Consider the following 72,089-nt stretch of genomic DNA (forward strand, 5'->3'; position numbering starts at 1 on the left):
ACAAGGCCAAAACAACGTGAATCATGCATGCGGTGCATAGTTTGCAATTCCTAATATAAATGACACCCTTATATAACCAGAAAAACAAAAGTCACCAATTATTCCCACAACAGCGTAGGGTGCAGTGCATTTTGCCCTCCTATTACTTGTCGTATAGTAGAACTGGATTCCTTGTGTTGAACCGGAGTACTTGAGCAAGTATCAAGCAAATTACAGTGATTTCTTAAAGTTTCATAGGCTGCAGGGACCCACGTGGGCCTGCTACAGGTAATGCGGTAAAAACGTTTCCCATTGAATCCAGTCCTGAGAGGGGGTCCTCCGTTGGTGACTCGATCGCAACACACAAGCAGGAACAAATGCCCCCCCAAAGTGATAGACCTCCGGTAAAGTGAGGGGTTGGGGCACACACATGATCGGGAATGGTATGGGACCCTCCTCGGGTCTCCCACGTGCAGACCTGCAAGGAGGCCACTGCACTCCTATTACAGCCAGTGGGGTAAACTCTGCAAGTTCCCGTGGCAGGTGAAGCCTCTATTAAGGGTTTCCCCGGTAATGTCGCCCATGCCCCTGAGGTAGGCAACCCATGCAGTGAATAGGGTCTGTGAGTCAGGCGGTGGCAGAGAGGCCTCATTGGATCTCCCCACATTGAGAACTGGTGGAGAGGCCACCTGCTCAGGCAGTGTGACCCGGTCATATAACTCCCCCAGGCCCTACAAGCTACTGTGCTCCATCTGGGCATCTGCTTACTCACTCAACCTGCAGCATCTGGGAGGATGCGGCATGTAGCAGGCAGGCTGCCTGGGTCATGGTCTCCTCCTCTGGGGCTGTGGCGATTTGTTGTGGTGCAGTGCCGATCCAGGGGTTTGCGGGCAGTCCTCCCCTTCAGATGTTGTCACCACCCAGGATCCAGGCTATGCGTAGAAGCGCTTTACCACGACCAAGCTGCAGGCCCCAGAGTAAGCTATCCTACACTCGACAGGATCATTAAAGTGCTTCACCATGCTCTAGCTCTGGTGAAAGGGGAAGAGCTCAGTTTGCGCTTTACTGCCAGACATGGAGAAAATGATCCCTCACTTGCAGGGAAAAGTAAGGCACTTCGCCACACGCTAACTCTGGTGAAAGTTGAAGCAACCAGAACACGCTTTGATGCAGGCCCAGAGCAAGCCTGACTTGGGGGTGAGAATTAAAACGCTCACCAAGCACTGGGAAAACAGGTCTGGGGCGCAAAAGGGGCAGGCATGCCAGCACACATAAGCAAGTGATTGAAGTGGCAGTTCATCATGGCAGTCCTTGGTGTGCTTCATGCAGCCAAAGTCAGTAGGGCAGCTGGAAGGAGGGCAACATACAGAAAAGCAATCCAGATGAGTCCTTTGTGCCCCTCAGGAAATACCAGACAGCAGGACAACAAACAGAAGAGCAGTCCAGATGAGTCCTTTTGCAACTCAGCAGTCCTTTTGACAGAGGTCCAGTCCCGTTCCAAAAGTGCTCTAAAAGTCATGGGGTCAGGCTCCTGTACTTATACTCAAAAATGCCTTTGTTCAGGGGGTAATTTCAAAAGAGCCCTTTCAAGTGAAGCACAACACCCTTTCAACCCAGCCCTGTCTCCAGACATCATTAGGGGGTAATCAGTCTATGGTGTGAGGGCAGAACACAGCTTATTCGCATGTAAGTTGTGAATGACCCTCTGTCTCCCCAGCCCAGGAAGTCTATCACTATGCAGATGCCTCTTCCGTAAAACCCAGCGCCTCCTGTTTGATGGCTGTCTGGAAAGTATGCACCACGTGGAGCTATCACTCTACCCCAGACGTGGATTAGAGTCAGGCTGCAAAGCACTAGAATTAGAAGCACAGAAAAATACCCACTTTCTAAAGTGGCATTTCTAAAATGGTAATGTAAAATCCACCTACACCAGTAAGCAGAATTTCTCTCTACCATTCCAGACATACTAAAGATGCCCACGCTACTCCTCATAGATTAGAAGATACCACTTAGACATATGCAAGGGCATTACCAATGCAATCCTATGAGAGGAGCAGCACTCATAGTAGGGAGGAACTAAATAGGCTTTTTGTCACTATCGGGACATGTAGTACATAGAGACATGTGTCCTACCTTTTACATACACAGCATCCTGCCCATAGAGCATGCTAGAGCCTACCTTAGGAGTTAATATGGTGTCGCAAAATGGGAGTTTAAGCCATAGCAAATATTTTGACTTGCTAATTCAGTGCGGCAGTAAACTGTCAGCATACAGGCCCTGCAGTGGCAGGCCTGAGACAGGTTTGAAAGGCTAATCCTGTGGCACAATCTGCGCTGCAGGTAAACTAGCAGCATTCAATTTAGAGGCCCTGGGTATAAGCGATACCACTGTACAAGGGACTTACAGGTAAATAATTGAATAAGCCAGTCAGGTGTAAGCCAATCATACCAAGGTTTGAAAGGAGAGCACATGCACTTTAGTACTGATCAGAAGTGATAAGGTGCCCAGAGTCCTAGAGCCAACAAAAAGGGGTCAGAAAAATAGGAGAAGGAAGGCACAAAGATTGGGGATGATCCTGTACAAAGGGCCAGGTCTAACACCCACATAACCCCAGGATAGCCCAAGCAGTCGTGGAATACTCCAAATCCCCAATAATCCTGCCCAAGAGTCGACCTTCACACCCAAACCCCATTAGGGAAGAGGGGAGCATTACAGAGACTGACCACAAGCTGCGTGAAAAAGGCTGCTTTATTGAAAACGGGGGCATGGGGGCACCTGATATAACAAACCTGGGCCTTTGCCTCACAAAACTACCAGCCTCACTATACAAACATTTTAGCTATGTAAAACACCAACTTCTACCCTACCCTCCCTTCTCCCCCCAGTTCTATTATTGCTAACCTTTGATTTCCCCACGCAAGCTTTAAGTGATTGCTGGCTTTAAAACTCCCTTTCCGTTTATAGTAACTCTGAACTTCTAACTAACATATTTTCCTACTGAACGTTTAACATCCTGCCTCGTCCAAGCGTGATCCTGTATACCTGTTCCTTTCCCTCCTGGAATGCCACTTTCAACAACCCTAAAATGTCTGAAAAACCATGTGAACTTGAACTGCCAACACCACCCAGAAAAAGGCCCCTTAGATTTTTTCTGCCCTTCCTCCCAACGTCCTTGCATTCGCAAACTAATGCACATTCAGTAATCTGCAGAGATTGTCCCTGATGGGTAGCACATACAACTCCATACCTATAAAGGATATATGGACCCCGTCCCCACTAAAGAACTCTGCATCCTCAAACCTCAAATCGGCATGTTCTAAAAAAGTAATACCTCTGTCTAGACAAAACTCCTGAATCTCTTTGTTGATCTTGCACTGTGCTCGCTCAATGGCACCTGGTCTCCTTGCCCCACGCCACAACCTCTGCGGAACGAAGGCAGTCCATATCAAGTGACATCCATGCCATTGCTGCTGTATCTAAATCCTTCTTCATGCTTTTAGTATGTGCAAACCCTTCTAACATACCATGGAATTTTCCCCTAAGTGGACCAACAATATATCAGGGCACAAGCCTCTCACAATTAACTTATTCAAATAAGGTAGTAGCTCCCGCCAGCACATTCCCCCTTTTCCCTGCCACTGGACTCTATACATGGTGGTGTCAAGGTCCAAGTTGCCACCCTGGCTGCTCTGGCGTGCTTGCCTCTGCACCCACTTGATAAAGGGGTGTCTCACCAGCCAAATCGACAGACTGTTACACTCTGGGCCAGTTACTGAACCAACATAATGTAAACAAGAGAAAATGACCAACCGCACCTAATCAACAGCTTTCTTCACCCTGCGCATCCACCTCTGATAGCAACCAGATACCCATCTGCCTGCCCTTATAATGTGCTCCCTACTCCAACCCCTTCTGCCTGCTTCTGTGGCCACACCCGTTCTAAAGGAATGAGCCCCAAATGCCGAAGTGTCAAGACCTAAGATCCTAACTGCTTTCCTCAGTACTGCCAGTAGCTGAAATGCCGTTACCAGCTTCCCGTTCTGGTGTGCAAAGACCCTCTCAAATACCGCTCCCGTTTTGGTTCTTAAGGCCCTGCCCCACCACATCAGGAACGCACTTTCTGAAGGGTAGGGGCGCACACTAGTACCCCACCCCTTCTGATCCATCTTAGAACTGCGCAGCCACATCATCATTCCCTCATCCAACAACTGAGTACCCTCCCACAATAGCCCTTGACTCCCTCCCCCCCCCCCAAGAGCTCTGACACCCTAAATGCCCCGTTGAATATCCAGTCCATCAAAATGCTAAAATGTATTGCTTCATCTGCATTAAAGCATAATGCAAGTGACAACAATAAAATGTCACTAAGTAGACCTAAAGTCACCAGTCTCCTGGCTGATGCCATCTGTCCCACCTTCCTAGCCCAACACTCCAGCATACGTTTCCCCAACTCCCCTGTGGAAGGGGCATACCCCCAAACTAATTTGCACATAAATGAGGTCCCTGCTAGCTTCCCTGAAATTGTCACCCTAGATTGGCCTCGTTCAATCAGCATCAATATGTACTGCACCACATCCTCCACCCTTGCCCAGTCCTCCTGACGCTTGTGCACCCCATTATTCACAAATTCCTTCCAGGTCTGCAAGTATGCTTGCCGCATGGTGACAGCCAGCGAGTTCAACACCAGTTGAAGCATCCTCTGTCTCCTATTGTCCATAGTTCTGGAGGCATTGGGATCTTTCTGGGTTCTGCGTCAGTGCCAGCCCCTGGATCCTCTCCAACTGTGAACAAGACAAAGGATCCGCAATGTCAGTGTCCACATCCTGAATGTGCCTAGCCCTAAAAGCTATGTTATAACGCAAGCAAAGCAGCAAAAAACTCTCAACAGTTTAGCCACCTGGTCACCCCTGGCTGATTGTCAGTTGACCACATGCACCACTGCCATGTTGTTAATACAAAACAGGACTCTGTGCCAGTTCCGCCCTAATTGGAGAGTCACTGCTACCACCAAGGAGAATAACTACAAGAAGGCAATGCTCCGCCCGTCCCGTTTCCAACCAAGAAGCCACTCCTCAGTGCACCATCTACCTTGCCAGTATTAGCCAAAACCAGCTCCACCAGCAGCATCAAAGAATATCGGTGGATCCCATTCCAACTCTTGCCACTTCTTCAAAGGCACCCCATTGAAAGCTCCTAAAATGATATGCCACATCCGGAGATCGTCCTTCTCCCCCACTGACAGTCTCACATGACGGTGTGGTAATCATCTGCCTGACAAAGATAGCCCCAGTCACATACAAAAAGTCTGTCCTGCCCTCACTACGCTGCATGAGAAATTCAGGTGATCCAAAAGGACCTGAATTTCCCTCACCTTGACCCTTTCTCTTCTCAGCATTTTGTCTAAAAGTAGTGTCATTGCCACCTTCTTCTCCTCTGGTAGGCGAGCCTCCATTGCAACTGAGTCAATTTCAATCCCCAGAAATGACAAGGAAGCACTGGGAAGGATTGTCATTTTCAGTGCCAAAGGCACCCTAAGTGATGTCTTGAAAGGTACCCAACAATGTCTGACACTTCCGCAAATGAGGGTCACCACCGATGAAGAAATCGTCCAAATAGTGTGTGATGTGATTGTGCCCCGAGTGCGCTGAAAACACCCATTGCAAAAACGTACCGAAGCATTAAAAAAGTGCACATGATATGGAACAGTCTATTGATAAAGCCTTGTCCACATACCAGCAGGCGTCAAACTGTATGCCGAGGAGCCCAAAGTCATCAGGGTGTACCGGCAGCAAACAGAAAGCTAACTTAATGTCACTCTTTGCCATGAGGGTCCCCTGTCCAACCTCCTTCACCAAGGAGAGTGCCATATCTACTGATGCAAAAGATACTGATACCTGCTCCTCCGGAATAAAATCATTCACAGAACTCTCCTCTGGCCATGACAAATGTTGGATCAATCTAAATTGCCCCAGTACTTTCTTTGGGACTACCCTAATAAGAGAAACAATCAAGTTCTGTATCAGGCAGTCTGAAAAAGGGCCAGCCATGCAACCTTCCTTTATTTCCTTGTCTAGCTTGTCCTGTACCATCTGCTTGTGCGTCCCTGATGATTTTGAATTGTACGCCCACCGTCACCTCTTAGGGCCCGTATACCTTAGCTGGAATCCCTAGGTAAAACCTTCCAGTAATAGGGCTAACTCGACTGTCCTGTCATATTTCTTGAGCCAAAAATGCAGCCTCTCTAAATTCAATGGAGTAGGAGCTCTTTCCTCCATGTCTCTGTGAAACACTTCCACCCTGGGTATTATTAGTATTAGTGAATTGAGGGCACCTGGCACCACCATGTTGCTGTTGCCACTGTCCCCCTGTTTGCCCCTCTGTGGCCCCCCCTCCGTGGCAGTGAACCAAGGCATGTCTGCCTGCACATTTGGAGCATTCATGCCAAAATGTACAATACTCCCTCATGCAGAGGCCCTTGTTGAATCCCAAAACATCCAGATCTGGGTGTTCCCACTACCCTGTCCACTATGTTGATTTTTCCCTGTGGACCTCCCTCCGAAATGGGCAGTAAGCAGGTAAGCGCTTGCCGTAAAGCCTGTCGTGCCACATTTTGCAGGCACCATTGTATGTTGACAAAGGTCACTATCAATTTGGCCCACTGGTCTATATATTTTTTTTAAGCTAAAGACCTCTATGGATATTTTTCACAGTAGAGACTTCGAATATCAGAAAAGGTTTGGTCCAGTTTTCAATCATGAACCGGAACACGCAGTCCTTTTGCTAACTCAAATTCCTCCTCCTTGGAGCCTTCTTTTGCTCATAGCTGCCTGTGCAGGAGCTACATCATTTCCACATACTCCCCATTCCAAATTTTTTCTTTCATCGCTAACATAAGGTGGGCCCCCAGAAGCTTAGATTTCGCCGTGTAGGGGAGATTTTTGACCTTTATTTCCTTACTCTACAATGTTTCAGTCTTTGAGACTGTACCCACTTCCTTCTGCAACCCCGGTCTTCGCCTTCCCCTCTGCCTTGTTATCGGACTGTGTTTCGACTACCTCTGTCCGTGTTGTCTTCTCAGACACTTGAGGACCTCCATCATCTATCCCCACTCCTGTGCCTGACATGTATGCCCCTTTTCTCGGGTGCGCATCCCAACTTCCTGAAGTCTCCACAGCCTCAACTGCCACTGACAGCATCGTACTAGTGTATTTATCAAGCTCCATCTTACCTGGCGTCAAGGTTGGTGGCCGCTCTTGACTCCGCCACCTTGCCTGTTGTATCTGCTTCGGCTCACCCCGGAGACTGCTAGGCCTCCCTGTGTTGTGTAGCCATTTTAGTTATAGCTCCATGCACGTTATTTTAGCATATTAGGCCTGCTGCTGTGCACTTTAACCTAGATCTATTTTATTCAGCTTTGTTTATTATTTTAACAATAGCCACTTTTGCGGTCTTGTTTTTATTTCTCTCTATCTAGCTGTTCTTGCTTAGGGCAGCACTATGTTCTCAAACAAGACATTCTTGTTCACTCTGTGCTTCTTTCAAGGCTGCAGTGAGATAGGTTGCCGATGAACATGCTAAAAGTTTTGTCTCAGAACATCAGCAGTTTTATTATATAAAAACTTCCCTGCCCCTTACACGTTAGAGGGAGATTCCAGCCAGAGGACCGAGACGCTATGCTGATTGTTGAACGCCATGTTACAGCTGCTTATGCAGACTTTAGGCCTTTGCTCAGGTATGGGGGATGATGTCTTCCCAGGGGAACCTGAAGGGCAGAACTAGAGCTTAACATGCTGTGCTCTATTATAGCCTAGGTATGAATTAGTCTATTGACTCTAGTGACAATATGGTAGTGTTATTCCTATGCTTCCCTCTCCTTGTCACAATTCTAATTCTGTCATGCTGTATCGTCCTGGTTATTGCAGTACTAAGATTCAGCCACTTCATTAAAACCTTATTGAAACATATACTGCCTCTGTTTGTCATTGTGTATGTGAGACTAATGTAACTGAGAGAAACGGATGAGACCTAAGTAACCATGAATTCCTTGTCATGCGCTCGGCTGCCCAATCATCCCTGCTCTTGGGTAGAGATGAGCCACTGCCAGTATGCAACAGATTAGGGCGATAGGTGTCACCTGTAGTGGGTTAAGACTCAGTCTCCCACACCGCAGGCGATTCTGACTCTCAAATCCAGTAGTCTCATTAGAATAATGAGAGCCTCCTCGACACCTGCAGCATGCAACACCTGCAATATAACAGAGACAACTCTGTGGGTGTCCCCACCCTTGTCCCTCATCTTCCTGCCACCATACTGATCCTTTGTCCAGTGGTTCACACTCATCTCACAGCTCTCCCTCCTCCAAACTTTCTTCATCGTAATCAATGTACTGCAGCCCAGGATGGCCCTGCTCACTCTTCCTGGACACTGTATACCTTAGCCTTCCTGAAAGTGAGGGCCACAGTGGTCGCTGAGGGGCCGTAAATTGCCCTCTTTCCCACTCTGCTGCTAAACAAGGGTCCTTCCCATGTACCTTGATGTCGGATTTTGCCCCAAACCTACCATCCCACAGTTTCATAGGTCCCACAGTGTTCTTCGCTGCATACACCAAGCGATCCGCTTCTGGTGCGTTCCAGCCGGCCACCCAGGGCCACACCTTCTCTTCCTCTCTGGGTTACTGAGAGTTGCAAAGCTCTCCTTAGTCCACTGCATCACCCCTTTCCGACACCTGCAAAAGGGATCAGAGGCCCGGTGTACTGGACAAAGCCCTGCCTCCCTGCTACAAGCCCTTGCTATGCTGTTGTTGGCTCCGCCGCCACCCGCCCCTATCTAATGTATGGCTGGGCCCTGATTCTCCTAAATTTCAGTTTCCGTCTTACACTTCCTATTGCTCCTCCCACAAACTCCCTGCACCCACCCCCTCTCCACTGCCCTCCCCCTGCGCCCATCCCCTCTCCACTGCCCTCCAGTCTCCCATACACCTTCTTAGGTGGCTTCCACTGTAAAACTGACTCGACCACCATGCCCTCCTCCTTCTCCGTTTCCTCCATTCCTGCCAGATCCTCGAGCTTCACACCATCACTTCACTTCAAAAGAAAGGCCACCAATACAGGCCAAAAGCACCCCCTGCCAACCCTACCTCCTGCCGTTGGTCCCCAAATCCTACCTTGTACTCTACTTCCTGCCTTGTTGTTTGGTGCCCACTATCAATTGCCCTCCTGCAGACTTTTGCATGCTCCCACTAGTGCCCTCTCAAGCCACTCCATGTTCTTCATACACCCCCTCACCACCTCACTTGCCCCTCCCTCTCTCCCTATATTTGCACCTTGTTTGTGCCATATGCCTAGGCCTTGCCTCTCATTCCCCCATTGTGGCCCCTTTATTGGCCTCCCTTCCTGGTGGCCAAACCCACCTTCATGATCGCAGAGGGATGAGGCTGCCTCCCTCACACCCTTCGAACCTCCTCCCCCCTTCCTTTTTCAGCCCCTGCTTGGATGTTAGAGGAGGCCCCGCCCCTCATTCTTCAAGTGCTGTCTCGTGAAGGCCTAGTTCTGGCCTTGCACCTGCTGCCTCCCGTAATGCGGTGCTCCTTGCAGGGCCCGTGCACCTCGTCTCTACTCATTAACCGCTCGAGTGCCCTGGACGTAACGGTTACGTCCTGGGCAGCACCAATTGAGTGCCAAGGACATAACTGTTACATCTAGGTAGGAGCCCTCGGGGGAAGCGCGAGCGCTCCCCCTGGGGGCCTTGCACCCCCCTCCCCTGGGCAGGGATGGAAGGGGAATCGCTTCCCCTTAAACCCCTGCCCCTCCCCCTGACCCCTCCCATGGCATCTGATGACGTCAGTGCGCGATTGCGCGCTGACCTCGTCAGAGGCCTACCCCTCCACGCTGGAAGCTCAGCTTCCAAAAGCATTTCTCCTCCGATCACGTGGAGGGGACGAGAGAGGCATGAAAGGAGGGGAAAGGCCTCTCCTCTCCTTTCATGCCTCTCTAAGCATTTCTACTGCCCGATCGGGATGCGATCGGGCAGCGGAAAAGCCACTAGACACCAGGGAATTTTTATTTTATTTTATTATTTAATAAGGGGAATAACCCCTTATGCAAGGGTCGCTTCCCGGGGGAGCAGATCGGCCTATTTCTATTAGGCCGATCTTCCCCTGGGGGGGCAGAAACCACTTAGGCACCAGGGACTGGTAAATGTGAATGTGTGTGTTTTGTTTGGGGGAGCAACCCCTTGGGTAAGAGTTGCTCCCCATGGTGGGACATTACTGTTGGCCATCTCTGCCCCCCCTTGGGGGCAGATTTGCCTATTTTTGGAAGACCCATCTGCCTCCAAGGGGGGCAGAAATCCCACCAGAAACCAGGTAAATGTTTTTTTATTTTAAAAAAGGGTGGGGGTATGGCCGGTGGGCAGATGGGGCAATTACCCCTGATTCACTCCCCGGGAGGAGGCAGAAAACCTACTAGATGCCAGGGAGTTAAAAAAAAAACATAGTGGAGTGGTGGCTACCAACTAGTATGGGCATAGTTATGCCCCCACCCCAACTGAAGGAGGTAACAGTCTTTCAGCTCTACCCCTGCACAGTAGAACATCTTATCCCATGGCAAGCAAGAGGACATTTGATTATTTGGGGTTTTGGTTTTACGTTTGGGCTATGAGAACTTGGCTAACTCTCAAAATCGTCCCACTTTGAATGGTGAGGGTGGCACTTTTTGGACTTTGTGACGCTGCCATGTAGAAAACTCCACAAGACCTAGACACATCTGAAAACTAAACATCTGGGTGAGTCCAGGGTGGTGTGCTTCATATGCACCCCTCACCAGTTTCTTACCCACAATGCCCTGCAAACCTCCAACTTTGCTGGAAATCACACATTTTTCCCACATTTTTGTGATGGAACAACAAAATTCCTACCACCCAGCACTGTCTCATCTATCCCGATAAAAATTCTGCCCCCCTTGTCTGCCTGAAAATGTTTTTTTTTTAAACTGCCCTTTTAGACCCGCTTTGGTTCCCCTTCAATTTGGACATGTTTTTGGCTGTTCCATGTCACAAGCACTTGACCCACCTACACAAGTGAGGTATCATTTTTACCGGGAGACTGAGGGGAATGTTGGGTGGTAGGAAGTTTGTCCTGGTGCGGTGATGCCACACAGAAATGTGGGAAAATTGTATTTTTAGCTAAATTTGAGATTTGCTGAGGATTCTGGGTAACAAAACATTGGGGGATCCACTGAGTCACACCTCCCTGGACTCCCTCAGGTGTCTAGTTTTCAGAAATGTTTGGGTCTGGTAGGTTTCCCTATACAGCTGCTAAGCTTAAGACCAAAAACGCAGGTGCCCCCTGCAAAAACAGGTAATTTTGTATTTGATAATTTGATGCGTCCACATAGTGTTTTGGGGCATTTCCTTTTGCGGGCACTAGGCCTACCCACACAAGTGAGGTAACATTTGTTATCGGGAGACTTGGGTGAATGCTGGGTGGAAGGAACTTTGTGGCTCCTCTCAGATACCAAAACTTTCTGTCACCGAAATGTGAGGAAAAAGCATTTTTTTTTTGCCAAATTTTGAGGTTTGCCTAGGATTCTGGGTAAGAACCTCGTGAGAGCCCCACAAGCCACCCCATCCTGAATTCCCCTAGGTGTCTAGTTTTCAAAAATATACAGGTTTGGTAGATTTCCCTAGGTGCCGGCTGAGCTAGAGGCCAAAATCCGCAGCTAGGCACTTTGTAAAAAACTGCTGTTTTCTTTGGGAAAATATGATGTGTCCACATTGTGTTTTGGGGCATTTTCTTTCACATGCACTAGGCCTACCCACAAAAGTGAGGTATCATTTTTATCGGGAGGCTTGGGGAAACGCTGGGTGGAAGAAAATTTGTGGCTCCTCTCAGATTCCAGAACTTTCTCTCACGAAATGTGAGGAAAATGTGTTTTTTTAGCCAAATTGTGAGGTTTGCAAAGGATTATAAGTAACAGAACCTGGTGAGAGCCCCACAAGTCACCCCATCTTGGATTCCCCCAGGTGTCTAGTTTTCAAAAATACACAGGTTTGGTAGGTTTTTCTAGGTGCCGACTGAGCTAGAGATCAAAATCCACAGCTAGGCACTTCCCAAAAAACACGTCCGTTTTCAATGTAAAAATGTGATGTGTCCATGTTGCGTTTCCTGTCGTGGGCATCAAGCCTACCCATGCAAGTGAGATACCATTTTTATTAGGAGACTTGGGAGAACACAGAATAGCAGAACAAGTGTTATTGTCCCTTGTCTTTCTCTACATTTTTCGTTCCAAATGTAAGATAGTGGGTAAAAAAAGACTTCTAGTTGAGAAATGCCCTGTAATTCACATGCCAGCATGGGCACCCCGGACCTCAGAGATGTGCAAATAATCACTGCTTCTCAACACCTTATCTTGTGCCCATTTTGGAAATACAAAGGTTTTCTTGATACCTATTTTTCACTCTTTACATTTCAGCAAATGAATTGCTATATACCCGGTACAGAATGAAAACCATTGAAAGGTACAGTTCATTTATTGGCTCTGGGTAACTAGGGTTCTTGATGAACCTACAAGCCCTATATATACCCACAACCAGAAGAGTCCAGCAGATGTAACAGTATATTGCTTTCAAATATCTGACATCGCAGTAAAAAGTTACAAAGTAAAATGTGGAGAAAAATGGCTGTTTTTGTCATCTCAATTTCAATATTATTTTTGTTTCAGCAGTTATTTTCTGTAGGAAAACCTTGCAGGTTCTACACAAATGACCCCTTGGTGAATTCAGAATGTTGTCTACTTTTCAGAAATGTTTGGCTTCCCAGGATCCAGCATTGCTTTTACACCAAGTTCTGTCACTAACTGGAAGGAGGCTAAAAGCATTAAAAAAATAGCAAAAATGGGGAATGTCCCAGTAAAATGCCAAAATTGCGTTGAAAAATGTGTTTTTCTGATTAAAATCTGCCTGTTACTGAAGGCTGGGAAGATTTTAGCACCTCAAACCCTTTTTTGATGCCATTTTCAGCGGAAAAAACACAAGCTTTCTTCTGCAGCCCTTTTTTCCCATTTTTTTTTTAATGACATTTTCGCTGAATTTTGGCTAATTTATTGGTCTCCTTCAGGGGTACCCACAAACTCTGGGTACTTCTAGAATCCCTACAGTGTTGGGAAAAAAGGATGCAAATTTGGCTTGGGTAGCTTATGTGGACAAAAAGTTATGAGGGCCTAAGCGCGAACTGCCCCAAATAGCCCAAAAATAGGCCTGCCACCTGAGGGGAAAAGGCCTGGCAGCGAAGGGGTTAAAGCAGCACAGGTGCCCTTTGGCCTGCCCTGACCCTCCCCCTGGGACCGCTCGCTGAGTATGGGAGCAGCCCCAGTCACTCACCTGACCCTCAGCTGTCGATCCATGATGGGGGGCGAACATGCAAGAATCGCTGCCGCCACACTGGCCGGCGCTCTATGCATGGACCGCACCTCTTAAAGCACGCCTGCTGACAGCAGGTCGAGCCTGCTGTCTCCTCCAAAAGGCCCATGGCCTGGAGAACCTTCTCCAACCTGGACACCATGACGGCAGGGCCCTAAGCTTCACAAAAATTATTGCTCAGCAAACCACACACTAAACTCAGTTCCCACCAGAGTGACAATGACTCCGTTCAAAAAAACTGAAATCGATATAACGCAGTGGGGTAAAAGCATTATAGAGCTCTATGAAAAACTTAAAACCCAAACTAAGCTAGCCACTGTGACTTGTCAATAAACTGGTGGCTGGCAGGACAAAATGTCAGATTTTATACTGGGTGTAGGAGGCTGGCCTGGTTTGTAGTGGGTACCTATGGTACTTACACCTTATACCAGGTCCAGTTATCCTTTATTAGTGAAATGTAGGCAGTGTCTAGAAGCCAGGCTCTCTAGAGGTAGCTGTAGCTGAACAGCCAAGACATATCTAGGAGACGTGCAAAGCTCATACAACACCACTGTAGTCACACAGTACTCACCCACATGAAAGAAAATACTCACTGTCACAAAAATAAAGGTACTTTATTTTGGTACCAAAAATACCACAGAGACTATACTCCCTTAGGAGGTAAGTAATACACAAATTATATAGACTAGTATGCAAAAATAGGTGTAAAAACAGAAAACAAAGCAATTAATGAAAATCACAATAGTTAGAAATGGGCCTAGGGGAACACAAACCATATACTAAGAAAGTGGAATGTGAATGTCGGTTTCACGCCTAGTCAAGTGTAGTGTGTAGAGGGGAGCTGGGAGTACTAGAAAACCCCAAAGGTAAGTACTAGAACCCACTCCAGCACCCAGGAAAGTAGGGGTAAAACACAGTAACTTTCCCAGAACACAGACAGAAACGGGAAAGAAGATTATGCAAGAAGAGACTGCAAGACACCAACAGTGGATTCCTGAACCTGAAGACCTGTGGAAGAAGGGGACCAAGTCCAGGAAGCACAAAAGAGTCCAGGGAGAACAGGAGTCCCTGCTAACCTGGATGACGGTGCAAAAGAAGAACCACCAGTGAAGAAAAACAGTCAGTATTGCTCCAAAGAAGATGGAGTCGGGTTCCTGGTTGGTGCAAGTGATGTCCCACACCGGATGGAGGATTGCAGTTTGGGTTGCGCACGCTAGAGTCCGCCAACAAGCCTTGACATGCGCAAAGCTCGTGGTTAGCGGAAAATGGTGCTGCCCGGGACCAGGAAGGACCAGGTGGACTCTACCCAGGATGGGGGAGTCAGAGGAGGCTCTCAGCAACTCAGGGAGCCCACAGAAGACCAGGCAGCATGCACAGGAGTCCCGCAGCATGGGAACAAAGGAGGTGCAAAAGGAGGCCCATGCAGCATTACGACAAAGGCTCCCACGCCGCCGGAGAACGACTCAAGAAGATCTGCGTCGCAGGATAGAGTGCTGGGGGTCGGAGCTGCACGGTGCAAGAAGAACTTCATGGAAGGATGCCAACAAGTCTTGGCAACTGCAAAACACGTGGTGCACAGGAGAACTGTCTTGCGTGGGGAGGCAAGCTCTTACCTCCACCAAAGTTGGACAGTAGGACATCAGGACCGTCTGGACCACTTCAATACACCACCCGTGATGCAGGATCCACGCAGCTCAGCAGGAGAGGGGATCCACACAGCTGGCATCATTGCAGTATGTGCCTGCTGAAGAAGGCGAGTGACTCCTTCACCCTAAGGGAGATTCCTTCGCGCTTCTGGTGCAGAATGAAGACAGGCTGTCCTCAGGGGATGCACAACCGAGAAACAGTTGCAGTTACTGGCAGGAGCTGAAGAAACAATGTTGCAGAATGCATCTTGCTTCTTTGTTGCAGTTTGTAGAGTTCCTGGAGGGTCCAGATGCAGTTTCTTTGGTGAAATATTGAAGTGGAGGATGCAGAGGATTCCTGCTGGAGTCTTGCAATCCAAATCTGAAGAACCACCCAAGGGAGAGACCCTAAATAGGCCTGAAAGGAGGATTGGTCAGCTAAACGGGTAAGCACCTACCAGGGAAGGGCTCTGATGTCACCTACTGGCACTGGCCACTCAGATGCTCCCAGAGTTCCCTGCCGTCTTTGAATCCAAGATGGCAAAACCAAGGGACCCTCTGGAGGAGCTCTGAGCCCCACCCCTGGGGTGGTGGTTGACAAGGGAGTGGTCACTCCCCTTTCCTTTGTCCAGTTTCGCACCAGAGCAGGGACTGGGGGTCACTGAACCGGTGTAGACTGGATTATGCAAGGAGGGCACCAAATGTGCCTTTCAAAGCATTTCCAGTGGCTTGGAGAGGCTACCCCGCCCAGGCCTGTAACACCTATTTCAAAAGGGAGAAGGTGTAACACCCCTCTCCCAAAGGAAATTCTTTATTCTGCCTTCCTGGGCTTGACCTTTTCAAGCAATAGGAAGGCAGAAACCTGTCTGTGACATGGCAGCAGCTGGGACTGCCTGGAAAACCTCAGAAGGCTGTAATGGCAGTACTGGGGGTCCTTTAAGGATCCCCCAGAGTGCAAGGGATTATACAACCAATGCTTGCAAAAGCATGGGGGTATGATTCCTACATGGTTAATACCAAACATGCATATGTTTGGAGTTGCCATTATGTAGCTGGACATAGGTAGTGACCTATGTCCAGTACATGCATAAAATGGCGTCCCCACACTCACGAAGTCTGGGGAAATGGTCCTGGAGGTCGTGGGGGCACCTCTGCTAGTAAAGGGGTGCCTTCACACACAGGTACTTTGCACCCTGCCCTCAGGGCTGGAGGGCCTTCTATAGGGGTGACTTATAAGTGACCTGGTGCAGTGTAAATGGCAGTGAAAGGGTGCATGCACCTTTTCACGCAGGCTGCGATGGCTGTCCTGCAGAAGCCTTTGCATGGGCTCCCTATGTGTGGCAAAAGATATGCTGCAGCCTATGGATCCCCTGGAACCCCAATTCCCTGGGCACCTAAGTACCATATATTAGGGACTTATAAGGAAGCACCAGTATGCCAATTGTGGGTGAAATACTGGGTTACCATTATGGAACAACCAAATTTAGAGGAGAGAGAGCATAATCACTGGGGTCCTGGTTAGCAGGATCCCAGTGAACACAGTCAAACACACTGACATCAGGCAGAAAATGGGCGTAACCATAGCAAAAAGAGGGTACTTTCCTACACTGGGGCCTGACCTCGTAACCCACATAGCCGAAAGATAGCTCAAGCACCCACGGACTGCTCCAAACCCCAATAAGCCCAGGGGAGACCTCCCCAGGGTCAGCTGCCCCTTCCCCGCCACCAAACTCCATTGGTGCTAGAGTACCCTGTTTCAGGGAGGAATGTGTGCAAACTGAAAGGTCTGTCTTTCTGCAATAATTTGCTGAATTGTTTTAGTAGGATTCATGTGTATCACCTAAAGATTGTCCGGACAAGCCGACTAACCCATTCACTGCTCTTAGTACTAGGACTTGAATCAGTGTCCTGCAAATTGCATACACATTCCTGCAACAGGTATATAAACCTACCAGACTGTTTTGAGGCAGATTACAGTGGCAGCTAAATAAACTAGGTTCCACTAGTATTGGAACTTTGGCTCATGTAATTCCCAAATACTTCAGCTGCAGCAGCTTCGCTAATCAGTTTAGAATTTGAGGGGTCATGGTTTCCGATTTTTGGCGACATCTTCTGTAAAATGCATCCACTTCAAGGACATTATTGGTAAGTTACCCATAGAGATAAAGAACAAAAGACAGAGTAATCATGGTGTATTTTGTGTTTGCATTTCAAATTACAGTACATGCTCATAATCGAAAGAGGGTTTATTAACACATTTTAATAAAATATAGTACACTTTTAAATATCACGGGGAGAACTAGAAAAAATGAAATGTGTTTTTTTTCAGTAATTTGAGGTATTCTTTTTGCGTAATAAATACGGAGAAGGGCTGAGATGGGGTCATTTGGGGGAAAGCACGCCCTACACCATAATAATATTGGATATACATCGGGGTGGGGCTGGGGCGGTCCTGAGATAGGAGGAAAGCTGCTGAAGTCACATCATGTGTTGGTGTGGGCACCACCCCCACAAGCCTGGGAAGGCTGGGAGATTTGAAAATCACACCACTAGCAGTCCCCGCCCCCAGCCCTGTAGTAAAAAGCACATTGCAATTCTGCACGCAGCTTGACTCCACAGTACTATATCTACCGTCAGAGGAGGAAGAGGCTTGGAGGCAGCAGCAGCACCCACTACCCACTACCCTAAAGACAACACCCAAAAATTCAAAGAGCACTGAGTGTCCCTACCGAGCCAAAGAAGACCCCTGCACTATGGTAGCATGTGTGGTGCCGTTACTCTTTTTTGTACTAATGTGCCACCGGGCTGCAGCTACATCAGGTGAGTTTTATTACCAAACCAGTACTGGGTTAATGAGATTGATTCGGTGTATAAAATATGTATTTGCTATGCTGCAGAATTACGATTTCCGCATCTTTAATAGTTGTTAAACTGTTTTATTTTATTTTTGGTTTAGGCCCCTCCTTATAACCCAACTTATTGTTCGTTTCAACGCTTATTTATTTCAATGTGTGGAACTATTTCAGAACGTAACGATGTTCCCATGTGCTCATGCTTTGGGGTCAGATGGGGAAGTTCTAAAGGTCAGGGTGAGATGAACTTGGAATCTCATAGATGATCCTCTCCTAGTTCTCTTTCTCCTAATTTTGCCTTTCATTTTTTAAGTTTAATTGCCTCTTGCTTACGTTTCGTGCCCACGTTTTGTCACGGTTTTGTACCTGCGCGCCAACTAACGTTTCGGTATTTCTGTGGGTACTATAATGAGGGAGGGGCGTGCCACTTGTTTCTAATTCATCATATTTCTCTTATTGCACACTTAATTTGACCCTCCAGTTGCCAATTAGGTGGTCGCCTTGATGAGGCTTCCTGTTCAGATCCCGTTGACCTTTTGTAAAAAGAAAAACTGATAGCTGGACTTTTTGAAATTATAGGAACATGAATGCATATTAGAGTTTGAATTCTGACGCCTGTTCTAAACTCGCATTTGTAAATTGTTTGATGTTTAAAGCTCTTGGTACTATTAAAACTCACCCCCCTTACTCCCCCTCACACCCAGTGAACTAGGGGGCGGATGGTAGCCGGTTCCGAGCCTCTCCCATTGTGCGACGTCATAACTGCCGATCGCGAGCCCTCTTCTCATAGCCAATGGGCTGGCGCAGAGCGTGAGGACTGAGGATGGTGCGAGGCGTGGTGTATGGTGGCGCGAGGGAAGGGGCGCGGCGAATAGTGGTACGTGGGGGCGGTGTCCCTGTTATACGGAGAGTCCTGCGGATAAGGGGCCTCCCCTGCCTGGCCTGCTGTCATACGGCGGTCCCGCCCCTGGAGCACGAGGAATGTTCTCGCTCCGTAACCTATTTCTCGGTGTCTGATACTCTTACTTTTCGCGAACCAGCTTTGTTAATCAGTGAACACCTTTCTCCCAATGGGGACGGTTAGCAAGAGTCTCCCCCCTTGAAGACGAGTGGTGTTTTACTAAGCTGTTGTCATGTGTTGCGTATAAATATATATTACCTACAAAGGGACTTGCTTAAAATACTGTCATGATGTGATTGTATGAAACAAAGCAGCTGGAAAAACAGCCTGGTGTACACCGAGGGGTAATGGAGCCTTTCATGGGTGGGGCAGGTGACTTTAATAATTTATTCTACTTTGAAGTTGTGTTTAGTCTGTTCTCCACATTGGCCATCGGTATCTCGTCGATAAATGCCACGTGCTAAAAAATTCTTTAATTCTTCAAAATCGTAATTGTTCTTTTGGGGTTCAGCCTGTCATTTTAGGGGTGGGGAGGAAATGTTTGTTTTCAGGTCATTTTATTGATCAAACTTCTTGTTTATGCTTTGATGGATATTCCATAAACACATTGTCATACAATTTCCAGAGCATGTGTGTCATTCGGTTAAACGAAACCTTGTTAGCTTTTTATAATGTATATCCAGTGTGATTTATCTAAACTGGACTTGCAAGCAGCCTTGCCTGCTCAATACACGTCACGCACATTCCGCAGTATTTCCAAGAATAGTAATGGAAAGTTGCCTCCTCTCGTGCATTAGCGCTCACCCGCAAAAGAACTAACTACAGCGGCTAGTTTTTTTGTTTGTTTATTACTGTAGAGTCACAGGCACAGCCCTGCTCGTTCTACAGTGTGACTAGAACGTATGTCATAGAATGTACATCATCCTTGTAGTTTTATATTATGACTTCTTTTTGAATCTATATTGATGCACCCAAGCAGTTTAAAAGTGTCAAAAAAGGATGTATATGGTGCTGTAGCCACAATGTAAGGTCTACTCTAGGCAGCTGTGGAGCTGCCTTTTGAACATGTCTTGGTTTGAAGCATTTGGTGCTTGCAACGGGAGACTAATCTCAGGCGATTGCTTTTTTTTTTTTTACTCTCCTCGTTGTTTAATAAAATTCGTATCTACAGGAGTGAGCTATGATCTTTTAGTTCAAAAGATGAAGTCAACGGAAATAGCTTAAAAGTGCAAAACCTGTTTTAATATCAATGGGATTCTCTTTTTGAAACAGTGTGTTGAGCCGAAGATTTGGTCTAATTGATACCGCCATCTTTCCTCTTCCTCGCAGATGAATAAGGTGGCAGAAACCTAACACTTGTTAACTTCCTATTGGGCGTTGTTGGGGATGGAAAACCTGCTATGAACGAATGTGCGACAGAACTCTATTGCATCCTCCATTTCCTTGTTTGATCTTACGTCTTCCGCTCAAGTCGTGCATTAGCGGTCAGGCTCTCTATTACAGCGCTTAGTGCTTTCTAAGCCCACTAGGGCCAACTTTCTAACTAACAAAGTGGAGAGGATCAAATGAGAATTCCCTCAAATGTGAATTCTAAGACATCTGCTGCAACATTCTAAAGTTGTCACACCCTTTATATAACTGGTGTAGCTATCATTATCACCCCCTCCATGGGCCCCAACCCATTCTTTCTGCTTTTCAAAGATAATCAGAAGGTGGGTTGTTGCTGGGACACTCTTTCAGTGGGCTGTTTCTCTTAAATTAACATTCTTGATACCAAATATATGTAAATTTTAGGTTTACCAAATCAGCACTAACATCACTGAAATGCAATGATTTTTAGCACGTTTGAAAGCCCAGTACTGGAAAGGTAGTGTCTTAATGACACGGAGTCACTTGGCAACCATGTAAGAAGGAAAGATTGAACCAACCCCAGGGGCATACCTCATTAGGTGGCATTAATTTTGTTTTGGAATCTTGTTTGAGACTTTCTTGGCATATACTCCAGTATCTTTACTGTTTCTATCCTGTACCTCAAAGGGTAGTGGTGGGGTCTGGGTATTGTAAAGCTCTGTAGGCCATAGATGCTGAGAGGAGGGCTCAGTGACGTTACAGGTGCAGAGGGCACACTTCAGAACTTGGCGGGGGGCAACATGTGAGCAACTCCTATTTGACATGTGTAAGCATGAACTCTGTGATGTGGCTGCGCTACTCACACCTGAAAGGAGAATCCTTGAGATTTTGGGACTGAGGCAACAGCACACACTTGACATGAGGCAACTTGAGTACTCGGTACTGGGTGGCATCAGTGCAGTTTAAATAGCATGAGGAGAGAACGTGACACGGGTATGCCCCAGGGGCCACTGGGGGAATCAGTTGTTAGGTGGTAGTTCCAGCACACTTCTTTTGATTCCACCCCCTCTCCCTCCCCCCCCCCCCCCCCCCCCCCAATCCACATAATTACTTCTAGGTCATCGTGACGTAATTACTTTTTTTTTTTTTTATCCATGCAGGATACGTCCTGCTAACTGCGTACAACACTCCCCAGCCATTTAGGCTCTTTCTGGATTCCAGATTCTATAAATGCAAAGAAAAATAGAGTGCACCCATTATGCTTGAGACCTCTGGACTGAAGGAGCTGGGCACTGGGTGAGCTACTCGCACCTCACACGAGTTAGCTCGCCGTATCTGGTCTGACATGAGCTGCTCATAATACCATGGGCAGGTTTAGATGTCCGGACTTTGAGCTGTTCGCATCTGACCCAAGATAACTTATGATTTTGGTGAACTACTTTCCCCCAAACATGGGACAGCTTGGGATGTCTGAGGAAGAAGTCATTTTCTTGTCCTGAACTCTCACTTATCTCCTTGTTTCACATACTTTTTCTTGTTGTGTCCTTATTGCATCTTTGCACACCCACCCACATTAAACATGAGCCAGCCTGGCCTACCTTAGAGGTACCCTTGTCACTGTGTAATATTAGTATTCCTTGGTGATTAGTGTTGTGCAGTTATATTTCCTCGGTAAAGGCGCCCAGTGGGGCCAGTGCCACAGTTAAGACGTGCCAGGTTACTGCCTGGCAGATCACCCACTTAATTGAGCTGTCTTTAGCGGTATATATAACCTAACTCGGTTGTCCACATGCTATCGCCCTTGGCAAACTAAAGTAATAAGTTGGCGCTCTAGGTTTGCAAATCATTAGCAGACTGGTTTAGCCTACCGAGCTATTTGTCATGGGTTTGGTGCCCCCTTCTGACCTCCTGGTTATACCTAAAAAGTGCATTTCCGCCATAATTCCACTTTAAAGAAATACTCGAGGTTCTCTTGAAGCTGAAGTGTCTCCAAGATGGCGGCCCTACATCGCGTATGCAAAGTTGAGGCGTGGTTGCAGTGTGCATGCTGCAAGAGTAGGAGATGCACATACCGTCTAACAAGCCCTCCATCAGAGAGCTGACGCATCATTTAACTGGATCTGTTGCTCAACTTTCCAATCGATGTCTGCTTACTTATTGCAGGGCTCACTTACGGACGGACTGCATTTTCCGCTTACTCAAAGCCTGGCCATATAAAAAAAAAAAAAGGCATAATAAGCAAAGGTTTTTTTTTTTAATAACCTTTGTGGAACCAGACCAAATGCATGCTTTCTGCTCATTTCATCAACACAGTTGGGAATCCGTGCCTCGCATGCACTGCAGGGACTCGATCATGTGCCATGCAGGTTACACACTATCTGCTGAACCAAGTTTCCTTCAATTCCAGAAGACCCTTTATATTAGCTGGCAAATACTATCAATGGAGTATCACCCCACCCCTGTTGCAGACCCACTCAGAAAACGTCTAAGATTTTGTTATCTGAACCACGAAAATGGTTGGTAGTTTGTGGTAGTTTGTGTTTACCATGTTCCTTAAAGTTTCCCTAATTCTTGACCATGTCCTTCCTATATGAACCAGACTTGTTTTTGCTGACCTTTTTCTCCCCACCAGCTTTGGTCTTCTGAGTAACCGTGGTCCAAACTAGGGATTGGGTGGAAGTATAGAGGGAACTGAAATCTGCAGCAGCGTGAAACACTGGTTTTGGTGTCTGCATCAGCATGCCCAACATAGTGTTGACTGCTGTCTTCAGGAGATGCAAGCCCTATGATATGTGACAGTCTAAGGCCTGGTTAGGCAATCAGCATTTGTAGTTGCTTTTTATTACTAAAGTCAAACGTATCAGAGCTTAACTGCGAAGCTGCTGGGGCAATGACCCTCCTCCATTGATCTGTGATGGTGCTGTGGCACAGTTGACCCCCATCAAGACACGCATCCCTCAATTCTGCTACTGATTAACTTGTCAGGCGCATAAACATTGTGCAATGGTATTGGATTGTACTTTACCTACTGGAGTTGCAGGGCAGCAATGTGTTGGAATTTGGTCACCCTCTTGACCGGCTAGCTGGTATTTGTGCTAAAGGGTCTCCAGGAGGCTGGACTGCTGTTTATGTTACCTGTGGCGGTTTCACAAAATTCACAATTTACTTAGAACAGGGTGCTCAGGCTGACCTTCTTTGTCATAGTACAATGGGATTCTGCAGGGACGTGGCTTTTAATGATGGAAAATTAGTTATCATACAAGCCATGAAAAGGAAGGCTGGAAAATTTTGACCGGGGACACCTGCCCGTTTCCCTCCATCTTGGTCGAAATCCAGACCTTTGGTGCCAGCCTTAGTCCATCTTTAGCTGCCCTTTGTGATGTACGTCTTTTTTTTTTTTTTAAATGCCCTTGAAACCATTCACCTTTTCTTACAGTGCACTGTTTGTATTGATCCTTTTTTACCACAACTGGTAAATTATGGACCTTAGGTTGTATTTCTTTATTTTTCGTGTATATATTTCAAGTGAGTTTAAGGGGTTTTAGAGGGTTATTATTATTTTCTTCTAAGTTTTTTATGGATTGGTGCTGCCCTCTCGTGGTTTCTCATAAACGGCATATAGATGAAGCTATTTATCCGAGACAAAATGAATCTCAGAAATAGGTGAAGGGAATTTCACCTTTCTTTAGCTGTGCAGGTGGCTTTTTTTTTTTTTTGTTTTTTTGTTTTTTGTTTTGTGGCCGGGAAGAGTTTTCAGAGCAGCCTATGAGCCAACTAGATAGGTAGACTAGCAATGTCCAAGATAGGTTCAGGAAGACTGAACTCATGCTTATCTTTATCAGGATGTTCACAAAGTTACATTTACGTAGAAAACAACCTAATTTGAATTACTTTACGTAACTGGACTGGACAAAGCCTAGTGTAGGCAAGCCAAACTCGACCTTTATATCAAATCTGCAAAATTGATATGACCTTCACTGTAGAATGTCCTTTTCTATGTAAACTCCTATGTGATCACGCGCGCGCGCGCACTGTTTTTCTCAACATCTCGGTCTTCTTCCTTTTTTTTTTTTTGTTCTCTCTCTCTCTTCCCCCCCCAGAAATGTACTCTGTTGAGAGACAATATGTTAGGTGTGACCCACTCTGGCTTACATTGAGAACATTTCTCTGTTAGCTGCCTGCAGCCCTCATGTGATAGGGATGAGGTCGACTTCAAAGAGCATGTGAAGGCTTAGTATTAATTAACCGAAGTAAGCCATTGCACACTGATTTAAACTTGTGACTTGCAACCTATCTTCTAAACCATATCTTCAACTTGGACTTGTGTGTTCCTAGTAGTGCCTGAACATTTTTCTGCAGACCTTCCAACAAAAAAAATGGAACCGCCAACAAATGTAGTCAAACTAATCACATCCTCTTCTGAGCTGTCAATTGTGTACATTTATTTTTCAAATAGAGGCTGCTGTTCAGTATTAGATTATATTCTCAAGCATCCCTGTGGCAGCACAGTGCCTGAACCACCTATCCATAGTTGCCAGCTGATTGGTAGCAACGCCTGTGGTGTGATCCTAATTCCTCCTCCTTCCCTCTGCTATTCCAGCACAGCAAAGCCCAAGGCAAATTTTGGTGGGACGAAGTTGCATGGGGTTGCCATTTGCTGAAGGTTTACCTATGGGCACGCCCTCTTTGCCAAAGGTGAAGTCGTTCGACTTTTGTTAACATAGCAAACCCAGGTTTTCAAGGTGGTGAGTCACCTTCACAGGGCGTGCCGCTGGTTGCATATTTCCATATGAAAGTGCAGTGTCACTTCAAAGAAGCAGTGGAGTGAGTTTTGCCACGTTTGCATTGTGCAGACTCTTTTTGAGGATAAGAAATCAATCCCACCAAGAAAATACACATCAAGAAAACAGTAGCCCACTTTATCAGATTTTTATATGGAGGTCCAGCTACTGTTCCCAGTATTGTTTGTCGATGCGCAGCTAACCACTTCGTAAATTTTAGACTGTTAGATGTTCTATTCATAAAGTCACCATTTTCTAGACTGCTTCTGTCGGGGTTAGATGGTTCCTAAAGAAACCTGTCAGACCCCGTACTGTGCTGTAGGAAGAATGTTGTCAGTCTCGACATTGACAACATCATTTTGCTTGGTTGCCTTGCTGATGGTTTTTTAGGTAGGCCTGGAGCATGCTTTTCAGCTGTTTTCAGAGTTTGGGTGTTTCCTCCCTTTATGCACTTTAAGAAGCAGTTCTGTCCTCTGCTGGCGGGGTCGCCTGTGATCCCGTTTTATGGACAGTACTATTTTATTTAACTTGATCGTTGATGCATATAGGTTCCAAAGACCAAAGTTTTAGGAGGCTATGAGTAACCAGTAGCGGTATTCTTACTGGAGATATTTTGAAATGTGGATCCATGTAGTTGGATCAAGCTTAAGACATGAAAAGAAAACTCCTTCAGATGTGCTTTGCGGAGTGCTCATATGCTGAGTGAACTATCTTGGCTCTGTGGTTTTAAACTTCTTATCTTAGTCCTGCAAAGGACTCACCCCGAAGTGTACACTACAGAACAAGAACCACGCCCAACTCTACTCTTAATTGGCCTGTAGGTCATCAGCCCATTAATGTTACATATCATTAATAAAAGAGGGGCACGTTGTTTGTAGTGTTTCCATTTAATTTGATTGATGTAAAAGGGCAGAGTTCTGGTAGATGGAGAAACGCGTGGGTGGCATCACAGCGCTGAACTTCACATGGATTGCAATACCAGAAAGGGGGCTGCACCAATGCAGGTGTAGTTGCTTACAGTGCCAGGTTCAGAAGTTTTGCAATAAAAATGTGCCCAGGAGGCTAGCCAAAAAGATTCAAATGTTTGGTTTGTGCTTATGTCTCGATGTGCAATTTGTCATGACTTACTGTAGCATTGTGGCACTTCATCATCCACTGCGATTCCACGGATTATATCAGAAAGTCCACAGTTTTGAATCATTACAAAACATTTTTTTTAATGGACTGCTGCTTTGGGCCTGTGCTCCTTTTGCTTTGAAGCATGTTCACAACTGAAGGGCCTTGATAATGGTGTGCTAAATTGCACTTGTCGTTGATGTTCGGAGTGTATTCAGAAATCTTAAACTGTTGAGTAACTTGGTAATTTCTATTTGAGTGGCTGTCCAGGTGTGAGAAGATCACTCTGTTCAAAGATCTCCCTCTCCCATGTAAAATCTAATCAGAGCACCACATCTAGAGATCTTGTGCTCTCCTTCTCGAGAGCTCAAGACCTCCGATATCTGGGGTGAGTGCAATATCCAGTCCAGAGATCTTACTTCTCCCTTGTCAAGTGCAAGGAACTGTCCTACTCAAGAGATTTTTTTTTTTTTTTTTCTTTAGATGTCCTCGAGCCAAAAAACGATGGTTTAGCCACGGCTTGCGGAGCTACTTATGCCATGAGCTGTCTGGTGTAGTTAACCTTTACTAGGCCATTACGCTTTTGGAGAATGTGGTATTGAGGCCAAAGGTCACTGCTGTCCATTAGTCTGAACTTTGTGTCCATCTTTCCAATCCTGCAGGTGTTGCAGAGTGTGGCCGAAGTGAGTTCCGTTGTGGTGATGGAAAGTGCATCCCGTATAAGTGGATCTGTGATGGCAGTGCAGAGTGCAAGGATGGGTCAGACGAGTCGCTAGAAACCTGCCGTGAGTACTGCTAGCCCTTCTTCAGATCGCCATTTGGTCCTCGAGGTGACCTCAAGGCCTGCATTTGCAATCTCTGTGCTGGAGTAACAAGCATTATTTAATCTCCTTGAGGAACATTGAAGTTGTGGCTACTTAATTCCAATTAGTTTGGCTAAGTTGGCACTTGGCTTACTTTAAGTAAAATGGTGGTGTATGTGAGACCATCCTCATAATCACAGTTGGACTTTTAAACTGCACTGAAGATATACACTTTGAAAATGTTTTCTTGCTCATTGACTTCTCAAGTGAAAAGTCACCAGGTCGTGCCTGACCAGTGGCTACCTAACCACGACTATGTGCAGGGGCAGGGTGCAAATTAAATCGATTTGTAAAAGCCTGGCCTAGAGCCAACAGGTTGCTTAATACCCAGGCTCTAAGGCCCTGTCCGTTGGTTGCTTATCTAAATTGTAATTGGTTTGAATACGTTTATAATACTTCTTCCCTGTCCCCTTCTGTGCTTAACACAAATATTTTGGTGTGGGAGGAGGAGTAGGTTCCTATAGCGTGTGTTCTGTTACTGGGTTTGAGCTTCACCAAGGAGCATGTTATGTCTGTTTGTTGAAGGCCGTGAGAGACAGAGGTTCAGGATCGCTCTGGATACAGTGACATGTGGGAGGGCCACCTTGTTACCCCGACACTCCTCCTCCCTTGCAGTTTTGAGTAGTCCGATCCTTTTAAAGTTATGATGGGATTTACAGAAACAATGTGTGCTCACCATTTCTCTTCACTTTTTCTGCAGGATCTGTCACCTGCAGGCCGGAGGAGTTCAGCTGCGGAGGGCGTATTAACCGTTGCATCCCCATGTCCTGGAAATGTGACTCTCAGGCGGATTGTGAAAATGGCTTTGATGAAGAGAACTGCCGTGAGTGTCTCTCTCAATCAAAATCCTTAGTGGTTTTTTTTTTTGGTTTTTTTCACTCTTCGGTTTGTTTAAGGGGGTTACTCCCAAATAAAGTGCACACAGGAGAGGGCTTGGGAAGGGAAAGTAATGAGGGAGTGCAGACGTCATATTTGGTATATGTTGCGAACCATGATTGCATAGGCCGTAGTTATAGGTGACTACCAAATAGGCAATGAGTCTGCTTTCTGCAGCACTACATACGGTTTGTTTCCAGCTCTGACTTTCATTATGCCGTATTAAGATTTCCATTTTGAAAACTGTAGCCATCCTGAAAATTATATTTAAAAAAAAAAAAAAAAATGCCTCTGCAATCTTACACTTTCCTCCTTTTAAGGTCCATGATGGTTCATTCCTTTGCCATTCATTTCTTAAAGCAAGACTTTTAGGGTACAATCGTCACATGCAGGAGCTGTCTCTCTGCCAGAGTGAGAATGGAAGAGAGTCATTGGGGTTTTAGGCCCATACTACGTACTGACACATTTTCCCGTAGACCCAGCATGGGTAAAACTCTTTGATATATGAGACCCATACTCCTTAGCTCTACAAGCAAGAGACCATAACCACTGTATGACCCTCATTTTGCATCTTTAGTCAACTCTTTTGGTGTGGTTTGGGGGAGCAGCTTAGTGTGCATGGAAACAAAGCAGTTTTGTTGTGTTCTTGCTGCATGCTTATGGCACTCTTACTTTCTTGAGCAGCACCCAAGGCGTGTGCCGATGACCAGTTCCAGTGCCGCAGTGGGAAGTGTATTTCAGTGCAGTTTTTGTGTGACGAGGACCATGACTGTGATGATGGCAGTGATGAGGAAGGCTGTCCCGCGCCTACTTGTGGTCCTGCCTATTTCCAGTGCCTAAAAAGCGGCACCTGCATCCCTAAACTGTGGGCCTGCGATGGTGATGATGACTGCGATGATGGTTCTGATGAGTCGCCAGAACACTGTGGCCAGACCCCAGCAGCCCGTGAAGTGAAGCCCTGCTCACCTCTAGAGTTCCACTGTGGAAGCGGCGAGTGCATCCATATGACGTGGTATTGCGACGGGGGCTTTGACTGCAAGGATCATTCGGATGAAGCAAAATGTGGTAAGTCTCCTGGCAGGGTATGGCTCTCTGGCAGCTCAAAAGTGGAGCTTGTCTTGGCAAATTAGGTTTAATCTCATCAAGTCTTCTGGTGTGGAACCTTTGAAAGAAGACCAAAGATTACATTTCTTAATTAGTTGGCAATCCAGGAAGACATGGGAGTGATTGAAACTGTGTACCAAGTACCAGCTTAATTGTATGGCTAGCAGTGTAGTGTTTGCCAGCCAAAAGGCTTGAATTTCACTGCTTCTCTTGGTAGATGTCTTTCCAGGACGTAAGCTACCTCTTCAGGGACGTCCTTCCACTGGTTACCGCAAACCCAAATCAGTTTGAGTGTGTGAGCCCAGCCCAAATAAAACTCAGTCCGTGCTCGGCTCTTAGCCACTGTCAACTTGGATAAATTGTGTGATTGCAGCTGTAGCTACCTTTCTTGTGTGGTACAAGAAGCATTAGGGTACAGAATCCTCAAGAAAACAAGCTGTCAAGCTATACATTTGAATAGCCCCTGATCCATGTTTAATGACTTTTGAAGTGGGAATTGGGAATGCAGTAGAAGTCCTTGTTGTTTACAGTGCTTGGAGATGATGAAAGTGTGGTGAAGCACTATATAAATTATCTTATTATTAAAGCAGCCATTTTAATAGGCGGAATTACATTTTTCTTAATATAGTGACTGCAACCTGCAGGCCTGATGAGTTTCAGTGCACTGACGGCGCCTGCATCCACGGCAGTAGGCAGTGTGACAAGGTGCATGACTGCAAGGACTCCAGTGACGAGATTGGCTGTGCAAATGGTAAGCTAACTGGATCTTGGAAAATGAGCTCACCAGTAGGATCTCCAGTATTTTTCAGCCTCCAGTGTCTATTTCTTCTTAATTAGCACTTTTGTGCCAATTATTGGGAACATTAGCTACTGTCGCAGTACATTCGAGCCGCATGCAGCTGTTCCATGGTTATATAATATTACAGTGGAGAAGACGGACATGCTGCTATATTGGTCAAACCTTTTTCCAGGGGTTTCAGTTTTCTTGTGTTTGATGTAGGTGGTGTCCTGAAATAGATGCCTTTTCAATCGCTTCGGATGCAGGGGTAAATAAATGTCCAGCCAGACTTAAAAAAATAAAATAAAATACACACAAGTCTCAACTGTGGTCTTTGCCGCCTCGGCAGGAAAACAGAAATTATCTAGAAAAGTGTGACTCTTGCAACTGTTCTCTCCCCCCCCCCCCCATGTGTAATATAACACAAAATCTGGGAATTAAAGAAGGACTCCTTGTTAAAGCGGTAAAACTTTTTTTTATAAATTAATCAAGCTACTTTAAATTGACAACGGTAATCCACATGTTTTTAAAAACAAAGTTGAGAATGGATTTTTAAAAACCTCTTTTGAAACGTTGAATAATTGCTAAATATGTAAAACACCTCTCTACCTTTTTAACTAATGGATTGCCGCTTTTCGCAATTTACTAAAACTTGCAGAAGAACCTCTTTATTGGTTTCCTTTTCTACCTTTTGTTAAAACAAAAAAGAAAGTAAGTTATGTATTAAACTCTGTAGCTAAAAGTCACAAAAAAGGTAAATGTAAGTTTTAAAATGTACAAACTTCCGACTTGTAGGATATGGTGGACAGATACTTTGTAACAACAGATATTCTGTTTGCCTGATTACAATTGCACTATATACTGATTCACTTGTAATCGGGTGGATGGGATATCTGTCGTGTTTGTGACGGAGTACCTGTCCGTCAAACTCTAAATTGGGCTCTTAGCCTTTCCTGATGGTGACTAGTTCTTTGATTATATCAGGTTCCACCCATAGGATCCCTTGGTGAGGGATTTGACACCTTCCTCTAGTGAACCTAGCCAGCTGAGCTGGACGGGTTTCTAGGGAGAAGGGAATCGGCCAATAGTTTAGCCTCTGCTGCCAGCTTGTTCAGTCTTTGCTTTCTGTGTCTTGCAGTGTGTTTTAATAGCAAAGTCTCAGACAGTCCTGGAACCACATGTGACATACTTGACTAAACTGAGATCTCGAGGGTCGGTGTCAAAACTGAAGAATACTGAAGCTGTGTTTTAAGAATGAGCAGTAAAATTGCTTTCAGTATTGTTGCCAAATGTGTACTGGAACAAGCATTGACCAAAATGTAACTATTTTCTTAGATAATTAAATTGGGGTTAGTCACATTTAAAATCAGGCACAAATCGCAGTAGATTCAAAAATATTATTGTTGAAATTGACCTAAAGGTATATGCTGTTGATCATTAGTGCTTCTGTGGGTTTAGTTAAAGAAGTAGTGTCGGCCATTTTTACATGGTATAAAATCAAAGTAAATTACAATTTTCACTCACAGTGTATTATCTGGCTTGGAACTCAAAACATTAACATACATTGCTTCTCTTTGGGTGAACACTCCATCATCTTTATTATTGATTTTGCTATACTGCTTTAAGCTCGGTAGTGGAAAAGGAGTGTAGAATAATGGGTGTTTATAATGGTGTATCCCCTTAACCTGTAAAGAATGGGAAGGTTATTTGCTTTTGTGGTGAAATAACTATCTTGTAAGAGTATGATGTATATCCAGTTAACTGGTTTTCAAATAAAAAAAAAAATATGTACGTACATACATATGTCTCTGCTTACATTGCGGCAGCCCTTTTTGACTTGGACACACACAGTCCGAGTACTTGAAGTGCAATCTTGTTTTTTAACTTTGAATAGGAATGTGCTAGTGATGTAGTTACATTTATATGTGTATTTCTGGATAGATAAAGACATGGGCCAGGGATGTTTGTCACGCTAGACTGGCTTTGAAAGGCAGGAGGTTGGAGGCTGACCATTGAGCACAGCCGATGTGTGACATACTACAGTAGACCTTTCAAAAGCACGTCTCCCAAAACAAGTATTGGGTTCCTTCGATTTTATGCTGTTGTTGGCAACTACCCATAGCAGAGTGTTGTGCAGAGACCGGGCAGGTGATGGGGCTCACTCAGATTGTTTGTCCAGCTTAGACTGGCAAGAATTTTTATAGTCTTGTTTTTATTCATCATGGCCTTCTCATTATCTCCCCAGTCGCCAAGTGCGAGGGGGCAGACAAGTTCAGATGCCACAGTGGGGAGTGCATCTCTATGGACCAAGTCTGCAACAAACTCAAGGACTGTCGTGACTGGTCAGATGAACCGTTGAAGGAGTGTGGTAAGAGAAACAAACCTTTGGCAGTCTTGACTTATGGCACCGTAACCTGCATGCATGGCGTGATTGGTGTTGGGATATAGGCAAGGGGGGGGGGGGGGGGTGGTAAGGAGTGTGTGTGCAAAAGTAGAGGGTGGATTACAGTTTCCTGTTAAGTTTTCAGACTAGGGCCTGGATGTTGTGGATTGATACAAAGGTGGATGTTTCCCCTCTTGTGGCTGGTTTCAATTCTACCCCAGTGTATAGTGACTAAACTGTCTTCCAGTGTTGTCCATGAGGGGTGAGCTTGTCTTTCACCCAAAAAGGTTCTATCCACTCCTCTCACTATCCAAAAACCTCATTAAAAGCCTCGTTATTGGGCAGTATCTACCTCCTTTAGTTGTTTTTGCATTTGACATAGGGTTGATGGAAAGTACTATAACATTCCCTGAAGTTTTGACCCATAGCACTCAAAGGCTTGCACCACTCACCATCATAAACGGCACTAAATACAACATGTTCGTATGCCACCTTTGTATGCATGTTTCAAAGAATGAACTCTTGCTCGAGGAAATCATGTACCATTGAATCTAGGCCAGACTGGTCATTGTGCATTCCTTAGTGAAGCCTAGCTCTTGTAGGCCAAGGCTCTCTTGTTGTCTGGTATGTGGGCTTTGAATGCTTAAAGAATAAAGTTGCTGTCCAGTGCTTGGGAATCTTTCGTTGAGATACTCTACATTGGTACAGCATTTGACCATCGAACACGAACTATCCTGCATTGGAGGATTGTGCCATTGTAGGAGTTGGCTTAAAAATCTTGACTCATTTTCTTCTTAAAATGGAGATTGCAGTCAACCTCTGGGGTTTTTTAATCGGAGGAAGAATCGTTTTTTCTCTCCTCGTTTTTTTTTTTTTCATGAAGTCTTTCCATCTTGGGTACAGTTCTGGTCCTCGTCTACGTTTGAGTGTTTTACTGTTGCTTTAAATGTCCAGTGGCCTCCTCTCGAGTTGAAAATCTGGACACGCTTTGTACTAATCTAGCATTGGTAATTGTGTAACCGTGGGCTAATGGGACGGTCTGTGCCTTTCAGATGCGAACGAATGCCTGGGAGGAAATGGCGGCTGTTCGCACACCTGCAAGGACCTCAAGATCGGCTACGAGTGCATGTGCCCCGCCGGCTTTCGCCTACTCGACGGCAAGCGCTGTGAAGGTAAATTCTCCAAGATGCAAACTTCTGCTCAAACTGCAGCGTTATTATGAACTTTGTGTTGATGACACAATGAAAAAAAGGTGATGGTAACTACGTGCTGGGCATTTTCCACTCCACAATTTTACAAAATGAAAGTAGTTACCAAGAGGTGTGACAGAAACCTCACTTGATGCCGCTGTGTGGACATTGGAACGACCAGCAGTTTTGTTATGCCCCAATATTTACCGAGAAGGTTATAAATGTTTGCAAAAATTGGTTCTGATAATACTGATAGTGCTACAGCCTCCTCCTCCCACATTTATCAACGACATCCTAATCCGGGCCTAAGGACTTCAGAATGTTTTGAGAAATAGGCTTTTACACAGCTGCAAAAAATAAACTTACTAGAGCACCTCTTCTTGAGGACCTGAAGATTTCACACCAGAAACTTATTGTTTTGCCTCCAAATTATGCGTACAGTTAATTTTAACATTTCATAATTGATATTGGCACTGGATTTGGTGATGTGGAATTTGACTGGATCGTAAATCTGATGGAACGAGTATGCATCCCAGCGGAGCACTCCTCGCCCTCATCTGCCTAATTTGGGGTGGTGAGGTTTTAAGGGGGGAGGGAGAAGTTTCTGTTGTTTAGTCTCTACAGATGTGATCATTACTGATAGGCAGTTGGCCTGGGAAATGTGTGTCCTAAATGTTATTTCTTTAATTCCCTCTTTTGAATTCTCTTGTGTTTTTTATCTACTCCTCTTCAGACATAGATGAGTGCCAAAATCCCGACACCTGCAGCCAAATGTGCATCAACCTGGAGGGTAGTTACAAGTGTTCCTGCAACGAGGGTTACCAGATCGACCCGATGTCCAGAACCTGCAAGGCCATTGGTGAGTAGCGGGTGGTCTCGGTTTCTCTTGCTTGGTTTTGCCCCTTCCCCCCGCCCCACTTTCACCCAGCTGTGCCCAACGCGTGCATCCCATCTTTTCCTAGTCCAGCATAATGTGAAATAGCAGCCGAGTCCGTTTGTCGGACTTGGCCCCTGGGGTACACTTCTTTGTCACTTCTATTCTAAGCAATTTCAAGGTGGCAATGCTTCTTGATCACTATGCAGGACCAGCCTGAGGTCACATAGATAGATGCCTGTGGGGCGGGCTCACTTGGATTCCATTGGCTAGCAGCTTCCAAGTGTGGTGGCCAACTTAATTGTTCGAAGTCCAAAACCACCTGCGTATTTGGTTGCCACAAATATGGAAATGTAAAATCCAACCGAAGGGGGTACATGGAGAAAGCGACTCTCTTGTTCTGTTGCCTTTTTAAAAAAAAAATTTTATCTAAAAAATTATTCCAACAAATCCACCGTATACTGTTAAAAGTATACATTTATTGATTTCTTGAATGCCAAAGTATAGCCAACCAACATGCGTTTTGAAGTAGAACACTCTTCCTCGTGGCTGATAGTTTTTATATTTAATTTGGCCTTAAGGATGCCACATCGCAGACATTTTCATAAGATTTAACATATTTCTCATTGCCCCATACCGGTATTTGAGAGAGTGCTCCTCCAACTACTGTCCCGTGTACAGCATTCCACTAAGTGATGCTTACCTTTAGGAGGAGGAAGTGCAGGAGGCAGCTTGACTTAAGGAACTCCAGGGTTTGCTTTGTTCTGCTTATTGAGTGTGAGTTTCTCCCTGGTTACAACCTGAGGTGCGAGGCTGAATAATGGCCAAGGGACCTGAAGTCTGATATTTTCATTCTCATCTCTAGGCACCGTGGCATACCTCTTTTTTACTAACCGACATGAGGTGCGGAAGATGACGTTAGACCGCAGCGAGTACACAAGTCTGATTCCAAAGCTGAAAAACGTTGTGGCTCTTGACATGGAGATCGCTAGCAATAAGATCTTTTGGTCTGACCTGTCACAGAAAAAGATATACAGGTAATTTTTGAGTGGACCATGGCCCAGAAGTGCCACCTCTGGTACCTTGTTGAGTGTTTATCCGTAAAGTAACTGTCATTATCTGCTTTTGCTAGGGGAGGAAAACTGTGTAATTTGTTGTTTCTTAATTTCTCATCCCCCTTTCTCTCTCTACACAGTGCCTTGTTAGACAAAGCCAACAATTTCTCTCACCATTCCACTGTGATTGAGCATGAAATCCAAGCGCCTGATGGCATCGCTGTGGACTGGATACACAGCAATATTTACTGGACTGACTCTGCCTTCAGCACCATCTCTGTGGCCAACACTGATGGTTCCAAGAGGAGGACACTGATTAAGAACGGGCTCACCAGGCCAAGGGCCATCGTCGTGGACCCCGTTCAAGGGTATGGTTTGATGGAGTCCTTTAGTATGCATGAGCAGACCAAGCGGAGACCACTGTTTTAAGCAACTTCTTCTGTCCTGTGATTTAAACGGGGGGGATATTTCTAGCATGATAATGGTGTCTGTGCTCAGGTCCCCTCCAGATACGCAAGTGGTTCTTCAGTTTGATGCTGTCCGGATCTGGATGTGGTTGGTGAGGGAGGGAGGGAGGGAGGGAGGTAGGTAGGTAAGGGTGTGGTTGGTCTGGTATGGAAGGGTGTGGTTTGTCTGGTAGGAGGATGTGTATATTGCGGAAGGTGGGGGGATGCTCCCTGCTGGGTCATCTGAATTCTTCCAGCTCTTTCATGCCAGAGTACCATAAGAACACTAATAGGGTGGGATTAAAGTGATGATGGTCGATTGCTGTTAACCTCTCATCTTCGGTCTGTGTTTTTTTTAGATTCATGTACTGGACCGACTGGGGCTTCCCTGCCAAAATCGAGAAAGGGGGGTTGAACGGAGTGGACCGCATGACGCTGGTGCAAGATGGCATTGAGTGGCCCAATGGCATCACTTTAGGTGAGTGATGATGGAAAGGAATGCATGTGGCTGGGGTGACCCCATCAACACTTTGGGTATAGTTGGCTTTTTCATGAACGTGCCCATTATGAACCATGAATTATAGTATTTTCATCATCTTGCAATATGTTAATTTTTGAGCCTCACCTTGTGCTTCTGTTGTTTCTCTTCAGACTTGGCCAATCAGCGCTTGTACTGGGTAGACTCCAAACTGCACTCTCTCTCCAGTATTGACGCAAATGGCGGGAACAGGAGAACTGTAATTATGGACGAGGAAAAATTGGCACACCCATTTGCTGTCACCATTTTCGAGGTGAGAGGCTTATTGGTGACTTATTCATTCGCCATACATGTGAATGTTTCCAAATTGTAGGTTTATTCTTGTATGTCATGATGGAAATGTACTCCATACTGTCTGTGTATTGATCTGTCCTGCTGCTCTTCACCCTTACCTACAGGAGTTTTTTTTCTAATACCTACACTGTGCCTGAAAGCCTTTTTCCTTAACTTCATGAAATGCTTGTAGCCATGGGTTTCTTAGACTTGAGGGAATTTGGGTAGCACCAAAAACTGGAAGTCTTTTCCCTTCAAGTTTCAGGCACCTCCTTACAAGATCATGATGCTTTTGCCTTACAAATGAAACAATACAAATATTCATGTGTTTTAATAACTAGCAGCTGTTGTCTCAGAGTGCTATCATGTTGGTGATTTGTGATATTCCTAATGGGCTTATGCCTCTGGAATTATTAACATGAGAATCTTTTTCGAGGAATGGTATCTTAGTACATCAATGAAGGTGATCTTTTTTCTTACAAAGCACCAAGTCCCAGAGTTGGTCAGGTTTTTGTGCACTCCCCAGTTTAGCATATAAAGGGAGTGAGGAATAGTGACATGAAGCAATTTGCCCAGGATTGGTATAGGGTAGGCCGGGCTAGAATTGAGGTCGCTGCGACTCGCAGCCTGCACCTTTTCTGTCCACACTATATCATTTCCCAGTATACAAGTATATAGAATATCCTACATGAGGGCAAAATTACGCAAGAAAATATTGACAGCGCCATATGGAGCAGACCGATTCCTCACTATCAAAGATACAGTCAGCTCAAAGGTGTAGGTAACATGCAAGCCTTCTCAGGGTTATGGTAGATCTGCTTTAATCCCAAGGAAATGTAGGTATAAAAATCACTGTCCACTAAGTTGTTAAGCATTTGTGATGGGGGAAAAACTTATTCCTAATTCGATTAATTTTAGGGTATTCAAAAATTTCCATTGGCCGATTCTTTTGAATCCTACAGCCTATTAGCCCTTAACCTCATAAAGGCTTGCTTCTAAATATCCTCTAAAATGTACTTTTAAGAAGGCCATGAAACGTTAACGACTTGGCCCCTTGTGTAGTGTTTGCATACTTTTTTTTTTCTTTCTTTCCATTTTTATCAAAGTTTGTGAACGCTGGGGCCAAAGGGCTGCAATGCTCAAGTTTATCTAGAACCCTTGCCAAGGGGGGAAAAAGCGATTTTCAGCATTTTTCTTCTGTTTCAATATTTGTTCTTCGTATCTGCTACTGTTTGTTGATGTGCATGGATTTGTTTTGCAAATGCTGAACGTAGTGTGCGCCAGAGTCGTTGAGAATCTTTTGACTGCCTTTTTGTTTAAAATTATAATTTTATATGAATATATATATCTTCTTTTTTTTTTTTCTTTTTTTAGGACAAAGTATTCTGGACTGACATTGAAAACGAAGCCATTTTCAGCGCAAACCGCCTGACCGGGAGCGATATTGTGACTGTCGCTGAGGATCTGATGTCTCCAGAGGATATCATTCTGTATCACAACCTCAGACAGCCCACAGGTACAGACTGGGACATCTGTCCTCAAACTCCCTCCCCTCCCCCTCTCACTCTCTCCCCCTCGTCACCTGCCTGCCAGGGACGTCTCCGATTAAGTCGGAGGGCAAGTCCCCTTTTTAATGATTTCACTCCGTTGGCAGGGAGTTTGCCTTAGACCCTCTTCAGTTCACCACGACCCCTTTACATATCCTGAGATATTGGGCCTCCCTCACCAGCATTATTTTAAGTCCTCGTGCCGTGCTATGGATGTTTTGTATTGAAATATTTCGCTTTTCCAGTTTGTCAAAAACATTTATTTGGCCAGCATCACTCTGGCTCTCCCATCGCACATTTCCTGGAGAAATACATTTACTTTTGCCAAGTTCATACTTTAAAACTAGTCGGACTTTTTAGTTTTACAGATTTAAGTATTCATACTCTATTTAAAGCTAGGGTTGCTAAGAACATAATTACCGGAGGAAGGTCCAGCTTCTCAGTTGCTTTGATAGGTCAGAGGTTTGTTCTCTCTCCGAATGGAAGAGGGCGAGAGAATTCTCAAGTTTAGCCGGCAGGATTTTGAAAGCCCAAACTGTTTTACAGTGGGAATCCTCAAAAGATTTTCCGAGGTGTGTGTGTAGGATTCCACTAGGAACGAGCAGCCCCAGCAATGTTTGCTGGAGTCCCCGTTGTTCTTCAGAGGCCGCACGCGGTCCTGGCTTGAGACTCTCATACCACGGTGCGTTAATTTTAGAGTCTCGTATGTGTTTTTTAAGCTTTGGAAACCGGTTGTGGAGTGCTGTGAACTTGAATCCTTGTGGAACGGTAAGCCGTTGATGGCTTGCCATTGTGCTGGAAATGTGCTGATGATCTGACTTGGTAGCAATGTGTGCTGCTGTGTTCAGCTTGACTCCTGGCCGCCCTCAAGTAGAGACCATTGCCTTAGTCAATCCCGTTTGCTGAGGTGTTGCATAATACCAGTAGTACTAGAATACAAATAGAACTCTTTTTCGGGGCTTTCTTAAATTATTCTTATTATTTCGTTGCATTAACTCCAACAGTTGGGTTGTGCAACATAGACACCAATACTTCTAGTCATATTGCTTGTATAACGTTTTACATACTGATAGTGTTCCAACGTTTGGGGTACCCTACAGTATTTTTCACTTGCCTTGTCTTCCCTGTAAATATTTTGTAATTTGTGGTAGGGTGGGTAGCCTGAATGCAAAGTTGGCTTGGGACCACCAGTGTGAGGGGGTGGGGCCATTTTGTTCTTTCCTGATCTTTTTTTTTTTTCTTCTTTTTTTCTAAAGGTGTGAATTGGTGTGAGACCAGTGCACTCCCCAATGGCGGATGCGAGTACCTCTGCCTTCCTGCTCCACGCATCACTGCCAGGTCTGCAAAGTACACCTGTGCCTGCCCTGATGGCCTGCACCTCGATCTAGATATGAGGAGTTGTGTGACTGGTAAGCGTGGCTCCTGTTCAGATTAACTTCAATGGATTAAATTGTTAGTGGTAAGAATGGATTTCTGTGCTCTTGATGAACCATGTAATATTTTTGGTTCCATGGTGCCCTCTGTTGGAGCACACTAACCTGCTCATCAATTCTACTTTGGCACAACCAGTGTTGAAATTATTGAGTTAATTCACTCATCCATTGTCTCAGATTTATGTCCGAATCTAACGTAGTCCTGTAACAACCTGTTCATCCCAGGATAGGCTGTCCGTTTGCAGTTGGTGGCATTAGACGTGTTGCTTGAGCCACCACACTGAGTGATTGGGTTCTGAAAGCCGTAACCTCTTCATGGTGTTTGTTCCTTCCCTGTTAACACTGCCCTGGTCTCCACTTCGAATGTAGACTTCGCATGTGTCACCTTGATTGTTGACAAAGCCTAAGACTTGTAAACTGGGTCCACAGGTTGATCAAAACCAAACTGGTCTGTGAGCATGCCCTAATGGCAAGCGATTCTTGTACCCTTTGAGAGATTATTCCCAGTGCAAAAAGCAGGTTGGATGTTGATGATACTGGTGACTTTATTTCGAGGGCCCTTCAGCATGGCAGAGCTGTGGACCACCGCGTTTCATGTCATTAGTGGTTTGGCTTTCACAGCTTTTGATCCTGTTTTAGGAGGTTGTGAAGGAGTCCGGTCGTAATACTCATGGCCAGACCAATTGCTTGGCATCTCTTTGGCTACTTACCTCTGATTGGTTGTAAATTTACTCATCAGATGTTTTTTCATTGTACAAATTATAATGTATTCCCATTCCAAGGGTCATGCATGGTTTGACACATTTTGAAGTTCAATTGATTGTGCTTTTTTTGGAATTGATACATTTTCAGATGCAAAAATGTATCCGTGTTTACAAACTGACAATTTTTCCCCTCTTCTTTCAAAAGTACCACCTGCAGTTCCCTCTGCCACTACTAGTGCCTTGCGGACATCCACAGTAGCTCGTTTGATCACTACGAGAATGCCGATTCCCCGGTCCACTCAACCAGCACCAAGAGGCACAGCCCAAACTCCCAGGGTTATGACACAGGCTCCTGCCACCAGCGTGCCGAAGAGGAACCCTGCATTAGATCTGGAGCCCACCACACCACTAACTGAAACTGTGCCGCACCAAGGTAAGGCCTTTGCTATCTGGATAATGGCAAATCAGAGCACTTGGGTTACACTAGAGCATCAGATAACAGTTAACGGATGAGATGCACAAGTTTCTGCCTTGTACACGGCCATACATGTACACTTGTTACTTCTGCTATACAGTAAATGTGTCTGGAATATTTAAGGAAAGTTCTTAAAAATAACACTGTGGCTCTTAAATCAAGGGCTTCTGTAACCTCCTATATTGACCTATGATCCAATGACCAATTTATGCTATGAATCTTTTAGAGTGGGTAGAGGTGGAGTCCCGCTTTAGTGATTACTGACAACTGCCTTGAGAAAGGAAGGGAGGAGGGTTTCAGTAAATAGGTGTAAATCAATTACGTCACATTGTTTAAAAATGAAATTTTTGCTACTATGTTTATGTGCAAACCCCTTTTTTGCTTCTTTTCAGCTCGCAATGACGTTGCTGCAGACATCAGCACGGGCAAGCATGGCAGCCCTACAGCCCTCTACATAGTTATTCCTCTCGGTAAGCACAGATCCTTTCACTTGATGTGGACCACTCTCTTGATGTCGGGTGACTGCCTCAAATTCTGTGTTTTACTTAACTGCCTCCTTGCAACTTGTGTATGGAGGTTGTGCGGACACCACATTTACACAGCAGCCAACAAAAGCTTTTTTTTTTTTTTTTTGTCACTTGTGTTAATAACTTGTATTTTATAGAGCACGCAATTCCAAACCTCTTGCCATTTCCCAAGTGCTGTACATAACCGATGTTATTGGTGCTCATGTTATCCACCTCGTAATTAAGAAAAGTGGTTGGCCTCACCATGGTTCCAACCTGTCACCTGCAGGCCACACAGAGAAACTGTAATTGAGAGCTTGGTGATCCTACTTATGTTCTTTGTGTTAAACGTTAGACTGATGAGTTGCCTAGGTTCCTCACTCAATCCCTGTAATCTGCTGCCTTCAGTTGGGCCATTAACCGAATGGTTTATTTTGTTTAGTTTCAAGCCTATGACCTGTAGGTTATATACATTGATATCTGTGGCAGCAATCTTTTTCCACTCAGCTGTATTAATGGGGCTGGACTATGTTACATGCAGGATATGCAGCAGGTGAATTTGTCCACCAGGCCATTTTATCAAAAAATAACTGATAATCTGGATGATCTATTCAGTGAAAGCTTCTGGTGCCAAAGCCAACGAGCTGCTATCTTTCTTTCAAGTTTATTCCGTGTCAAGCAGAAGGCTAGACTACAAGGAAGGGTGGGCGGTGTGCAAAAGCCACTTCAAAAATGAGTTGGTGTGTGCCACGGAAGGGAGCAGAATTTGTGTTGAATTAAGGAAAAGTAAAGGCCAATTGTCCACTGCCAGTAAGATTGTGCAGGTCTGGCACGGACTTGCCATCTTGTGGTAATTCAGTCTTTATCTTTCCGGGGTTGATAAAATGATCAGTAACGACACTTGTTGCATTTTTGTGGTGATGTGAGTGACTTCTCGTTCCCTCCTCCGCATAGAACTAATGTCTGTTTCGCTCTCCCTTCCAGCTGTACTCTGTCTGGTGGCCTTCAGCGCTTTCCTCCTCTGGAAGAAGTGGCGGCTGAAGAACATCAACAGCATCAACTTTGACAACCCCGTGTACCAGAAGACAACTGAAGACCAGATCCATATTTGCCGGAATCAGGACGGCTACACGTATCCTTCCGTAAGTAGGCCGCGGCCTCCGGACTTCCTTAGTTCCCTTAGACTTCAGTCGTTGTCCTCCCATGGCACACCTGTGCCTCTCTCCCAGACACTACATGAAGAACCTCTCCACTTCAGCCTACTCTTAAAAACGGAGAGAACTGTGGAGAAATAAAAGCTATACAGTGAAGAAAGTAGCCTGCGTGCATGGTACACGGCGTTATCTGATGCCGGTGCTTTCCCTGGCTGCCTTTAACTGGCACTCAGCAGATAGGCAGTTCTGTTCACCTGGGTGTACCGGTCTTTAGGACATCCCCGGTCTAGGTTCCACATTGGAGCTTGATCGAAGCACAGAGTAGGGTGCGCCTTGTCCATGCTAAAGTAGGAGCTCAGACTTGTGATCTCTATGCCTGGTGAACAGCTGACATTTCCCTTTCTGTAATCCTTTGTTGAGCATTGCTGATCCTATAGTGTTAAAGGATTTGTCTTTAGAGGCCTAGTTGCCATTAGTTTTTCTGGATATTATTGGAGCAGCAAAGGCACATCTAACGTCGTCTTCATGCAGGAGGGCAGAAGCTGCAGGTATCGAGTTATCCACCTGGAACGCCCACTTTTTAGTTTATGTGATTCCAAGGCACAAAACCCACAATCCTCTTTGAAGGGATGTTAATGGTGGTACCAAATTAAATGTTATAGGCCCAGTTTAAAGTCTGGCATAAGAACCCAATCGCTCTAATACACACTCCTTTTATAAATCCGAGCACACAAGAAATAGATTTGGACAAAGCCAATTTCTTAAGTACTTTATATTATTGCCCCAATCCTTACATCCCAGGTCCAGCGAAGTCCTGACATTCTGTGTACCTTTTTCTCTTCTCCAGAGACAAATGGTTAGCTTGGAGGAAGATGTTGCGTGAAACCTGCTGAACAGGTCATAACCAAGATGCTGCTACTGATGCTCACTCTGGGGAGAGGAATTTATTGAAGTTAAAAAAGTAAACGAAAAAAGAAGAAAAAGAGGACTACACTCTACAGCTCTTAACCAAACCCGTCCAAGTCAGAGCACACTGCAACCACCTCCCCCATCCAGATCAACTTGACGGCCGCTTAATATTTTTTAACACCTTAATTGAAATGTATTTTGGAGCTTTAGAATTTTTTTTTTTATTTATTATGATAAATCAATTGTTTTTTTTTTTTTTTTTTTTTTTTTTTTTTCCCAAACCACTTTCTTGGTCAAGCTACGAGAGTGTGCCAATTTGGCCCCCAAGTTTTATCGGGGAGTCTCTTAAACATGAAGGAGATCGAAGGTCGGGTCGTGGAAGCCAAGCAATTCTCTGGAGTAGAGACTAATATCTGTGAGGAGCGCCTGAAAGTTAGTGGAGCACAAGGTGGGGCATAAGCCAGCCCTCCCACTTTCATCTCTGGAGCTAAAAGACTAACCCACCCATCGAAGAGGAGAAGAAGGCTCTTTGGGAGCAGGGGGAGGTGGGGAAAACTTTAGTTTAGAAAAAAAAAAAAAAGTGATTGTGTTTGCCAGACTGTCGCTGCACTCAACCTCAGGAGAAAGTACTGTTTACGGACCCCAGGCAGTCCCTGAGGTTTCCACAAGCCATCCTGCTGTTCTTCTTTTGCCCGACAGGCACGCTTTCCTGTACCACTCAGGAATGCAGCCCATTGGCTGCCCCTAAGCTTTAACGAAGGTTGGCGTGTCTGGTTTATGGTGAAAGGAGGGAGAATGCTCCATCTCAGTTGAACCACTACTGTGCCTGTAGGTTGTAGGGTATTCCTTTTTTTTTTTTTTTTTTTTTTTTTTTTTTAGTTAACCTGGAAACGTTCTCCCTTCCCTGTGCACTTTATGTATATATGGATATTGTTGTTGTTAGGGTTTTTTGTATATTGTACAGAAGGACTGTTAATACATTGCACTGTTTACGATCTTTTGTAAATAGAATATACAGCGGTATGAAGGCATTTTGTGTGGCTCTTGGGCACATGGGGCTTAGGCAGCAGCTCTGCCCCCAAATCTTTTTCTTCTGGTTCTTTCTATTGGGCTGTAATCATGATGTTCGTATATTCTATTCTGTTGGTCTTGAGTTCTTTGCTGGGAATGTCTTGGTTCGTCAATATTTGGGCTTTGTGGGAGAAAGGACTTTAATACGTAACACTGATAATCCATCTGTGAACAGCCAGAATTGCATATGGTTTTGTTTCTAACACTTGAATCCTTGGGTTACCAGTATTGCCAGTTTCTTTTCTCTGCATATTGTTTAGCTCAGTTGACCATCAACAAAACAATGGGGACATTGCACCTGACCAAATAGGTTTACAGTGGTCGTCGAACTGGATGCATCTTCCAACAAGTGCACCATTCCTTGGTGCTTTTACCGGCCCTAAATTCTGGGATCCAGCAACACCTTGCCTACGTGGTTTGTGCTTGTTTGGCAGAAGTCTTCTCTCTGTACACATGCCTGTTTTCTTAAAACATCGAATATTGTACGCACTTGTAGAGGGTTGTTTTTTGTGTGTGTAAATGTAGCTCAATCGAGTATGAACTACATTTCCATAGAAATTGGAAAACAACTTCCTGATGTAATTTTGTGCTGAAACCTCTTTAAGCATTCTAACCCCCTAGAGACTTATCTTGTACCATCCGTATGAAGACTGGTGACCTCTTGCTTTAAGTAGTGTTTTGCACACAGCAGAAAAATCGCTTAATAAACCATATAGGCGAATGTTATTGTCTCCTAGAAAATACATGGATCTATCAGAATATTATCTGCAGGATATACCGGCATATTTGACGCCCTTGTTTCATGCTGTGATCATTTGTGAATGTTTGTACAATTGTGCCTTCCATCACAGTGCCAACCACAACTGTGCCTTCTGCAAAGGTGTAGAAATGCCTCAAGCGAGGACTACAAAAGTGGAAGTGCTACTATTGGTCTGTGCAGTGCAAGGTTTGATATAAAGTGCCTAGGATGACCAATTGTACTCTGCATGTTTTGAACAACTCTGGTTTCATTCAATTGAGTTGGGTTCCAAAAAGGAAGCTTCATGTGTCTCCATGTGGTAATGGAGGATGCATGCCTCTCTGAGGATCATTATTGCCAGTGTCCTAAACAGTTGGATGATGCATCCATAATAATGGGCTCACAGGAGCCAATCCTGAGCACTATATAGGTAACTAGGTTTTCTGTCACATGTTGTTATTTACTTCAACGACTAGGTTTGCGAGTCATACTAGGATTAAAATGCAAAATCTTTCAATTATTTATAGTATACTGTTAACATGCCAGAAATACAAATTTCGAGCCATCCTAGAGGAGTAGAATGTATCTATGTCCACATCTGATATGCAAGGTCCTTGCTCCATGCAGCCTAAGCTATACATGGCTGAAACCTGTGATTAATCTCCAGTACCTCTTCCCATAGTGTGATCTGCATAGCCAAGGCCCTCCTACATTATGACATGGGAAGTTCTTGCAACTTAATTCTGAAAATGTAAAACGAAAAAAGCACAATTCTGCACTAAGTTGAATGAAAAACTGAAATGGGTCAAACAGAAAAAGTCCATTCTCACAGAATGCCTGAAAACTGTCAAACCACTTTTCTGATCTTTCTTCTTCTCTGATGGGTGTAAATATGTTAATTTCTAAAAGATCCTTTTTATTTTGCACATCAATGCTTTTGTTTCTATTTGTTTTGTTTGTATATTTTGTTTCAGAAAATGTTATTGCTAAAGAATTTATAAAATATGATTTATTTATTTCATAATACCAGTGCCTCCGAGTCTTTAGTTTGTCTTCTGTTTCAATAGTCAATAGGTTTGGTAATGGTTGACGGTTGGTATATGTGTATTTGTGTGTGATTCTTGTCAAGTTCAATTTGTTTCTCCTTGCTGAAATTTTCAAACTTTCTGATAGTTAGAAACTTGAATTAACTCAGTTTTTAAGCCCCAGTTTGCTAAGTCTACAATTGCCTATCCTCATTTAAACTACTTCAAAGCCTTTTGGTTGCAAGCAGACGAGGGGGGGGAGAGAAAAATCTTGCTAAATAACTAGAAATCTAATTGCTAAAAAATAGTAACAAAACAAATCAGCGAAGTAGAAAAATGTAAGTGTTCACATTTTAGACAAATATTCATGCATGATAAGCTATTTCTAGAAGATTTTGTTTTGAGTGAGAACAAGGAGGATAAGGGACCAGACAAAGAAAGATACACCAGACAAATCGGTTTAGTTGAAAAGCACAGTGAGACCAGAAAAAAATAACTTGGGACAAATAATAATAAAAAGAAATAACCAAAGAAAATGAAGAAGATGAAGTAACTGGTTCAGTAGTTGTAAATGCCATGTATGTGAAGATGAAGGCAAAATAAATAAAAAGCTGTGTGTATTCTAAATTGGTATGTAACAGAACAGCTGAATATTTCGGTAAACCGGCACGGTTATCAGCAGTAATATAAGTGCCAGTGACGCGATAATTCCATAAATGGTAATGAATCCAAGATTCAATCTTTGAACGTTACAGGATAAATGACCGATCGAAATTGGATCCGAATAGTTAAAAAAAAAATATATATATATATATATAGGTTCGATGGCATGTGTAGCTGCAGATACACATGCTGTGCACATCCCGCCATCTGGTGTTGGGCTCGGAGTTTTACAAGTTGTTTTTCTTCGAAGAAGTCTTTTCGAGTCACAAGACCGAGGGACTCCTCCCATTTCGACTCCATTGCGCATGGGCGTCGACTCCATCTTAGATTGTTTTTTTTCCGCCATCGGGTTTGGACGTGTTCCTTTTCGCGCCGTGTTTCGGGTCGGAAAGTTAGTTAGAATCTTGGAAAAAACGTCGGTATTGTTTGCGTTCGGTATCGGGTTAGTTACAACAGATCAACACCGAATTTTGAAGAGCTCCGGTGGCCCTTCGGGTTTTTTTTCGATTCCCCCGTCGGGGCCTGGTCGGCCCGGCCACGTGTGACTTCAAGGCTGATGGAACGGACCCCATTCCGCTTCTGTCCAAAATGCCATAACAAGTATCCGTATACGGATCAGCATCTGGTCTGTAACTTGTGCTTGTCTCCAGAGCACAAGGAAGATACCTGTCGAGCGTTTTGGTCGAGGAAGACATTAAGAGACCGAAGAGCCAGAAGACTGCAGATGGCATCGATGCTGACAGGACAAGAGCGTTTCGAGGAGGAAGAGGAAACTTTCTCTATCCACGAGTCGGACTCAGAAGAGCTTGAGGCCGAAGAAATGCCGAAAACCGTGAGTAAGACGTCGAAACATAAGACTCACGAGAAGTCAACAAAAGCCCAGGGGATGCCACCGCCAACAGGCCATGGCTTAACCCAAAAAATAGGTGACCGATCCAAGGCACCGAAAAAGGGCACACTTGTGTCGAAGTCATCCGACTCCGGTCGAGATACCGCCACACAGCAATCTCGGACCTGAGACATCGGCTCAGAGAAATTTCGGCACGGGGACAGCGGCACCGAACAAGTTCGGCACCGAGAAACCACCACGCCGAAAATTAAAAAGGTTTCTTCTGAGCCTAAAAAGACGTCCGAAAAAGTTTTGGTTCCGAAACATCCAGCCTCGGAGCCGAAAACTGGTTCCTATACAGAGGAATAAGGATTGTCCTCCCAAATGCAAAAGCATAGATTCGGAGAGGAACTTGAAGCAGTAGAGCCAGACTATACTCAAAGAAGGCTCCACATTCAAGAAGACACAGGGAAGATAACCACTCTTCCCCAATTAAAATAAAAAGAAGACTTTCCTTTCAAGAAAAGGACAAGCAGCCACAGGCAAAGGTAGCAAGGAAAACGACTCCACCACCATCAGTGCACACATCACCGGTAGCAACTCCTCCACTGGTGCACTCCCCGACTCCTACTACAATGAGTCAAGATGATCCCGATGCATGGGACCTTTACGATGCTCCAGTATCGGATAACCGCCCAGACTCGTACCCTGCCAGGCCGTCCCCACCTGAGGACAGTACATCTTACACACAGGTGGTCGCAAGGGCAGCTGCTTTCCATAACGTCACCTTGCATTCCGAACCAATTTAGGATGACTATTTGTTTAACACGCTATCCTCCACTCATAGCCAATACCAAAGCCTACCTATGCTCCCAGGAATGCTAAAACATTCAAAACAAATCTTTCAGGATCCTGTTAAAGGCCGAGCCATAACTCCAAGGGTGGAGAAAAAGTACAAGCCAACGCCAACAGATCCAGTTTATATTACAACGCAGTTAACACCAGACTCAGTAGTTGTCGGGGCAGCTCGTAAGAGAGTGAACTCTCATACCTCGGGGGACGCACCACCTCCAGACAAGGAGAGTCGCAAATTTGATGCTGCGGGCAAAAGGGTTGCAGCACAAGCAGCAAACCAATGGCGCATTGCCAATTCACAAGCACTTTTGGCAAGATACGATAGAGCTCACTGGGATGAGATGCAACATTTCATAGAACACTTACCCAAGGAGTTCCAGAAAAGAGCACAACAAGTGGTGGAAGAAGGACAAAGTATTTCTAATAATCAGATACGGTCTTCAATGGATGCAGCAGATACGGCTGCAAGGACAGTAAATACTGCAATAACAATAAGAAGGCATGCATGGCTGCGCACATCAGGGTTCAAGCCGGAAATTCAACAAGCTGTGCTAAATATGCCATTTAATGAACAGCAGTTGTTTGGGCCGGAAGTCGACACTGCTATTGATAAACTCAAGAATGACACTGATACAGCAAAAGCCATGGGCGCACTCTACTCCCCGCAGAGCAGAGGCACATTTCACAAAACACCTTTTAGGGGAGGGTTTCGAGGGCAACCTACAGAAACCACAACATCACAAACAAGGCCCACTTACCAAAGCCAATATCAGCGGGGAGGTTTTCGGGGGCAATATAGAGGGGGACAATTCCAGAAAAATAGAGGAAAGTTCCAAAGCCCCAAAACTCAAAATAAGCAGTGACTTACAAGTCACACATCCCCATCACATAACACCTGTGGGGGGGAGACTAAGCCAATTTTACAAACATTGGGAGGAGATAACAACAGATACTTGGGTACTAGCAATTATCCAGCATGGTTATTGCATAGAATTTCTCAAATTCCCTCCAACAGTCCCACCGAAAACACACAGTATGTCAAAACAACATATAGATCTTCTAGGATTAGAAGTTCAAGCATTGCTCCAAAAAGAAGCAATAGAATTAGTACCAAAACAAGAATTAAACACAGGAGTTTACTCACTGTACTTTCTAATACCCAAAAAAGACAAGAGTCTAAGACCTATACTAGATCTCAGAACATTGTGGCCCATATTTATACTTTTTGATGCAAAACTGCGCTAACGCAGTTTTGCGTCAAAAAAATTAGCGCCGGCTAATGCCATTCTGAAGCGCCATGCGGGCGCCGTATTTATTGAATGACGTTAGCCGGCGTTAGCCGGCGGCGCCGCCTGGTGTGCGTTAAAAAAAAAACGACATACACCAGGCAGCGCCGGCGTAGGGGGATATGGGGCTTGGGTGTCAAGAAATGGGGCAAGTCAGGTTGAGGCAATTTTTTCGCCTCAACCCGATTTGCGCCATTTTTTTTCACTCCCAAACCCCATAGGAATGACTCCTGTCTTAGCAAAGACAGGAGTCATGCCCCCTTGCCCAATGGCCATGCCCAGGGGACTTCTGTCCCCTGGGCATGGTCATTGGGCATAGTGGCATGTAGGGGGGCACAAATCAGGCCCCCCTATGCCACCAAAAAAAAAAAAAAAAAAACCTACCTGAACTTACCTTAATGTCCCTGGGATGGGTCCCTCCAGCCTTGGGTGTCCTCCTGGGGTGGGCAAGGGTGACAGGGGGTGTCCCTTGGGGCATGGGAGGGCACTTCTGGGCTCCTTCAGAGCCCACAGGTCCTTTAACGCCTGCCTTTTGCAGGCGCTAAAAAACGGCGCAAAAGCGGCCGTACGTAATTTTTTTTGACCCGCCCACTCCCGGGCGTGAATTTTGCCCGGGAGTATAAATCCGACGCACATGCCTCGGAGTCGATTTTTTTAGACGGGAACGCCTACCTTGCATATAATTAACGCAAAGTAGGTGTCCACGCTAAAAAAATGACGCTAACTCCATGGACTTTGGCGCTAGACGCGTCTAACGCCAAAGTATAAATATGGAGTTAGTTTTGCGTCGGAATTGCGTAAAAAAAAAACGACACAATTCCGGCGCAAACGGAGTATAAATATGCCCCTAAATACATACATCAAATCAGACCACTTTCACATGGTTACATTACAAGAAGTAATCTCACTGCTCAAACAACAAGACTACATGACAACACTGGATCTAAAGGATGCATATTTCCATATACCAATACATCCTTCACACAGAAAGTACCTAAGGTTTGTATTCCAAGGGATACGTTACCAATTCAAAGTGTTGCCATTCGGAATAACAATTGCGCCAAGAGTTTTTACAAAATGTCTGGCAGTAGTAGCTGCACATTTCAGAAGGCAGCAAATACATGTGTTCCTGTACCTAGACGATTGGTTAATCAAAACCAACACGCAAATACAGTGTTCCCAACACACAAAATATGTCATAGAAACCCTACACAAACTAGGTTTCTCAATCAACTACCCAAAGTCACACCTTCTGCCGTGTCAAACACAGCAATACCTAGGGGCAACAATCAACACAGTAAAAGGGATTGCCACTCCAAGTCCACAAAGAGTCCAAACATTTCACAATGTAATACAAGCCATGTATCCAAAACAAAAGATACAGGTCAAAATGGTAATGAAACTGCTAGGCATGATGTCTTCATGCATAGCCATTGTCCCAAATGCAAGGCTGCACATGCGGCCCTTACAACAGTGCCTAGCATCACAATGGCCACAAGCACAGGGTCAACTAGATCTGGTGTTGGTAGACCGCCAAACATACATCTCGCTTCAATGGTGGAACAGTATAAATTTAAACCAAGGGCGGCCTTTTCAAGACCCAGTGCCACAATACGTGATAACGACAGATGCATCCATGACAGGGTGGGGAGCACACCTCAATCAGCACAGCATCCAAGGACAATGGGACATACAGCAAAGACAGTTTCATATAAATCACTTAGAACTGTTAGCGGTATTTCTAGCGCTAAAAGCATTTCAACCCATAATAACCCACAAAGACATTCTTGTCAAAACAGACAACATGACAACGATGTATTACCTAAACAAACAGGGAGGGACACACTCGACACAGTTGTGTCTCCTGACACAAAAAATATGGCATTGGGCGATTCACAACCACATTCGCCTAATAGCACAATTTATTCCAGGGATTCAGAATCAGTTAGCAGACAATCTCTCTCGGGATCACCAACAGATCCACGAATGGGAAATTCACCCCCAAATACTAAACACTTACTTCCGAATTTGGGGAACACCACAAATAGAGCTATTTGCAACAAAGGAAAACTCAAAATGCCAAGACTTCGCATCCAGGTACCCACAACATCAGTCTCGGGGCAATGCGCTATGGATGAACTGGTCAGGGATATTTGCGTACGCTTTTCCCCCTCTCCTTCCATATCTAGTAAACAAGTTGAGTCAAAACAAACTCAAACTCATACTAATAGCACCAACATGGGCAAGACAACCTTGGTACACAACACTACTAGACCTTTCAGTAGTACCTCATGTCAAACTACCAAACAGACAAGATCTGTTAACACAACACAAACAACAGATCAGACATCCAAATCCAGCATCGCTGAATCTAGCAATTTGGCTCCTGAAATCCTAGAATTAGGGCACTTAGACCTCACACAGGAATGTATGGAGGTCATAAGACAAGCTAGGAAGCCTACCACTAGACACTGCTATGCAAATAAGTGGAAAAGATTTGTTTATTACTGCCATAATAATCAAATTCAACCCTTACACGCATCTGCAAAAGATATAGTAGGATACTTACTACATTTGCAAAAGTCAAAACTAGCTTTCTCCTCCATAAAAATACATCTTACTGCAATTTCAGCTTACCTGCAAATTACGCACTCAACTTCATTATTTAGGATACCAGTCATAAAAGCATTTATGGAAGGCCTAAAGAGAATTATACCACCAAGAACACCACCAGTTCCTTCATGGAACCTCAACATTGTCTTAACACGACTCATGGGTCCACCTTTTGAGCCCATGCACTCTTGTGAAATGCAATACTTAACGTGGAAAGTTGCATTTTTAATTGCCATCACATCTCTAAGAAGAGTGAGTGAAATTCAAGCATTTACCATTCAAGAACCATTTATTCAAATACACAAAAATAAAGTAGTTCTACGGACAAATCCTAAATTTTTACCAAAAGTAATCTCACTGTTCCACTTGAATCAAACGGTAGAATTACCAGTGTTCTTCTGACAGCCAGATTCTGTAGCTGAAAGAGCACTACATACCTTAGGCATCAAAAGAGCACTGATGTACTACATTGACAGAACAAAACTAATTCAAAAGACAAAACAACTATTTATTGCCTTTCAAAAACCTCATACAGGAAATCCAATTTCAAAACAAGGCATTGCTAGATGGATAGTTAAGTGCATTCAAACCTGCTATCTTAAAGCTAAAAGAGAGCTGCCTATTACACCAAAGGCACACTCAACCAGAAAGAAAGGTGCTACCATGGCCTTTCTAGGAAATATTCCAATGAACGAAATATGTAAGGCAGCCACATGGTCTACGCCTCATATATTTACCAAGCACTACTGTGTAGATGTGTTAACTGCACAACAGGCAACAGTAGGTCAAGCTGTACTAAGAACATTATTTCAAACTACTTCAACTCCTTCAGGCTGAACCACCACTTTTGGGGAGATAACTGCTTACTAGTCTATGCATAGCATGTGTATCTGCAGCTACACATGCCATCGAACGGAAAATGTCACTTACCCAGTGTACATCTGTTCGTGGCATTAGTCGCTGCAGATTCACATGCGCCCACCCGCCTCCCCGGGAGCCTGTAGCCGTTTAGAAGTAGATCTTGAACATTTGTACATTTGTAAATATATTACTTTAAAATTCATTATATACATACGTATTCACTCCATTGCATGGGCACTATTACTAGCATACACAACTCCTACCTCACCCTCTGCGGGGAAAACAATCTAAGATGGAGTCGACGCCCATGCGCAATGGAGTCGAAATGGGAGGAGTCCCTCTGTCTCGTGACTCGAAAAGACTTCTTCGAAGAAAAACAACTTGTAACACTCCGAGCCCAACACCAGATGGCGGGATGTGCACAGCATGTGAATCTGCAGAGAGATGGGTGGGGGGGAGGATTGAGGGGAGAGGTGGGTAATGTTTAGAAATGTGACCGCAGTAGCTTGAATGAAGCCTCAACGATGAATCGAAGGAGAAACTTTCCAAGAGAGTGAAATGGTGAGAGGTGACAGATTTAACCGAGCCTGAAATAACTGTAGTGAATGTGAACCTTTGGAGGCTAGATGCATTTAATCAAGTCTCCCCTTTGAGTTGTGGCTCTCTGGAAGTATTCAGCTTAAGGGTCTTTCCCCTTTTGTCTCCAAGAGTGTTTTAGCTTCTGCTGTCTTGTGTGTGGGACATGTATATCGTGCCGATAATGGAGAGGGTGCAGATGTGGTGTAAGGAAAACGTGTTTATGGCTCTGGAACTACTGTACCATACCCCGCTCACCCATCTAGCCTCCCAACCATCTTAAGAAATAGAGCAGATCGGACCCATTCCATTCTCTTATAGTGCTGGTGGGGGTTAGCTGACACAGGAATAAAGTCCTCACTCCTTGGTATGCCTTCATGGTGGCGACTTTCTTCTCCCAAACGTTGGCTAAGAGATGTGTGGTAGATTAGAAGCATTCAAAGATGTTCGGATGCCTTAGGCTCTCTGTGATGCAATTGTTTATCCTTGCATGGTGAATTCTGAACAAGAGGTTGAGGATCAAGGCATAGTTCCTTTCTCAATGAGGATTTGGCTTCTTCTACAGACGTGTACTCCTTTGGAGTACATGCTCCAAGCTGGATAGATGTCTGCTCTGTTCATGGCACTGGCAGGAGGTCCTAGATCTGCTGATAAATCCTGCATGGCAAACGTTGCCATTTTGCTATTAGTTTAATTTGTGAGTGTGTCTGCTTTATGAACCCTAGGGCTGGTAGTGTGGTGTGATGTGAGGTCAGGACATCTGATGTGGTCTAGGGATCTTATTTAGAATTTGGTGAATGCGATACTTGCATCAAAACATGACGAATATCCTGTCCACCATATTGCAAGTGCCATAGGCTTTAATGCATTTGATCTGGGTATCTGTAATCTGCTCTGTTTATTTCTCTCCCTGTTTTTCTGTGTACAGGACCTCATGTTTGAACTGCCTCTGCTCCAGAATAAAAATTGTGAAGCCCTTCATCTAGAGCTTGGTCCACACCAAATGAAATCCCTAAAACAAAAAGAGCAAGTTACTTTCAGAAATGTCTTATCTGATAAGAGACTAGTTAGCGGCATTCCTTACCTTAGGATATCCCCTAGGCACACCAGACTGAATCTGTAGAATCTTGAACAACAATCCTGTGTGCTGGTAGGTGGTGTCAGATGGCTCTGTGCCAGATGTGACATACTTGGCACCTATACTTGTGCCACTTCAGCGCACAGACTTAATTTGTGACAATTTCTGCACCAGAAGCATGGTGCCACTTCAGAAGGTTTTCGACCAGTGCGCAGATTCTACAAGCCTATAAGGACGTTTTTAGGTGGAAAAGTCCAGTTCACAGAACGGGGAAGATAGGAGGATTGGTAAGGAATCTGCAGCTAAGTAGACTTTACCAGATAAGGCATTACCAAAGGTAAGTAGCTTGTTCATGTGATAGACTTCTAGCCACAGATTGCTTACCTTAGAATAGATAAGAAAGCAGTACCTCCTCGTAGGTGGGCCTGCAACTGGTTCAGACCAAAAAGCGCTGGGGGGCCAAATCAGCAGAGTGCCTATCACGGCAGACCTGACTGTCATTGCAGTAGTGTTTGGTGAACATGTGCAAGGATGCCCATGTAGCAGTCTGACAGATGTCCAGGACTGGAACTCCATGAGCTAACCCATTAGATGCAGCTTTGGCTCTGATCGAATGGACCTAACAGCCCTCAGGGGATTGGTATTGACTAGTGCGTAGCAAATCTTAATGCAGAGCACAATCCATCTGGATATGGTCTGTTTCTGCACTGCTTTTCCCATCTTTGTTCCAGTGAACCCTGCAAAGATTTGATTGTCCACTTGGTGTGATCGATCTAGAATGACAGTGCCCTTTTTAGGGTTCAGATGGTCGAGTTGTCCTTGGAGAGGTAAGGCAGAGCAAAGGAAGTAAGCAGCCTGATGTTATGACCAATGGGGAAAGGAGTCACCACCTTTGGCAGAAAAGAGGCACAGGTTCAGGAAACCGGTTTGGGAAGAAGCTGGTGTATGGATGGTGAACAGAAAGAGCCTGTAGCTCACTGGCCCTCCTGGCTGATATAATGGCTACCAAGAAGACTGTCTTAATTGTCAGATGACTTACAGGGTGGCTATGCATGTGTTAAAAGGGGAGCACATTAAATAAGTTAAAACTAAATTAAGATACCATTGAAGCATGACAAAAGGTTTGGGAGGAAAGGTGTTGAACATCTTTGCAAAAATGTCACAATTGATGACTTAAACAGGAAGTGTTGTCCCGCAACGCAAAAAAGCACAGATATCCAACAGATACCCTTATTTGTGCCTTAAGCAAAGCCTTCCTAGGCTAAGGGCAGAACAAACAACAACACTTCGGACAAGGGTGCAAAAAGTTGGTCAATGTGTTTCTCAGTGCACCAAGCCACAGACTTGTTTTTTCAATAGATGCCTGTCTGCCAAGATTACCTCTCAGACTTCAGGAGGACGATTGAAGGCTCCTAACGGTCGCCAGTCAAAGTTCAAGCACGAAGGTGGAGAGTGCGCAGGTTCGGGTGTAGGAACTTCCCCTGTTGCTGTGACTGGATATTGCCTCGGAAGGGCAGCCTGAACGGCAGACAGATGCTTGTGCCCATGAGTTCTGGACTCCATAATGTCCTTGCCCAGTCCAGGGCCAACAGGATGACTCTGGCCTGGTTGGTTCTTATCTAGTTCAGAAATCTCAGGAGGAGAGGTATCTGCAGGAAGGCATAAAGTGTCTCGATTTTCAATTTAGTCAGAGTGCGTCTTCGAGCTTGAGACACTTTGGAAACTCCAAGGGTGCAGAAGTGCTGACATTGCACATTCTTAGCAGTGGTGAATACATCTCTCCAGTCCTGAAAGTATTCTTGAGCCACCTACAGGTGCAGATGCCATTCAAGTTCCACAAGGCATCAATGGCTGAGTTTCTCTTCCCCGATGTTTGGAGATTCCCTCAAGTGCTGCACAACCAGGAAAATGTTCTTACTTCAGCCGTGTCCAGAGGCACAGAGCCTCCTGGCACAAGGTCCATGACCCCATTCTACCTTGGGGACCACATGACGGTAGTGTTGTCCGTGAACACCTTGACCAGCTTTCCTTTGGATGGTAGGAAAGATTCCAGTGCCATGCAAATTGCCATCAGCTTCATGATATGGAGAAGAGTCTCTGCCGGAGAACAGAGGACTCTGATCTCAACCTCTCCCAGATGGCCATCGCAGCCCAGAAGCAATGCATTAGTCATCCCTGTCAGCTCTGGGTGGGAATGGAAAGAGGTCTGCTGTTGACCCAATCACGGTCCGTTAGCCATCATTGCAGGTCTTTTACAATCTCCTTTGAAATCTTGACTGGGTTGAGAGAAATTCTCCTGATGCTGCGCACAATGGGACTTCATATGCCATTGAGCTTCTTTGTTGGACCTAGCCCTTTTTAGCAGGGTCATCTCCATACTTTTTGCCTTCCTCTTCCTACTTTTCTGACCTTTTTGTTTTTGGTTTTAGGACTCTCGGCACGTTACTACTGCTAATCAGTGCTAAAGTGAATGTGCTCTCTCCCCTACAACTGGTCCAATTGGTTCACACCTGTTGGCTTATTTAATTTACCTGTACGTCCTTTGTAAAGTGGTATACCATATACCCAGGGCCAGTAAATTAAATGCTACTACTGGGCCTGCTGCGCAGATTGCGCGACCCACAGAAGGAGCCTTTCAAACATGTCTTAGGCCTGCCACTGCAGGGCCTGCATGCGCAGGTTACTGCCACTCTGGCTTGGCAAGTCAAACTACTTGCCAAGGCCTAAAACTCCCTTTTACTACACCAAAGTCACCCCTAAGGTAGGCCCTAGATAGCCCTATGGGCAGGGTGCTGTGTATGTAAAAGGTAGGACATACGTCTTTAGGAACTACATGTCCTACTTGTGACAAATGGCCAATTTAGTTTATCCCTACGGTGAGTGCTGCTCCTCTCATAGGAGTGCATTGGAAATGCCCTGACATATGTCTAAGTGGTATCTTCTGATCTATGAGGAATAGCGTGGGCCTGTTTACTACGTTTGGAATGGTAGTGAGAAATGGTGCTTGCTGTTGTGGGTGGATTTTGTATTACCATGGTAAAAATGCCACTTTTAGAAAGGGGGCATTTCTCTGTGCTTATAACTCTGGTGCTTTTGCAGCTTGACTCCAATCCACATCTGGGGAAGAGTGACAGCTGGGCCTTGTGCATACTTCCCAGACAGCCTGTACAAAGGAAGGGTGGAGGTGTAACAAGTACATCTGTATACTGAATAGTCTTCCAGGGCTGAGGGAGGTAGAGGCTGTGCCCCGGCCTCGCACAGTGATCATTTACCCCCTACTGATGTCTGCAAACAGTGCTGGAGGAGAAATGGGACATTCCTTGAACCAGTTAGTGCTGGTTGGAACCCCGTCCCCCCATTGTGGAAGCTGTGCACAATGAGTATAAGTACCAGAGGTTGTTCTCTATATTTGCAGACAGACAAGAAGTCACTGCTGGACGAGGAACTAGATGCTGCTGGAGGGGTGTGCCAAGGAACCACCATAGGGTCTCCCATGCTGCTGACCTGTGACTTGCTAGGTCACAATAGGGACTTCCATTGGACTCTGCAGACCCTGATGAACTGGCTTGCTGCTTGCCCCTTGTAGGAAGCTGGTCTGGTGTGTGGTGAGCACCTATGGTGTTAGCACCTTATACCAGTTCCATGTATCCCCTATTAGTGAGGTGTAGTTCGTGTCTAGGAAGCAGGGGCTCTCTAGAGGTAGCTGTGGCTGAGCAGTTAAGACTTATCTAGAAGGCATGCAAAGCCTATGCAATACCACTGTAGTCGCACAGCACTTACACACATGAAAGAACCACACAGTTTTACAGAAATAAAGGTACTTTATTATAGTAACACAAATACTAGAATAATGGAGGTAAGTAAACACATTATTATATACACACTAGCAATCAGTAAATAGCATAGAAAGCAATGGGCATTGATAAAAGCAATAGCAAATAGTGAGCGCCCTAAGGGAGGGCCAAACCATATACTAAAAAAGTGGAATGTGAAAGGCAGTCCCCCACTCAAGGAAATGGAATCAGTAGAGGGGAGCTAGTGGAACCCCAAGAGGTGAGTACCAGAGTGACCCTCCGCAACCAGGAGACCAGAGTAAAGTACCTGGTTTTCCCCAAAACCAACAGGAGGTCTTTGGAAAAGGATTATGCAAGATCCAACCAAGACTGGAAGAACCCAGACAGAAGAGGAACTGCAAAGGAAGGGGACCAAGTCCAGTTCGCGATGGAGTGTCCGGTTGTGGCAGGAGCCACTACCCACCCTTCTGTGGATGAAGGACCAGGTCGGCGGTGAACGATGAGGGTCAGAAGAGCAGCACATGAGCTGAAGAGAAGTCCCATAAGTGGTGCAAGTGATGTCCCACATTGGCGGTCGAGATGCAGTCGGTCAGTGGTGCTGGAATACCACCAACAAGCCTTTTTAAATGCGAGAGACAGAGAAGAAGGTTTGCAAGGCTGAAGAGAACCAGCAAGGTCCTGGGGACTCAGCCCAAGAAGGGGTGACCCTCAGCAGCTGGGAGAGTCACAAGAAGAGGAGGCAGCCCACTGGCAGCAGGCACAGTTGTCGCAGTGAGGCCCAGTCAGCACACCTGAAGAGAAGTCCCACGTTGCTGGAGCAGCAGGCAGAAGACTGCTTTGAGAGAAGGAGTGCTGGGGTCGAGGCTACACAAAGCTTGAAGATCCCTTGGAGGAAGAACAAACAAGCCTTGGTAGCTGCAAGAGTCACTATGCACAGGGGTGCTGTCCTGCAAGGAGAAGCAAGGGCTTACCATCTTCCAAGTTGGACAGCAGAATCCATGCAGCTCAGGAGGAGAGAAGATCCACGCAACCGGTAGTCGTTGCAGTTGGTGCCTGTGGATGCAGGGGAGTGACTCCATCACTCCAAGGGAGATTCTTTTTAACTTCTTGTGCAGGCTGAAGACTTGTCACCCTCAGAGGATGCACATCCGGGGAAATGTTGCAGTTGCTGGAAGGAGCTGGAGAAACAGTGTTGCAGAGCAGAGTAGTCGCTGAAATGGCAGATTGTCGGTTCCTTGAGGGGTCAGTTGCAGTCCGAGTGGCCAGAAGATGAACTAAACGAAGCAGAGAAGCCCTGCTGGAATCTTGCACGGCAAATCTGAGGACCCACCCAAGAGGGAGACCCTAAATAGCTCAAGAAGGGGCATTGGTCACCTAGTTGCGTGACTACCTATCAGGAGTGGGTTTTGACGTCACCTACCTGACATGGCTACTCAGATGCTCCCAGGGACCTCCTCCTACCTTGGATTCAAGATGGCAGAATCAAGTGGCTACCAGGAGAAGCTCTGGGGTAGTGATGGACATGGGAGGGGTCACTCCCCTTTCCTTTGTCCTGTTTCACATCAAAGCAGGAACCGGGGGGCCCTGGGCTGGTGCAAACTGGTTTATGCAAGGAAGGCACCAAATGTGCCCTTCAAAGCATACCGGTGGCTTGGGGAGGCTACCCCTCCCAAGCCATGTCACACCTATTTCCATGGGGAGAGGGTGTTGCCTCCCTCTCCTACAGGAAATCCTTTGTTCTGCCTTCTGCTTGAGCAGGTCAAGCAGCAGGAGGGCAGAGACTCGTCTACAAGGTGACAGCAGTGCAGGCTGCTTGCAAAACCCTAAAAGACTAGTAGGAACAATACTGAGGTGGTCCTGTAAGGAGTCCCCAGTGTGCATGGAATCATACTACCAATATTGGCAACAATATTGCAGTATGACTCCAACATTTGTGATACCAAACATGCCCATGTTCAGAGTTACCATTATGTAGCTGAACACAGGTGTCCCTGAGTCCGGTACACGGGTAAAATGGGTTACCCACACTTACGAAGTCCAGTGAAATGGAGCTAGAGTTCATAGGGGCACCTATGCTCATGCATGTGTGCCCTCACACGCAGGTACCTGCACCCTGCCACCTGGGCTAGGAGGGCCTACCATAGGGGTGACTTACAGTGACCTGGTGCAATTATCTGTAGTGAAAAGGTGCATGCACCTTTTCACACAGGCTGCAATGGCAGGCCTGCAGACACATTTTGCATGGGCTCCCATAAGTGGCACAATACATGCTGCAGCCCATGGAAAATCCCTGGTGCCCCAATGCCCTGGGTACTTAAGAACAGTATACCAGAGACTTAGGGGGCACCAGTATGCCAATTATGGGGTGTGCAAAGTCCTTGGCAACCAAATGTAGAGGGAGAGAGCACAATCCTTGGTGTCCTGGATCCCAATGAACACAGTAAAAACACACTGACAGCAGGCAAAAAGTGGGGGTAACCATCCTAAAAGGAGGGTATTTTCCTACACCCCTTCTATGTGTCCTCAGTTCTCCAGGGCCTGGGTGCCCCCGTTCCTACTGTGGAGCGCAGGGTGAGCACTACAATCTGTGGCTGGAGGGGTGTTCCCCCAGTGCGTTGTGAACCATGCTTTCTACAACTTCTACTGAGCATGTGGAGAGTGTTGCAGGTTTCATTGTCCCAGCATGTGGAGAGCACTTTTTGCTGCACCAGGAGTGCGGAGTGTTTGACTCCTTGGCCCCAGTACATGAGGGGCGCTTTTCATTGATTATTGCCACTGAGGTGTAAGGAAGTGCCATTGTCGATCTGGTCGTGTTCTCCGACGTAGGAGAGGTTGAGAGGAGCCCATCTGTTCGAAGCGCAGACAAGCACACTCCTTGCCGTGCCCCAGGGCACCAACAGGTCTTTTCTCTTAAGGAGTTGCGGTCGTGGACTGAGCCACAAGAAAAAGACGGCCGGCTTACTTGGAGGCGCTGGGGACCAAGGAGAGTGGAGCCGGCTGGGCAGGTTGAAGAGTCCTCCTGGACCCGAAAGGACGTGAAGGCGAAGCTCCCGGTTAGGTGGGTTCCCGAGCCAAGAGGCTTGCCCGCCAGGCTGCATTGTTAGTGTTGGAGAAGCATGGTGTCCAAGGACGCAGCTTGCTCAGAAGCCGCCAGTGTCTCACAGCCACCTCTAGGATGCTGGCGGCTGCTCGTGACTGACATTCGGCTCGGTCTGGGAGGCCTAGGAAGGTCTCCCTGCTGTGAATAGAGCCCCGTGCGTGGTCCCTGCACTGGGGCCTACCTTTAGGAACCTTTTTCCATGATTTGGAAATTGGGTGTCCCTTCCTGCTCCTTTTCTCTATTTCTCACCGGACAGGAGGGAAGCCTCGACAGAAGCCCTGCCTGGCTGAGGGTGGCTTGCCCGAGGAGGCTCTTCCCCGACAGAGGAGTTGGGTCCCCCCCCTTTATTGTGCCACTGGAGATTACTGCATTTCCCCTGAGGGGTGCACCGCGACACCGCGCTCTCAGCCGGGAAGTGACATTCCTGAGATAAGTGATATCTCAGTATGGTACACTGCTCTCATTGTGCACGCAGCATTCTCTTGTCAGCTGACTGATGTAGTGGGAGGGCGTGCATACGATTTATGCAATGGGTATTGTTGCATTCTATAAACATTGCGATGATTACGATGATCTGAGAACTGCTTGCTTTGCAGTGTATGACTGACTCATGCAGTTTTTGGTTTAATAATGTTTTCTGCGCAATAGAGTATATTTTTATATAACCTTTTGTAGAGTCTCTTTTGTGATGGATTTATTGTGTCACTGTTGTGCAAACACTACGCATTGCCTCTGGGATAAGGCTGACTGCTCATGTAAGCTGCCAAGGAGATGAGCAGTGGTTATCTTATGGGTGTAGCTCCCTTGCCCTGACAAGAGTGGTGGGCCCTGCCTGGCTGAGGTGCCTACCCGAGCCAACCAGGAACCTCTTTTCTAACAATCCTTCACCAGCAGGATACAGGAGGCCATAAGATCCAGCTGTCTGAGTCAATCTCACTGAAATCCAGGACTGAGTTTGAAACATCAAGATCATATCTTGAATGTCCAGCACTCTCCACTACGGAGACGAGGCGCAGAATTGCACTGTGGCCAGAATGGCTCGATGAAAGGCAGACTCTGAGAAGGAGTCCGGGGTGACGTTGACATATTCATTGTGTACACTAGCTAATGCAGGACGTCCACCATAGTCTGGAGGTGGATGACAACTTCCTGGAGCAAGCATGCCTGTAGCAGCCAATTGTCGGGGTAAGGGAAGACTTGGACGCTTGACCTCCGCAGGTATGTTGCAACCACTGCTATGATGTATGTTAACACTCGAGTGGCACTAGTGGGGTGAAGGGGAAGCACAGCAAACTGCAAATGCCCCTGACCCACCATGAACTATAGGTGTAGGAAAATGGCTCCCTGTTGAAGTTATCCCCCACTTTTTGCCTGATATTGACGCTGACTTGACTGAGAAGTGTGCTGGGATCCTGCCAACTATGCCCCAGCACCAGTGTTCTTCCACTTAAAAATGTACCATTGTTCCACAATTGGCACATCCCTGGCACACAGATAAGTGCCTTGTAAAAGGTACTAGTGGTACCACAGCCCTGTGACCATGGAAGGTCCCCAAGGGCTGCAGTATGTTGTGCCACCCTATGGGTCTCCTCAAATAGCGCATGCACACTGCCATTGCAGATTGTGTGTGTTGGTGGGGAGAAAAAGGCAAAGTCGACATGGCATCCCCCTCAGGATGCCACGCCCTCAAAATACTGCCTGTAGCATAGGTATGTCACCCCTCTAGCAGGCCTTAAACTTAAAGCCCTAAGGAAGGGTGCACTATACCACAGGTGAGAGCATAGCTGCATGAGTGCTATGCCCTTACAGTGTCTAAGACTATTCTTGGACATTATAAGCACAGTGTGGCCATATTAAGTATATGGTCTGGGAGTTTGTCAATACGAACTCCACAGTTCCTTAATGGCTAGACTGAACACTGGGAAGTTTGGTATCAAACTTCTCAAAATAATAAACCCACACTGATGCCAGTGTTGGATATATTACAAAATGCACACAGAGGGCATCTTAGAGATGCCCCCTGTATTTTACCCAATCCTTCAGTGCAGGACTGACTGGTCTGTGCCAGCCTGCCACTGAGACGAGTTTCTGACCCCATGGGGTGAGAGCCTTTGTGCTCTCTGAGGCCAGAAACAAAAGCTGCACTGGGTGGAGGTGCTTCACTCCCCCCCCCCCGCCTGCAGGAACTATAACACCTAGCAGTGAGCCTCAAAGGCTCAGACTTCATGTTACAATGCCCCAGGACACTCCAGCTAGTGGAGATGCCCATCCCCTGGACACAGCCCCCACTTTTGACGGCAAGTCCAGAGGAGATAATGAGAAAAACAAGGAGGAGTCACCTACCAGTCAGGACAGCCTCTAAGGTGCCCTGAGCTGAGGTGACCCCTGCCTTTAGAAATCCTCCATCTTGGTTTTGGAGGATTCCCCCAATAGGAATAGGAATGTGCCCTCCTCCCCTCAGGGAGGAGGCACAAGGAGGGTGTAGCCACCCTCAAGGACAGTTGCCATTGGCTACTGCCCCCCAGACCTAAACACACCCCTAAATCCAGTATTTAGGGGTGACCCTGAAGCCAGGAAATTAGATTCCTGCAACCTGAAGAAAGAAGAAGGACTGCTGACCTGAAAGGCCCGCAGAAATGACGGAGACACCAACTGACTTGGCCCCAGCCCTACCGGCCTGTCTCCAGACTCATAGAACCTGCACAGCGACGCATCCAGCAGGACCAGCGACCTCTGAGAACTCAGAGGACTGCCCTGCACCTAAAGGACCAAGTAAACCCAGAGAACAGCGGCACTGTTCAGAAACTGCAACAACCTTGCAACTTTGAAGCACCTTCCCGCCAGAAGCGTGAGTCTTCACACTCTGCACCCAATGCCCCCGGCTCGAGTCCAGGACAACAAACACCGCAGAGAGGACTCCCAGACGCTCCAACGACGTGGAAACCCTGAGTCGACCACCCTGCACCCCCACAGCGACGCTTACAGGTAGGATCCAGAGGCTCCCCCTGACCGCGACTGCCTGGTAACAAAGGAATCCGACGCCTGGACCAAGCACTGCACCCCCAGCACCCAGGACCGAGAGGAACCACCTACCAGTGCAGGAGTGACCAGCAGGCGGCCCTCATCCTAGCCCAGTCAGTGGCTGGCCGGAGAAGCCCTCCTGTGCCCTGCCTGCATCGCCTAAGCGACCCCCGGGTCCCACCATTGCTTTCTATAGCAAACCCGACGCCTACCTTGCCTACTGCACCCGGCCGCCCCTGTGCCACTGAAGGTGTGTCTTGTGAGCTTGTGTGTGTCCTCCCCAGTGCTCTACAAACCCCCCTGGTCTGCTCCCCGAGGACCTGTAAGGAGACTAGGACCGGAGCACCCCTGTTCTTCATAGGCACCTATGTGTTTTGGGGCCTCCTTTGATCTCTGCACCTGACCGGCCCTGTGTTGCTGGTGCTGTTGATTTGGGGTTGCCTTGAACCCCCAACAGTGGGCTGCCTAAGCCCAGGAGACTGTGTAAGTGCTTTACTGACCTCAGAAACCTAACCAAACGTACCTCCCCCAGGAATTGTTGATTTTTGCAGTGTCCACTTTTAAAATAGCTTATTGCCATTTTAACCAAAACTGTGTGTACTACTGTTTTAAATCAAAGTTCTATATTTACCTGTGTGAAGTACCTTGCATTTTATGTACTTACCTCAAATCCTGAATCTTGTGGTTCTAAAATAAATTAAGAAAATATATTTTTCTATATAAAACCTATTGGCCTGGAGTTAAGTCTTTGAGCGTGTGTTCCTCATTTATTGCCTGTGTGTGTAACAAATGCTTAACACTACCCTCTGATAAACCTACTGCTCGATTACACTACCAAAAAATAGAGCATTAGTATTATCTAATTTTGCCACTATCAACCTCTAAGAGGAACCCTTGGACTCTGTGCACACTATCTTTCACTTTGAGATAATATATACAGAGCCAACTTCCTAGAATAGGTAATGCCAAAGAGCCTGCAAGGGTACAGATCTAGTATAGGGTGGAGGCCTCTGTCCTTCTATGACACCAGAAAATAGCAGGAATAATAACCATACCCTTCTTCTGAAACCAGCACCCTCCTGTTGGCTCCTTTGGCCAACAGAGCCTGCACTTCCTGGAGCAACAAAGACAGGTGGCCCTCCATCAGCCCATCTGAGGATGGTGGCAGGAGCGGCAGTCTCTAACAGTGGAAAGGCATAACTACACCGGGCAATTTGGAGTACCTACTTGTCCAAAGTTGGAGTAGAAGGTGCCCATATTATTGCAGTTATACGAAAGGGATTTTGAGACTGGCCACTGGGGGAATTGCAGTCTGGGCAGATCTCTGGCCTTGGTTCCCACGGGATTTGTGCATGTGTGGCCACAAAAGGGCTGATAAGCCTGTTGGCAGTGGTGGCTCTGCTGGAAGGGACACAGCTTGTAGCCCCTACTGTAGCCACAAGAGGAGTGAAAGAAGGGTATGGCTGGCGAGGAGCCATGGTGATCCCCATAGTTTGGGTATTGACCGTACTTTCTTTAAAATGCTGAAGAGGTGAGTACGGTCAAAGGGCATGTCCATTAGAGATGCCTGGACATCCCCTGAAAAGCCAGGTAACCACAGCCAGGCATGGCGGTGGAAAGCCACAGAGGAAGCAGTGGCCTTGTCCAGTGAGTCTGTTGTGTCCAGCCTGCATCTGATAATGAACATTGCTGCATCCCTGTCACCGGGGATTGGCTGGTTCAGGATCGCTCTGCCCTCCTCCAAGACCATAGGCAGCACTTGTGCAACTGAGTCCCACACAATGTGACTATGTCAGACCAAAATGCATGTGGTGTTCACTAACCTCAGTGCAGGCCTGGCAGAAGAGAACATCTTCTTCCTGAAGGTATTCAGCCTCTTGTATTCCTTGTCCAGTGGAGTGGTAGGTGTGATTGACTTTGGAAGTTGAGGCCTGCTCCACCAGGCTCTCAGGGGTAGGGTGCTGGGTGAAGAAATCATGGTCCTCAGGAGCAGAGCAGTGCTGAAGTGCAAATGCTCTGTGCATGGGGTTCCCATGCAGGACTTGGCTCAGTCCCTGAGCAGGACATCAGAGAGGGTAGTGGGGGTCTGGGTGATATCCATGTCTGAAGCAACTCAATCAAGACAATAGTCTTAACTTCTAAAGTTGGTAGCTGTAGGTCAAGGACCTCTGCCACCCTCCTTGCCACCATAGTAAAGGATGCCCTTTCATCCATAGCCACACAAGGAGGATACGCCAGGCCAGTGTCTTGTGAAGTGTCCAGGCTACTAGTGTCTGCCTGCCCCTTATGCGAGTTGTCATAATCCAATTAGACCAAAGGGGCTTCATGGAGGTCAAGGTAGCAGTGAGAATCCTCATATCCACCCCAGCTAAAGTCCCTACAGGGTCTGTCAAAGAAAGGAGACACTCTCTCTGACCCAGATGGTGGTTTGGATCGAATATGCACCAGTGTCATGTCGAGAGACACCAGTATGGCTTTGTATTGGAGTTGTAAATGACTGTGGGCTCGGTGCCATGGGGCTGAACCCAAGCGAAGGACATGGATTCACTACCGGATTTGCCCGGGATCCAGAGGACCCAAAAGTGCTCCAGAGGGGTCAGACTGCCCAAAATGAGGTGCATAGCCTCTTTTGCAGCAGCATTCCCGCTCCTTGTCTGATGACTTGGACTGGCACAGTGAAGTTGAAGAGCTCTTTCACTACTTAGGTTTCTTGTATATGTGGAATTACCTGGCAACAACTTCAACCATAACAGCAACTGAGGTAACAAATCAGAGAGCATGCCTGGGTTCTTCTATAGCCTTAGAACCCGCCGTAGCGGGCTCTAAGGCTATTAGAACATTCTGCCACACAGGGCAGAATGTGCTATTAAAAAAAAAAAATGTTCACGGAGCCCGAGGGGATTTAAATCCCCTCGGGCTCCGTGAGGCTTTGTTCACAGCTGTTGCTGTGAACAAAGCGAACATTGGAATGTTGGCGCTGCGGGCTTTTACCGGCCAGTAAAAGCCCGCAGCACTCCATTGTTTTCAATGGAGCCCCCAGCATTCCAATGTTCTAATATGCGACCGAAACCTGGAGCAGTGCAGAGTATTCCAAAGACGGGCCAACAGGAGCTTTGTCTCCCGCTCCCGAATTGTCTTAGGATTCATGGTGCAGCAAATGGGACAGTGCCCTGGGGTATGGTCCAGGTATCTCAGACACACCAGATGGGGGTTTGTCACAGACGTTTTCCTCTGACATGTCCCACAGGATTTCAAACCCACTCGCTTCATAGGGCATATACCTAGTACACTGGGAGCAGAATGGTAAAAAAGTCAACAGAAATGTCAAAGAAGTGATAAAACAAAATGGCCTGGGTAGCCCTTACGGATCTGTGCTGTTGGCATGGAATAAAAGGAACTGAAATCAGCACACTGGGGTGGCACCTATATAGCCGCTTCACATGTCACATCCAGTGCAGATGACTCCTATGGCGGTGAGGCGTAACCGTTTGATGCCACCTACCGGCATACAAGGGTACTGTTCAAGATTTTCCGGATCCAATCCGATGGTTGGGGTATTTTTTTAAGGTAACGAATCTTCAGCGAAAATCAGACGTGATTTACTGGTCTCTTCAAGCTACTGTTCATCAGTTTCCTGACTGGCAATTCACATATTGCAGACCGAGAGATCTCCCTTTCCTGTGCCGATCTGTGGTCTCCTCTGAGTTTAATTTGGAAGCTTTCCAAGGCCCAGACAATTTTTTCTGTAAGGACCCAACTTCTTGTTTCTGATGTTTTGCAACTCTGACAACTATGTATCTGTTTAGGCCACTCTACTAGCACCCAGAGACGTGAGCTATAAATGTAAACATCATGCCTCTACAGCCTCTCTGCTTCAAGTGAGTAAAGATAACAGGGTTGTCTTGCTCATGAACGCCATGGATCACTCTACTGCTTTGAAAGTAGGGGGTCCTGTTTTACCCTGTCCTACTGTATCATTGGCCCTACATTTGTTGGCTTCTAAAGTCGCATGACGTGTAGTACCATCGCCCTTGGTGCCTGGGCCACCTTATAGAACACAGCAAATAATTGAATAAATCTGCCAATGCTTTCAGCAGTCGGTTGTACTTTCATAATAGTGGTGTACAAAGCTACAAAAGGTTTCCTCTACAAACGTAGTTAATAAAAAAAAATATATAGTGGAAAAACATTCAGAAAAAATCGTTTTGCAGAAACCCCCCCCCCCCCCCCCAAAACCTAATTTTGAGTGTGGGAGAAATTCCTTGTGGGAGGATTGTTAATGCGAACGCGTGTTTTTATAAAACGTTTTGACTGATAAAGAATTATAAAGCATATCAAGTTTGCACAGTTTCAAGTGAAAAGTTTGTCAACGTTGCATAACCACATTGGCATTGCACATTTGTTTTCAACATTTTATTTAGATTTTTAATATCATGAGAATAACATACAACTGTGACACCAGGGAGCATAATTCAGTCTTAAGCTATAGACGATTGATAGTGGAATACATACACCTCATTAGTATGTCAACACCACACTGGTAGAATCAACTATAGCAGAATGACTTGCGTGGTCCATACTCTAGATAAACACTCACTAAGGGGCATATTTATACTCTGTTTGCGCCAAATGTGCGTCAAAAATTTTGACGCACAATCGGCTCAAACCCTGCCCCATATTTATACTTTGACGTCCGACCCCGCGGGCGTCAAAATTCCACCATGTGCGTCATTTTTTGGAAGGGGGAACCAGCCTTGCGTTAATTATATGCAAGGTAGGCGTTCCCTTCCAAAAAATGACTTTAAGGCCTGTGCCCCATATTTATACTCTGACGTCATTTTGACGCACAGGAGGGGGTGGGCCTTAAAAAACGGCGCACAGCCTGATGGGTGCCGTTTTTTAACGCCTGGGTCAGGGCAGGCGTTAAGGGACCTGTGGGCTCGGAAGGAGCCCAGAGGTGCCCTCCCCTGCCCCCAGGGACACCCCCTGCCACCCTTGCCCACCCCAGGAGGACACCCAAGGATGGAGGGACCCATCCCAGGGAAGGAAAGGTAAGTTCAGGTAAGTATTTTTTTCTGATTTTTTTTGTGGCATAGGGGGGCCTGATTTGGGCCCCCCTACATGCCACTATGCCCAATGACCATGCCCAGGGGACATATGTCCCCTGGGCATGGCCATTGGGCAAGGGGCATGACTCCTATCTTTGCTAAGACAGGAGTCATGTCAATGGAGGTTGGGCGTCAAAAAAAATGGCGCAAATCCGGTTTGAGGCCTGAATTTTGCATCAGACCTGACTTGCCCCATTTTTTTACGCCCAACCCCCATTTTCCCATACGCCGGCGCTGCCTGGTGTGAATCATTTTTTTTGACGCACACCAGTCCGCAGCGCCGGCTAACATCATTCCATAAATAAGGCGCCCGCATGGAGCGTTGGAATGGCGTTAGCCGGCGGTAAAAATTTTTACGCACAACTGCGTTGGCGCAGTTGTGCGTCAAAAAGTATAAATATGGGCCTAAATTCTTAGTTCACAGCGCACCACATAACAGGTCTCCAATGTGGGTTCTGGATTGGAGCAGTTCCCAAAGTGTCTCAGGTGAGCTTTGAGGTGCATGAGAGCAGTGTAATTGTCCCTCAGTTCATTAGTGTACCAAATCTCGAAGCTATTCCACCTGCTTAGGTGATTTAGTGCCCATCCAGTGCATCAACACCCTTCTGTTAGCTAGAAGAAGAGCCATGGATACAAATGTACGCACCTTTGCAGGTATAGCCTCTAGCTTCCAGGAGGGATCAATAGTGACCTCAGCCATTGCACTTAGGGAGACACATATCTTTGGGGTATGTCTATGCAGTATGAAGAAAGTCTAAATGTGAGCTTTACATTTTCTCCAGTTACATCCACATCATCTCTTTAAGCAGCTGGCTTTTCATAATATTGTTAACAGTGAATGGAATTCAGCTGACTTCCATTCTATTTTCACATGCGCGAGGGAGGTTGTGCACAGAATGCACATTTAACAAAGTGCACTGGTGTGACTAGGTAGTAAAGCAACTGGTCCAGCACCAAAAGCCACCCTGGCTCCCCCGCCATTGGCTGTATCAGGACTTTCCATTCGATAAGCAACTTCTTGCCACCCCAAATCAATCTCAGCAACACCTACCTGAGCTGGCAGAAAAATTCAGCTATTACACGGTTGGGAATTTTCTTAAACAAAGATAGGAATTTGGGTAATCATACCATCTAAATGAGAAAAAAAACACCCTCTCAGCAATTCTGGAAACAGCAACCAGTATTTGGTTCATGCTTTGAGGTTTTCTCAACCTCTCCCGAAGCTTTGCTTCAGTAGCTCCACCATGTCTCATGTCATGTGAACACCTAGGCATGTCACCCCATCAGCACTTCATCTGAATGGATACTCTCTGTTTAATATATTAGTATTATCTGAGTGGGAATAGTTCTGACATATTTAAGTTAATTTGTAGTCCAGATTATCTACCAAACGTAATTACCTCTCTAACTTGTATCATGTACTGATGATAGTATGCATATTCCATAGCTGTGAGATGTAGAGTTGCATAATATGCAAACATGCATTACTCACATATGAGTATGTTAGTCCGCCCTCATAAGAAGGATGTCTAGGTCAACGCGGTTCTGCATAATCATCGCATGCATAGCAATTAGCTCATTATTTATCTAAATTGATGCCCCAGCAATGTTATATGTCAAACTCTATTGACCTTAGTCCTGTAGGTTCATGACGCACCATATATAATTCATCCTTTCTCTCATTCTCCTTTCTCAATCTTGGATGTAAATTTGAATTTCTAATTTCTCTTCAACCTCAATCTGTTCGGTAATCCTACTTTCCCCTAATTTCACAAATGTTCACACTCCTCTCATTGTGTTCTTTAACATACCCATGCTCCTCTTTACTCAAAATGCAAACATACACCATTTTAGTTATATTAGTATTCAGGTTACACTGTGCAACCAATTTTGGAAATTTAGAATAGATAATGGGATTCCCAGCAGATAAATTACCAGGAAGTTATTCCAGTGAAGCGTTGAAGTCAAAAAGATATGGCAACAGAAACGTTTGCTTATTAAATATATTAACAAAAACATTGTAGGACAAACTGTATGATAAGCGTAGTGGAAAATTGGTTGCTCCTGCAAAAAATGGAAGAAAAGTGCAAAACAATTCCCTACACCCATTACAAGGATGTTGTACTCTATAACTACTCATTAGTCTGTTCCTATGTGGGAGCCAAATCCCAATATTTACCTGCACCCCACTATTTAGGTCACCCCAAAATGTATCTGTAGCGGCTTGGCTCCAGCACCCTTGATCTAGCGATAAGAGTTACCACCCTTTTTAACATCATGCCCAACAAATATCAGAGTAAGTAGTAGATGATTGGGCCTACTCAATAACAGAGTTCTAGTC

General features: G+C 45.8%; 1 protein-coding gene across 1 annotated transcript; it reads left to right on the forward strand.

Annotated features, from left to right (window-relative positions):
- The first annotated feature begins 17,623 nt into the window (after positions 1-17,623).
- Positions 17,624-43,240, forward strand: LDLR (low density lipoprotein receptor). The gene is made up of 18 exons (XM_069231639.1): positions 17,624-17,841; positions 26,684-26,806; positions 27,585-27,707; positions 28,445-28,825; positions 29,493-29,615; positions 31,888-32,010; positions 33,078-33,197; positions 33,949-34,074; positions 34,955-35,126; positions 35,285-35,512; positions 35,950-36,068; positions 36,242-36,381; positions 37,776-37,917; positions 39,205-39,357; positions 40,291-40,518; positions 40,953-41,030; positions 42,051-42,208; positions 43,068-43,240. Exons 1-18 carry the CDS (start codon positions 17,775-17,777, stop codon positions 43,101-43,103), a joined length of 2,640 nt encoding a protein of 879 aa, XP_069087740.1. The 5' UTR covers positions 17,624-17,774; the 3' UTR covers positions 43,104-43,240.
- Positions 43,241-72,089: the final 28,849 nt, after the last annotated feature.

This window comes from Pleurodeles waltl, chromosome 4_2 (assembly GCF_031143425.1).
Source record: "Pleurodeles waltl isolate 20211129_DDA chromosome 4_2, aPleWal1.hap1.20221129, whole genome shotgun sequence".
Taxonomy (NCBI): Eukaryota; Metazoa; Chordata; class Amphibia; order Caudata; family Salamandridae; genus Pleurodeles; species Pleurodeles waltl.

Bases quoted from the DNA above. Each gene is read 5' to 3' on its own strand.
- LDLR (XM_069231639.1), top strand. From the start codon at position 17,775: ATGGTAGCATGTGTGGTGCCGTTACTCTTTTTTGTACTAATGTGCCAC. The intron at 26,807-27,584 runs GTGAGTACTGCT...CTTTTTCTGCAG, and splicing joins CGAGTCGCTAGAAACCTGCC to GATCTGTCACCTGCAGGCCG. The intron at 34,075-34,954 runs GTGAGTAGCGGG...TCTCATCTCTAG, and splicing joins CAGAACCTGCAAGGCCATTG to GCACCGTGGCATACCTCTTT.